This window comes from Saimiri boliviensis, chromosome 11, assembly GCF_048565385.1.
Source record: "Saimiri boliviensis isolate mSaiBol1 chromosome 11, mSaiBol1.pri, whole genome shotgun sequence".
In the NCBI taxonomy this organism is placed as follows: domain Eukaryota; kingdom Metazoa; phylum Chordata; class Mammalia; order Primates; family Cebidae; genus Saimiri; species Saimiri boliviensis.
The window spans coordinates 10,897,065-10,958,012 of record NC_133459.1 but is presented as its reverse complement, the minus strand read 5'-3'; the positions used below and the strand labels follow the sequence as shown (position 1 = coordinate 10,958,012).

Genomic DNA, 60,948 nt, shown 5'->3' with positions numbered 1-60,948 from the left:
CACCATGTTGGCCAGGATGGTCTTGATCTTTTGACCTTTTGATCTGCCCACCTCAGCCTCCCAGAGTGCTGGGATTACAGGCGTGAGCCACCACGCCCAGCCTCCTTTTTCTTTCCATTTTTTTTGAGACAGTCTTGCTCTGTTGCTCAGGCTGGAGCGCAGTGGTGCAGTCTTGGCTCACTGCAACCTCCGCCTCCTGGGTTCAAGCGATTAGCCTGTCTCAGGCTCCCAAGTAGTTGCCACCATGCCCGACTAATTTTTATATTTTTAGTAGAGATGGGGTTTCACCATGTTGGCCAGGCTGGTTTTGAATTCCTGGCTTCAAGTGATCCACCTCCCATGGCCTCCCAAAGTGCTGGGATTACAGGCTTGAGCCACCAGGCCTAGCCAGCATGGCCTTTCTCAAAGGCTCTTAAAAGAGGACTCTTGGCTGAATGCAGTGGCTCACACCTGTAATCCCAGCATTTTGGAGGGCTGAGGTGGGTAGATCACGTGGTCAGGAGTTTGAGACCAGTCTGACCAACATGGTAAAACATCATTTCTATTAAAAATATTTTTTTAATTAGCTGGGTGTGGTGGCAAGCACCTGCAATCCCAGCTACTGAGGAGGCTGAGGCAGGAGAATCGCTTGAACCTGGGAGACAGAGGTTGCAGTGAGCCAAGATCACACCACTGCACTCCAGCCTGGGTGACAGAGCAAGACTCTGTCTTAAAAAAAAAAAAAAAAAGAGGGCTTTTAAAATCCCTCCCTATAGACACTCACACCAAGTCACACACCCACTCATCCAGAGCATCTTCCCTTCAGTGGTTTAAATGACCTTTAATAGAAACTCTCTAGTTTCTGACAGTCTGTCCCTCTGTTAAGAGGCATCCAGGACAGGATGACCCAGTGCAGTGTGTGGACCTGTCACTCCCCTCCCCCCAGGCAAGTGGAGGATTCAGCTGTGCACAGATGCCTCTTCTGTCTCCCAAGAGGTTCTCTGGAGTCTCCATCTCCAGGGGACTACGGTTTGCTCTCATGACCAGCCATGGAGGCAGAAGTCCCAGACTCAGGGCGGCCACTTGAGTGTCATCCAGGTGTCTTTATCCCAAAACTTGAAGCGGACGTCCCTGGTGCTACAACTGTGCCTGGGAGAAGCTCTGGCCATGGCTTCTCATCCAGATAATCTTTCTGGGCAACTTGGGGAAGCCCCTGGTCTGTAAAGTCTCACCCCATGGAAGAGGTAGAGGTAGGGGGACGTGGTTTTTCAGGAAGACAGGTTGGAGAGGACGAGTCACTACAAAGCAGTAAAAGTGAATGGTGTCTCCACGTGCTGGGTCCAGAGCACCACGGAGAGCCCCAGCCATGGAGGTGTGCCCCGCCTTTGGCCTGCAGGAATCTCTCTGACTCTCTCTGATTGGTGGTTCCAAGAGCAATGGAAGTCAAAAGCCAAGAGGCTGGACTGGGTTCCCTGGGACTCCAAGATCCCAGAGGCTGCTGAGCAGTGGTTGTCGGCAAAGAAGAAAGGTCCCAGGGGGCCAGGCCTGGCCAATTAGGGATCGACAAAGGAGACTGCGATGTAGCGGGTGCCCCTGGTGGTGGGGAGCCCCTCGTGGTAATGCGTGAGTCGTCCAGGGTGCATGAGGGTCCAGCCCTTTCTCGGGGCTCGGATGGAGCAGTTGTAGCGCAGGAATCGACAGCCCCCACCCTGGGAGACAGAAAGCATCAGTGCCCTTTCCCTGCCGCCCGCTGCCCGTCTGTTCTCCGGTATGTCACGGCCAAGTGGCCCTCAGCACTGCTGACCTGGGGATGCCACAAGCTGCCTAAGGAAGACACTAAATAAAGAGTAGAGGCCGGGCACGGTGGCTCATGCCTGTAATCCCAGCACTTTGGGAGGCCAAGGCAGGTGGATCACCTGAGGTCAGTGTAAGGCTGGTTGCCTGGCCGGGAGTTCGGACTCGCCCATCTCCCGCCCCGCTTGAAAATTTACATTATGTCAATCATCTAGCTCCGCCTTGGAAATCCCCTCTGCTCTGGGTACCTAGCCCCACCCTTGGAAATCTCCTCTGCACTCAGCACTTAGCTCGCTCACCGGAAATCCTACCTACCTACCAATAGCAGCTCACCCCGTCCACATTCTGTTTCTCCAAATCCAATGGAACGCCTTCACTGCCTATAAATCCCAACTCCTGAGCGGAATCAGTGTGACCTCCCTGGGAGAGCCCAGGGATTACAGAACCTTTCCCAGGAGCTGAATAAATTGGCATCTAATTTTCTTGTGGTGGTCTCAGTTTCCTCGTTTTTAACTCGGCAATAAATCTGCAGAGAATAAACTTTACAGTCAGGAGTTCAAAACCAGCCTGGGCAACATGGTAAGGTCCATCTATACTAAAAATACAAAAACCAGCTCGGCATGGCAGTGTGCACCTGTAATCCCAGCTATTCGGGAGGCTGAGGCAGAATCACTTGAACCTGGGAGGTAGAGGTTGCAGTGAGCCCTGAGATCATGCCACTACACTCTAGCCTGGGCCCCTGGGTGACAGAGTAAGACTCTGTCTCAAAAACTCAACAAAACAAAAAGAGTAAGTGATCAAGAGCTCTGGCTTTGGAGTCAGGCAGCCGTGGGCAAATGTCACCTCCATTCTCTTTTTTTTTCTGGGACTGAGTCTCACTCTGTTGCCAGGCTGGAGTGCAGTGGCGCGATCTCGGCTCACTGCAACCTCCACCTCCCAGGTTCAAGTGATTCTCATGCCTCAGCCTCCCGAGTAGCTGGGATTACAGGCACGCACCACTGCACTCAGCTAAGTTTTTGTATTTTTAATAGAGACAGGGTTTCACCAGGTTGGCCAGGATGGTTTCAATCTCCTGACCTTGTGATCTGCCCGCCTCAGCCTCGCAAAGAGCTGGGATTACAGGCGTGAGCTACCGCACCCGGCCAACCCCACTCTTGACTAACTGTGAGCAACCTGAGCTTCGGTTTCCCCTTCTGTAAAATAGGGGTTAAACAGAACAGGGTTGTGAGGAACATGTTACAAATAAGAGCTGAGGACTGAGTTTCCCAGCCTCACCGCTATAGACACTTAGTTGTGGAAGCTGCCCTGGGCATCGCTGACTTCTACCCAGTAGATGCCAGCAGCCCCTCACAGCCGTAGCAACCAAATCTGTCTCCAGGCATTGCCATTGTCCCTTGGAGGGCACAATTGCTCCTGGTTGAGAATCCTTGGATTAGGGATGCCTGATATGTTGTAAGCTCAAAAAATTATAGCTCCAGCCTTAGTAACATAGTAAAACCCCATCTCTGCAAACAAGAAAAAAAACTAGATGGGCATGGTGGCACACGCCTGTGGTCCCAACTACTTGGGAGGGTAAGGTGGGAGGATTGCTTGGGCCCAGGAGGTGGAGGCTGCAGTGATGTGTGATCCTGCCACTGCACTCTAGCCTGGGTGACAGAGCGAGACCCTGCCTCAAAAAAAAAAAAAAAAAAAAAGATTATAGCCGTTTTTATAAGTGTTCTTCATAGCACCCAGCCCAGGGTTAAGTCAAAAAAACCTTTTTTTTATTTTTTTGGAGACGGCGTCTCACTCTGTTGCACAGGCTGGAGTGCAATGGCATGATATTGGCTCACTGCAACCTCCACCTCTTGGGTTCAACAAATTCTCATGCCTCTGCCTTCTGAGTAGCTAAGATTATAGGTGTGCGCCACCACGCCCAGCTAATTTTTGTATTTTTTAAGTAGAGATGGGATTTCCTCATGTTGGGCAGGCTGATCTCAAACTCCTGGCCTCAAGTGATCTGCCTGCCTCGGCCTCCCAAACTACTGGGATTACAGGCATAAGCCACCATGCCCAGCCCAAAAATCTCTTAAAATTGTAGCTTAGGAGCCTGGCTCCTCCCTCCTACTAAATCGTGGCCCCTTCCAGGAAGCCCTCCCAAGGGCCAATACCCTTTTTTTCTGGTTCTCTGGTGCTGGCTACCCAGGGCCCTCTGCTTCAACCACCCTGAAGGCTCTCCCCAGCCAGCCCTCCTCAAACCCACTGCTGGCCCCTTGACCCTGGCTGGTTCCGGCTCACCTCATAGTCTACCCCAACTCGGTTCAGGGCGATGTTGATGGTAAAGGTGGAGGCATCATGGTGCGGCATCAGCGAGGGCTGTTCATCAGGCTTGTAGCGGACGACAAAGGCCAGGTCAAACTGGGCCTGTACCAAGGCAGGGGGACGAGAGAGCCCATGTTAGTCGAGGAGGCCGCAAAGGCCAGGAGAGGCGGGTGCACAAACGGGGCTTCGTCTGGTCACTGCAGGTCAGCTCACAGTGGGCAAGTCTGCATGGGGCTGTGTGCTTCAGTGCCTGCAACTGCTTGACACAGAAAAGGTTGTCAACAAAAATGTATGGACAGAGGAGAGACAGGGAAGGAGAAGAGGAAGAGGGGGCGGAGGGGGAGGAAGGAGGAAGGAAGAAGGAAGAAGGAAGAAGGAAGAAGGAAGGAAGGAAGGAAGGAGGGAGAAACCAAAGGGAAGGAGGCCAGGCACGGTGGAATGCCTGTAATTCCAGCACTTTGGGAGGCTGAGAGGGGCAGATCACCTGAGGTCAGGAGTTTGAGACCAGGCTGGCCAACATGGTGAAACCCTGTCTCTGCTAAAAATACAAAAAAAATAGCTGGGCGTGGTAGTGGGCATCTGTAATCCCAGCTACTTGGGAGGCTGAGGCAGGAGGGTCGCTTGAACCCGAGAGGCGGAGGTTGCAGCAGTGAGCCAAGATCGTGCCATTGCACCAGCCTGGGAGACAAAAGCGAAACTCAGTCTCAAAAAAAAAGGAAAGGAAGGAATGAAAAGACAAAGACAAAGGGAGGCATCTAATCCTCACAGCCCTTTCTGGCAACTATCCAGGCTGGATTCCCTGAGGCAGGACCCAGGCACATGGCCGGGAGGTATCTGGAGAAACCAGGGGACTGAGGAAGCAACTGAATGAGGACTGGAGAGAGCCAAAGTGGCAGCAGACAGACATGGGAATGACAGCACTGGAAAGAATGGTGACAATTAACCGAGCTCAGCCAGATCATTATTTACATGGAACCACAGTAAGCATTCAAAGGATGAATGACAGCTGTCAGTAACAAGGAGGTCAGGGTTTTCCTCACTTTTGGAAGAAGGCTGCTTTGGAAGAGGCAGGGCCCAGGCGTGGCACACAGGCTTCTAGCTAGGGAGGGAGTGGGCACTCTGGCCAGCTAAGCACGGTGGTGGGAGTGGTGCTTTTTTGGTGGGCTGGTGCAGGAGCCACTGAGGCAGGGTTAATGACATGGAAGAAAGATTCAAAATGGCTAAGGTTTGGCCAGGCATGGTGGCTCATGCCTGTAATCCCAGCACTTTTGGAGGCTGAGGCTGATGGATCACTTGAGGTCAAGAGTTCGAGACCAGCCTAGCCCACATGGTGAAACCCTGTCTCTACTAAAAATAAAAAACTTAGCTGGGTGTGGTGGCATGTGCTTGTAATCCCAGCTACTGGGGAGGCTGAGGCAGGAGAATTGCTTGAAGCCAGGAGGCGGAGGTTGCAGTGAGCCCAGTTCATGCCACTGTACTCCAGCCTGGGCAACAAAGCAAAACTCTATCTCAAAAAAAACAAAGGCTGGGCACAGTGGCTCACACCTGTAATTCCAGCACTTTGGGAAGCTGAGGTGGGATGATCACGAGGTCAGGAGTTCAAGACAAGCCTGGCCAAGATGGTGAAACCCCATCTCTATTAAAAATACAAAAAAAAACCAGCCAGGTGTGGTGTTGAGCTCCTGTAATCCCAGCCACTTGGGAGGCTGAGGCAGAGAATTGCTTGAACCTGGGAGGTGGAGGTTGCAGTGAGTTGAGATCACACCACTGTATACTCCAGCCTGGAAGATGAAGCAAGATTCCCCCTCAAAAAAAAAAAAAAAAAAAGAAAAGGGACTGAGGTCATAGGCCACAGGCTAGAGGCTGACTGGCTCCAGGTGCCCACCCCAGCACCCTGCCTTCACACGCACTACCAGATGGAGGGGTCGCGTATGGTGAGACCTCACTCCTGCCTGGGGACCAAATACCCAGGCCGCTCCCATAAGCTGGGAATGCTCCTCCACCCCTTCCTCAGCCCCCCAGCCCCGCCAGACTCTCCAGCCTCCACCTATCCCTGGCCCTTCCACCCATGCCCCCAACTCTACCCCACCCCTCCCACCCCGTCCCCCTGCCCCACACTGGCCGCCACCTCCCCACCAACTCCTGCCCCTCCCAGTCTTTCCACTCCCTCACTTCTGTTCCCCCTGCCCCTCCAGGCCTCCCACCCCTACTCACCCCTGCCCCTCCCAAGCCCCCTACTCCTCCCCACCCCTCCCAGCTTCTCCACCACTTCCCACCCCACCCCTGCTCTTCACAGCCTCTCCACCCTCAACGCCATCCCCACCTCTCTGTCTTGCCCCTCCCATCCTTGTCCCTCCCACCTTCACCTCCCACCCCAGCCCCACCGGTCTCAGTCACTCCACCCACACCCCACCCAACTGCCCCCGCACCCTGGCTATGCCCAGGCTTGCCCACCCTGGTGTAGTAGCCGGGGTAGAGCTTCTCGGTCATGGGCGCAATGTACTCCAGCAGGAACTTGTGCCACTCCCGCTCAAAGCCGATCTGGTTCATGTGGATGTCAATGGTCGGCACGTTCTCATAGCCACCCTGGATGCGGTTGTCCTGGAGGTGACCGAGGCCAGTGTTTAGGTGGAATTCTCTAGGATGGCCCCAGGCTCTGTCTACTCCCTTCCCCCTCCACCTGGGGATGTGACAGGGCCATGTTATATTACATGACAAAACTGAACGGGCTTTGCAGATACAGTTAAGGCCCCTAATCAGTTGACTTTGGGTTGATCAAAAGGGAGACTACCTGACTTACTAGGTAAGTCATGGAAAGAAAGACCTTCTTTTTTTGGAGACAGGGTATCGCTCTGTTGCACAGGTTAGAGTGCGGTGGCACAACTTTGGCTCACTGCAGCCTCAACCTCCCAGGCCTAAGTGATCCTCCCACCTCACCCTCCCAAGTAGCTGGGACTACAGGCACACACCATCATGCCCAACTAATTTTATTTCTTTTTAAAAAATTTTTAATTTGTTTTTTTTTGAGACAGAGTCTTACTCTGTTGCCCAGGCTAGAGTGCAATGCGGTAGTCTCGGCTCACTGCAACCTCTACCACCCGAGTTCAAGCGATTCTCCTGCATCAGCCTCCTGAATAGCTGAAATGACAGGTGCATGCCACCACACCTGATTGATCTGTGTGTTTATAATAGAGATGGGGTTTCATCATGTTGGCCAGATTGGTCTTGAATTCCCGACCTCAGGTGATCTGCCTAACTTGGTTTTCCAAAGTGCAGAGATTATAGGCGTGAGCCACCGTGCCTGGCCACCATTGCACTCTACCTAGGTGATAAGCAAAACTCCGCTTCAAAAAAAAAAAACAGAAAATTAGTTGGGCATGGTGGCCAGCACCTATAATCCCAGCTACTCGGGAGGCTGAGGCAGGAGAATCGCTTGAACTCAGGAGGCAGAGGTTGCAGTGAGCTGAGATCACACCACTGCACTCCAGCCTGGGCAACAGAGCAAGACTCCATCTCAGAGAAAAAAAAAAGAACTTAGAAAATGAGAGGTGGATTGGGGCTTGAAGTGCATAGGAGATATGAATATTGTAAAACTGTCAAGAGATGAAAAATTCCTTTCTAAAGTTTCTCTTCTGTGAAAGGGGTGAAGGCAAAGTTTGCTTACTAGGTAATGTTGCCTTTATGTACAGTGGTGTATTTTTATTAAAGATTGTGCTCTTTTAGGCCGGGCGCGGTGGCTCACGCCTGTAATCCCAGCACTTTGGGAGGCCGAGGCGGGTGGATCACGAGGTCAAGAGATCGAGACCATCCTGGTCAACATGGTGAAACCCCGTCTCTACTAAATATACAAAAAATTAGCTGGGCATGGTGGTGCGTGCCTGTAATCCCAGCTACTCAGGAGGCTGAGGCAGGAGAATTGCCTGAACCCAGGAGGCGGAGGTTGCGGTGAGCCGAGATCGCGCCATTGCACTCCAGCCTGGGTAACAAGAGCGAAACTCCGTCTCAAAAAAAAAAAAAAAAAAAAAAAAAAGATTGTGCTCTTTTATCAAAATCCTGTGGAAATAAATATTCTGGGATCATTAAAAAAAAAAAAAAAAAAAAAAATGGTGCCTTAGGCTGGGCATGGTAGCTCACGCCTGTAATCCCAGCACTTTGCGGGGCTGAGGACGGCAGATCACTTGAGGCCAGGAGTTCCAGACCAGTCTGGCCAACATGGCGAAACCCAGTCTCTACTAAAAATATAAAAATTAGCCAGGCATGGTGGCACATGCCTGTAGTCCCAGCTACTGGGGAGGCTGAGGTAGGAGAATCACTTAAACTCGGGAAGGGGAGGTTGCAGTGAGCTGAGATCATGCCACTGAACTCCTGCCTGGGTGACAGAGCGAGACACTGTCTCAAAAAAATAAATAAATAAATGTACACACACACACACACACACACACACACGCAATTAAATAAATAAGTATACAAAGATTAGCTGGGCACGGTGGTACACGTCTATAATCCCAGCTACTCGGGAAGCTGAGGCATAAGAATCTCTTGAACCTGGAAGGTGGAGTGAACCAAGACCGCATCACTGCACTCTAGCCTGGGCAAGAGAGTGAGACTCTGTCTCCAGATAAATTAATTAATTAAAGAAAAAAAGAAAATGAAATGGTGCCTAGTTTACGACCAGCCCAGGTAACGTAGCAAGATTCCATCTCTATTATTTAAAAAAAGAAAATGAAAACAATGGTGTCAGGCCGGGCGCGGTGGCTCAAGCCTGTAATCCCAGCACTTTGGGAGGCCGAGGCGGGCAGATCACGAGGTCAAGAGATCGAGACCATCCTGGTCAATATGGTGAAACCCCGTCTCTACTAAAAATACTAAGAATTAGCTGGGCATGGTGGCGCGTGCCTGTAATCCCAGCTACTCAGGAGGCTGAGGCAGGAGAATTGCCTAAACCCAGGAGGCGGAGGTTGCCGTGAGCCGAGATCGCGCCATTGCACTCCAGCCTGGGTAACAAGAGCGAAACTCCGTCTCAAAAAAAAAAAAAAAAAAAACAATGGTGTCTGAACTTTCCAGGACAGGTACAGGTGTGGGATCCTCGCTCAGGGAACACAGAGCCTCCCACACTCACCAGGCCACCTGCTCCTGGTATCTGATGAACCTCTCATCCCACCTTGGCCTCTTCCTCCCCATTCCTCCCGGGGGAAGTCTAGGGAAGGAAGCTAAGCCATTCCAATAGCAAACCAGGAACTGAAAACCTAGTAGCTTACGGCCAAGGTGGCTCAAAGCCACACAGTGGCATTGGCGGCTTGGGGACCAACTCCATCTCGGGTTACTCAATCCCTCTAACATCTGCCAGCACGCCTGTGTCAAGAGTCCCAGAGAGGGCGGTTGGGCCAGCTTGCCAGGAGAAGACCTCAGACAGTAAGTGGCACTGGTGGAGAGGTGGCCTCCCTGTGGCCCCAGCCCAGGCATCAGGTCCCACCTTGTTGTCGCCCAGAGACCACTGGCCAAAGTGCTCCATTTCCTCCACCAGCTCGTCACAGGCCGCTTCCGTGAAGATGGGGAACCAGTAGACATCCGGGCAGGGCTGGGGAGGTCAGGGACTCAGTCAAGGGGGTCCCCCACATCCTCCTCCCTCTGCAGGGCCCCACACCCGAGCCAGGGAGCCCTCCAAGTGTCCCCGGGGAGCAGGGGCTTGTCAATCCTGGAGAGACTGAGTGAGCTCCTAAAGGGAGAAGGAGGCAGAGCCCAAAGACTTTCCCAGCCAAGGTCACAGAGCTACCAGCACCAGGGCCAGGAGAGGAACGTAGGCATGGAGGGAGGGAGGGGGCAGAGGCCCAGGCCTGGGGGAAGCAGACATTAGTGAGTGGAGAGAAGTGGCCACTCCTCGTACTGTCCAGGCATGATGGGCCACAGGAACAATCACATTCGGGATGTTTCTCTCCTTCCTGCTGGGGCCAGGGAGAGAGGCCCTGCAGACCTCCACAGCCAACAGCAGGAAAGTGCCAAGGGGAAGGGCCATCCCGCTGTCCCCCACTCCCATCCCGCTGCCCCCACTCCCATCCCGCTGCCCCCACTCCCGTCCCGCTGCCCCCACTCCCATCCCGCTGCCCCCACTCCCGTCCCGCTGCCCCCCACTTCAATCCTGCTGCCCCCCTACTCCCCCAGGGCAGCCAGTTTCCCTTCTGTGCCCTGCCCCCTGCAGCAGGCGAGGCTGGTCCAAGAGGGTGCTCATGGCCCTTACCGTCTCCACCAGCTTCCCCGCCAGGGCCTTGGTGTAGTTCACATGGATGTACTTCTCTTTCCAGTCCTGCAGGGAGTGGGAAGTAGGCTGGGGTGCTCACCATTGGCTCAACTGCATGGGATGCTCCAAGAGGGCTCCTCCCCACAGAACCCTCAAAGTGGGAGTGACGGTGTACATGCCTGGGGGAGGCAGGTGTTCAACTGTGCCCACTGGGTGCGTGTGTGTTGTCTGGGTGCACAGCTGTGCCCATGGGAGGTGGCGTCTCCACATGTATGTACATGTGTGTGCCTGTGTGTACATGTCTGTGTGCTGGCATGTGCATACATATACCCATTAGCTGCGAGCTCCCAGCGTCTAAAAACAGTCACAACTGACCAGGCACGGTGGCTCACGCTTGTAATCTTAGCACTTTGGGAGACTGGGAGTTCGAGACCAGCCTGGCCAACACAGTAAAACCCCACCTCCACCAAAAGTACAAAAATTAGCTGGGCACGGTGGCAGGCACCTGCAATCCCAGTTACTCAGGAAGCTGAGGCAGGAGAACCCCTTGAACCCGCGAGTCAGAAACCGCAGTGAGCCAAGATCGCACCACTGCACTCCAGCCTGGGTGACAGAGGTAGACTCTGTTTCAATTAAAAAAAAAAAAAGAGCCGGGCGCGGTGGCTCAAGCCTGTAATCCCAGCACTTTGGGAGGCTGAGGCGGGTGGATCACGAGGTCGAGAGATCGAGACCATCCTGGTCAACATGGTGAAACCCCGCCTCTACTAAAAATACAAAAAATTAGCTGGGCATGGTGGCACGTGCCTGTAATCCCAGCTACTCAGGAGGCTGAGGCAGGAGAATTGCTTGAACCCAGGAGGCGGAGGTTGCGGTGAGCCGAGATCGCGCCATTGCACTCCAGCCTGGGTAACAAGAGTGAAACTCTGTCTCAAAAAAAAAAAAAAAAAAAAAAAAAAAAAAAAGTAGTCACACTGTCTCCGCTTCTGATCATCACAACACCCTCACAGGCAAGACAGGCTGGGACAGTATACCCATTTTAGAGCTAGAATAACTGCGGTCCCCAAAGTTGAGAGGCTCAGCTAAGTCACAGGTGACGGCAATCTGGGCCACAAACCAGGCCTCTGAGTCCTGGTCCCCCGCTCCAATAGATAGTGTTGCCTCTCTGGACACCCTTCTCTCCCTACCCAAATTCTGCCTACAGCCCGCTGTGGTGAAGGGAGGGTGGCAGGTAGCCTACAGGGGTCCTGGCTATTGTAAGGTTCTGAGAGGGAAGTGCCTCAGACTGCAGGATCCCTGGGCCCCTCTGCTCCCAGTCGCTGTGTGCCCACCCCAGCCTTACCTCGGGGTTGCTGAACACCTCCCAGAGGTCGTTGTGCAGGTGGGTGGTGCGGTAGTTGTCCAGAGAGAGCAGGTGGCCAAGGCCGTGCCGGTTGGTCAGGAACATGAACACATCCTGGGAAGAGCAGGTCCGATGGAAGAGGTCCTCCCCCACCCCTCCCCTGCACACTCCCAGACAGGCAACAGGGCAGCCTCCTTCACCCGCCAGATTAAAGTTCACAAGATCAGAGACCAAGTACAGTCACCCCTTTGTCCCCAGGGCCCAGCCCAGGCCTGACACTGAGGATTTGATGAGGGAAGTCTTCCCAGAGGACTGAACACAGAATGAAAGAAAAAGTGCTTAAAAGAAAAGGAGCATGGGCCAGGCACAGTGGCTCACGTCTGTAATCCCAGCACTTTGGGAGGCTGAGGCGGGCGGATTACAAGATCAGGAGTTCAAGACCAGCCTGGCCAACATGGTGAAACCCCGTCTCTACTAAAAATACAAAAATTAGCTGGGTGTGATGGCGCCTATAGTCCTAGCTACTCAGGAGGCTGAGGCAGGAGAATTGCTTGAATCTGGGAGGCGGGGGTTGCGGTGAGCTGAGATCTTGCAACTATACTCCAGCATGGGGGATAGAGTAAGACTCCGTCTCAGAAAAAGAAAATAAGAAAAAGAGTGTGTTCTGGTCCTGAAATGTTGGTCACAGTGGGAAACTTCATCTTGCTGCATGTTAAAAAAAAAAAAAATCACTGGGCACAGTGGCTCACGCCTGTAATCCCAGGACTTTGGGAGGCTGAGACGGGTGGATCACCTGAGGTCAGGAGTTTGAGACCAACCTGACCAACATGGAGAAACCTTGTCTCTATTAAAAATACAAAATTAGTGCCGGGCGCGGTGGCTCAAGCCTGTAATCCCAGCACTTTGGGAGGCCGAGGCGGGTGGATCACGAGGTCGAGAGATCGAGACCATCCTGGTCAACATGGTGAAACCCCGTCTCTACTAAAAATACAAAAAGTTAGCTGGGCATGGTGGCGTGTGCCTGTAATCCCAGCTACTCAGGAGGCTGAGGCAGGAGAATTGCCTGAACCCAGGAGGCGGAGGTTGCGGTGAGCCGAGATCGCGCCATTGCACTCCAGCCTGGGTAACAAGAGCGAAACTCCGTCTCAAAAAAAAAAACAAAACAAAAACAAAATTAGCCAGGTGTGGTGACACATGCCTGGAATCCCAGCTACTCCAGAGGCTGAGGCAGGAGAATTGCTTAAATCTGGGAGGCAGAGGTTACAGTGAGCCGAGATCATGCCATTATACTCCAGCCTAGGCAACAAGAGTGAAACTCCATCTCAAAAAAAAAAAAAAAAATTACAAAAATATATGGGGTGGGGTGCAGAGACAGGGTGAGGTGTCTCTTGGGCACATTACTTGGAGCACCTTTAGATGGAAAGTTTAGTTTTCTTTGGGCTATGTCAAAAATGTAAATATAATATATGGTGTAAAAACCAAGTCTGCTAAAATGGTCCCTGCAGACCCCTGAGGATCAGCCCTTGTGCCCGATGCCCCCCCCATTCCTCCACCAGGCCCTGGTGGCTTCTGAGATGCCCTGCTACAATCTCAGGAGCTCCCAGGTCTATGGTGACAAGGTGGCCTGCCATGAGGCACAGAGCTGGAGGCCCATCTTCCCACCTTCCTCATCCAGAGGCCCTCCTGTGCCCACCCCCTCCTGGCTGACCTGCTGCCGGATGTTGGCACAGAAGGCCATGTCGGGGTCCAGCTTCCTGTGGTGGAAGAGATCTGGGGACTGCAGCTCAGCCCGCAGGGCACTGCCCTTGATCAAGTAGATGTTTGAAATATAGGGCACATTCCAGACACCACTGTGGGAGAGACAGAAAGAGGGTGGGGGTCTGAGGCTGGCAGCAGGGAAGATGGAGCAGGTCACAGGCTGCTGGTAGGGAGTCATAGCCTGGTATCTGGGCTGTGAGAAGGGGAAGTCGCAGGCTGGGAGGGCACAATCATGCTGATTTGATTCGCCCACCCTGGATACATGGGCCTTTTGTCAGGAAGTCCTTCTGTGTGTCTAACTACAGTGTTCCTTGCTTCAGGTTCACCAGGAATTTGAGAGCAACAAGGACAGGAATACTGAGGAGGGAGCTCTACAAGCCGAGGCAGAAGACAGATGAAGGTGTCCCCTGCCCCCGCCCTGCCCTGCAGGTACTCACACACGCCGCCCCTGCACGATGTCCACGTAGTCCTCGGAGCGGGCATAGTAGCCATCTGCACTGAGAGCCCCCCAGAAGTTCGACCACAGCCTCCCATGCCGGGTCATCAGTGGGGCAATGACGTTCCTGAGGAAGGGAGCGCCTCAGTGGGAAGTCACTGCCCACTGGGAGTGGGAGACAGGACTAGCCAGGGGTAGGGGGAGGAGGGGCGGAGGAGGAAGGATGGGGCAGGAGGGTGCCCCTCAACCTGCACACAGGGATCCCCAAGCACCTCACTGGGACAGGCAGCACCTTGGCCAGGGGGTCAGGGGTTTGGCTCTTCTGGTACCTGCTCCCTCCCATGGGTCATCCAGGAGCAGACAGGGCAGGACACCTTCTCTATCAGAACCTGGGGTATCAGGCTAGGGGTCCACAGCTCTGGGTAACAGGTGAGGTCAAGGAGGAGTAGGAAGAGGAGAAAGAGGAAGAGGAGGAAGAGGAAGAGGAGGAGGAAGGGAAGGAGGAGGAGGAAGAGGAGGAGGAAGGGAAGGAGGAGGAGGAGGAGGAAGGCAAGGAGGGCTCCCACCCTGGGGCCAGGCCAATCCTGAGCAGTGTGGACGAAGACAGGGCGGCCTTACTTGTTCTGCTGGATCAGCAGCCGCAGGCTGTTGGGCTCGGTCAGGGCCACGTCGGCATCCACGCTGAAGTAGTAGGTGCAGCTGCGGTCCTGCCGGCACAGGTCTCTGCCAGGAGGAGGACGCAGGGTCAGTGCACTTGATCCTGGAGCCACCCTGGCAGCTGCCCACATCTATGGCCACAGTCTGGCTTCGTCACGTACCAGCCAAGGGGCTTTAGAGAGTTCACGCCAGCAGCCTGAAAGGTCCCTCCCAACTCTGAGTCTAAAACCCCTGGACTGCTGGGCTCTCAAGGCCCAGAGCTTGGCAACTGGCATTGAGTGTCCTGAAAATCCTGGCATTGGGAAGAACACAGCCCATAGGTGCCTCCATGGCCCAGGGTGAGAAGTAAACTGGGCTACCTTTCTTTTTTGTTTTTTTTTGAGACGGAGTTTCGCTCTTGTTACCCAGGCTGGAGTGCAATGGTGCGATCTCGGCTCACTGCAACCTCCACCTCCGGGTCTAAGCGATTCTCCTGGGGCTGCCTTTCCAACAAGCAATTTGGTAACTTGTACCAAAAACCTTAAAAATTTATATTATTTTTGTTTATCTGGTACAGGACTCAGATAAATGAGGTCTGTAAGCCAAACTCTGGCCCTGCTTGCCTTTATACAGCTCATGGGCTAAGAACACAACAGCTCTATGTTTTTCATTCATTCATTAATTCATTCACGAGACAGAGTTTCGCTCTTGTCACACAGGCTGGAGTACAGTGGCACGATCTTGGCTCACTGCAACCTCCGCCTCCTGGGTTCAGGTGATTCTCCTGCCTCTGCCTCCCCCGTAGCTGGAATTACAGGCACACACCACCATGCCCAGTGAATTTTTGTATTTTTTAGTAGAGACGAGATTTCACCATGTTGGCCAGGCTGTCTCAAACTGCCGACCTCAGGTGATCTGCCCGCCTCGACTCCCAAAGTGCCAGGATTACAGGGGTAAGCCTGTAATCATAAGATTTATGATCCAATCCTTAGCAGAAAGTTTGCCAACCTCTGATCTGGACTGTCTGACTCTTTTAAAATCAATATGAATTACTTCTTTGTTTTTGTTTTGCTTTATGAGACAAGGTCTCACTCTGTTGCCCAGGCTGGAATACAGTGGTACAATCATAGCTCACTGCAACCTCAACTTCCAGGGTTCAAGAGGTCCTCCCGCCCCAGCCTCTTAAGTAGCTGAGACCACAGGTTTGAGCCACCACACTCGGCTAATTTCCTTTTTTAAGAGGTGGAGTCTTGCCGGGCACGGTGGCTCACGCCTGTAATCCCAGCACTTTGGGAGGCCGAGGAGGGTGGATCACAAGGTCAAGAGATGGAGACCATCCTGGTTAACATGGTGAAACCCCGTCTCTACTAAAAATAGAAAAAATTAGCTGGGCGTGGTGGCACGTGCCTGTAATCCCAGCTACTCAGGAGGCTGAGGCAGGAGAATTGCCTGAACCCAGGAGGCGGAGGTTGCGGTGAGCCGAGATGGCGCCATTGCACTCCAGCCTGGGTAACAAGAGCGAAATTCCGTCTCAAGAAAAAAAAAAGAGATGGAGTCTCACTCTGTCACCCAAGCTGGAACGTAGAGGCACAATCATAGTTCACTGCAGCTTCAACTTCCCCAACTCAAGCAATCCTCTTGCCTTGGCCTCCCAAAGTGTGGGGATTACAGGCATCAGCCACTGCACTTAGCTGTTTCTTTGTTTTTAAGTGGTTGTAGGAAAAAAAAATCAAAAGAACAATTATATGAAGGTCATCGCCAGGTGCGGGTGGCTCACGCCTGTAATCCCAGCACTTTGGGAGGCTGAGGCGGGAAGATAACTTCAAGCCACAAATTTGAGAGCAGCCTGGGCAACACAGAAAAACCCTGTCTCTACAAAAAATAAAAATAAAAAAGTTGGCCGGGCTCGGTGGCTCAAGCCTGTAATCCCAGCACTTTGGGAGGCCGAGGCGGGTGGATCACAAGATCAAGAGATCGAGACCATCCAGGTCAACATGGTGAAACCCCGTCTCTACTAAAAATACAAAAAATCAGCTGGACATGGTGGCGCGTGCCTGTAATCCCAGCTACTCAGGAGGCTGAGGCAGGAGAATTGCCTGAACCCAGGAGGTGGAGGTTGCGGTGAGCCGAGATCGTGTCATTGCACTCCAGCCTGGGTAACAAGAGGGAAACTCCGTCTCAAAAAATAAATAAATAAATAAAAATTAAAAAAATAAAAAAGTTAGCCAGGCGCAGTGGCTCACACTTGTAATCCCAGCACTTAGGGAGGCTGAGTTGGTCAGATCACTTGAGGTTAGGAGTTCGAGACAGGCCTAGCCAACATGGTGAAACCCCGCCTCTACTAAAAATATAAAAATTAGCCAGGTGTGGTGGCATGCACCTGTTATCCCATCTACTCAGGAGGCTGAGGCAGGAGAATCACTTGAACCCCAGGTGGGGAAGTTGCAGTGAGCCAAGGTGGTGCCACTGCACTCCAGCCTAGGTGACAGAGTGAGACTCTGTCTCAAAATAAATAAATAAAAATTAAAAAGTTAACTGGGCGTGGTGGCACATGCCTGTGGTCCCAGCTTCTTGGGGGCCTGAGGCAGGAGGATTGCTGGAGCCCAGAAGTTTGAGGCTACAATAAACTATGATCCTGCCACTGCACTCCAGCCTGGACAAAAAAAGTGACAGCAAGCTAGGCCAGGCACGGTAACGGTGGCTCACGTCTGTAATCCCAACGCTTTGGGAGGCTGAGGCGGGCAGATCACAAGGTCAAAATATCAAGACCATTCTGGCCAACATGGTAAAATCTTGTGTCTACTAAAAATACAAAAATTAGCTGGGTATGGTGGTGCATGCCTGTAGTCCCAGCTACTCAGGAGGCTGAAGCAGGAAAATCGCTTGAACCTGGGAGGTGGAGGTTGCAGTGAGCTGAGATTACGCCACTGCACTCCAGCCTGGCAACAGACACTCCATTTAAAAAAAAAAAAAAAGGAGAGTGACTTCAAGTCTCAAAAAGCAATTACATAAAAGTCAAATTTCAGTGTTCATAAACGAAATTTTGCTGGGATGCAGCCTCACTCATTCATTTACGTATTATTCATAGCTGCTTCTGTGCTACTAAGGCAGAGTTGAGTGGTTGTAACAGAGCCCGCAGAGCCAATTTGCAAAGATTTATGACCTAGTCCTCAGCCGGAAGTTTGCCAACCTTTGAGCTGGACTGTCTGACTCTTCTACAATCAACACAAACTACTTCTTTCTTTTAGTTTTGTTTTGCTTTATGAGACAAGGGCTCGCCCTGTCACCCAGGCTGGAGTACAGTGGTTCAATCAAAGCTCACTGCAACCTCAACTTCTCAGGCTCAAGAGATCATCCTGCCTCAGCCTCTTGAGTAGCTGGAACCCCAGGTTCGAGCCACCACACTCAGCTAATTTATTTTTGTAGAGATTGGGTCTCGCTACATTGCCCAGGTTGCTCTCCAACTCCTGGCCTCAAGCAATCCTTTAGCTTTGGCCTCTCAAAGTGCTGGGACTACAGGTATTGAGCCGCCCTGCCCGACTTTTTTTTCTTTTTTTTAAAATAAAGGAAAACACTTGAGGTTGGCTCCCTAATTGTCAGCCTTTGTCTACTTCAGCCCCTGGTCCTTCTTCTTTCTCTGATTTGCTTCCTGAACCCAAATGACGCAGCTCAGCCCTGCTCAGGAGCCCAGGGGTTGGCAGGAGAGAGGCTATTTCCCCATTTGACAGATGGAAACTCCAAGGCCCAGAGAAGGGCAGGAACTTGCTAGAGCACACACAGCCTTCAGGACTCCCATCACTCAGCCTACTGCTCCTCACCACAGCCACAGCTCCCCTGCCCGCCGCTGTCAGTGCAGAGAACCGCGGCCCACAACTCACGCGCCCATGTTCCTGGCATCTGCATTCGCCATCCGCACCTCAGGGCCCACCAGCTTCACAGACTGGTACTCGCTGCCATGCTCTGCCAGGAACTCCTCCACCTGAGTCTTGTGATGCTGCTCCTGGGGGTGTGAATGGCAAAGGGAATGGAGGTGGTGAGGAGGACACGGCTTCCACCCACGGACTGCAGCACCTCCTGACACTGCCAGGCTGTGCCCCTTCATCCCTGGCACCCTTGGCCATCTGCTTTCCTGTCTCCAGACCTTTGCCCACACTAGCCCTGTGCCAGGAACATCCTTCCCTGGCCATCCTTTGCCCATTCTCCCCTGACTAGGCCAGACCTCCTAAGAGCCTCTGACAACAGGATAGAACCCCACCACCACCCCTTGGATACCACATCCAGAGACACTGTTGATTCCTGGATGTGACCCAGTGATCTACTTTGTTACAAAATGTGGGTTGGGCATGGTGGCTCATACCTGTAATCCCAGCACTTTGGGAGGCCAAGGCAGGCAGATCACCTGAGGTCAAGAGGTTGAGACCAGACTGCCCAACATGGTGAAATCCCATCTCTACTAAAAGTACAAAAAATTCAGGCCGGGCGCGGTGGCTCAAGGGCCGGGCGCGGTGGCTCAAGCCTGTAATCCCAGCACTTTGGGAGGCTGAGGCGGGTGGATCACGAGGTCGAGAGATCGAGACCATCCTGGTCAACATGGTGAAACCCCGTCTCTACTAAAAATACAAAAAAAAAAAAAACTAGCTGGGCGTGGTGGCGCATGCCTGTAATCCCAGCTACTCAGGAGGCTGAGGCAAGAGAATTGCCTGAGCCCAGGAGGCGGAGGTTGCGGTGAGCCAAGATCACGCCATTGCACTCCAGCCTGGGTAACAAGAGCGAAACTCCGTCTAAAAAAAAAAAAAAAAAAAAAAAAAAATTCACTCGGTGTGGTGGCAGGCACCTGTAATCCCAGCTACTCAGGAGGCTGAGGCAAGAGAATTGTTTGAACCCAGAAGAAGGTGGAGGTTGCAGTGAGCTGAGATCAAGCCACTGCACTCCAGCTTGGGCAACAAGAGAAAAACTCCATCTCAAAGAAAAAAAAGATACAAAAAATTAGCCAGGCATGGTGGTGCATGCCTGTAGTCCCAGTTACTCAGGAGGCTGAGGCAGGAGAATTGCTTTAACCCAAGAGGTGGAGGTTGCAGTGATCTGAGATCGTGCCACAGTACTCCAGCCTGGGTGACACAGCAAGACTCTGTCTCAAAAAAAGAAAAGAAGAAAACCAGTTTGACTGCCACCAGGTACAGTTAGGAAGGATTAACAGGGACAAGGATGGAAATGAAGACAATGGCTAGAAGCACCATGTGCTTCCTGTGCGCCAGGCACCTTTTACGAATTTCACATGTCAACTTGCTTAGCCCTTATAGCACTTCTGTGTGCTTGGACAATTATCCCTATTTTATAGATGAGAAACTAAAGCACAGAGAGGTTGAGTAATGTGCCCAGGGTCACACAGCCAATAAAAAGAGCAGTGCTGCGATTCAACCCAGTCTGACTCTGAAGTCAACCCAGTGATATGAGGACACAATCTACCACCCACTGCCATTTGGCCCAGGTAAGCTAGATTCAGTGAGACCTTCAGAGGTCTCGGGCTACCTTGTGAAGCTGGGCCCTGGACCCAAGCCACATGATGAGCCCACAGAGTGCCTGCTACTCACGTGGTTGTGGATGAAAAGTCGAATGTGTTTTCTGGGGTAGTGGAGGCGCAGGAGCCGCTGGAAGAACAGGGACACGAACGGCGTGGGCTGTTCAATGAACACACCGACCAGGACCGTGGGCAGAGCTTCATCCTGCACCAGGGAGGGTGGCATGAGAGTCCAGCAGTGTCCAGCCACAGGGGAACCACGTCCTGCCACAGCGCTGCCACTCCACCCCAGGGTGGCCCAAGGGAACCAGAGCCAAAGTCAGAAGCATGTGGACTTCCCAAGAAAGGTGCCTGGGCCTTTCCAGGCAGGGTGTCCGGGGAGCAGGGAAGCAGCAGGAGGGCTCCCGGGGAGGGAGCAGCAGGAGCCCAGGCCTGGAGCGAGGACCCAGTTGAGGACCTGCTATCAGGAGATCATGGCTGGTGTGGTGTTCAAGGTGAGCCACAAATGAGGAGTGTGGTTCATGGGAAGGGGGGCGGGGAGGCTGCAGGAGAGCCTGAAGGACAAGGCAGAAGAAAGCAGAATCTGGACATGTTGGGGGAGGCTAGAGACATACAGTCTGGGAGGGCTGCCAGGAAGAGGCACTTGGGTGGTAACTGGGATAGAACCCCAGGCAGGGAGGTGACCCCTTGACTTTCCACCAAAGACAATGAAGTCTATTCCAGAATCACCCATCCTCCTCGCCATCTCGGGGGACTGAGCCCCCCCATGTCCCTCAGGCGCAGGCCTGGGCACAGCCTCACCCCAATGCCCTTGAGGCTGCGCAGGCCCTCGTCACACACGGTGCAGCCCGTCTCGAAGGTCCAGAAGCGCGGGATGTAGTTGCCCAGGTAGTTCAGCTGCAGCTGTCGGAGAGACGTGGGGTCACAGAGGAGCCGGCCAGTCCCACCCACCACAGCCCGGACTCACATCTCCCTGGGACCAGGTGGGTTGGCACCATCCAGCCCCCTTCCACCCCCTGAGCAGGTCTTGGAGACAATGCTCCATCCCAGGAGATCAACAAGCCAGTCTGAAAGAGTGCATGGGAGGGTTTGACGCTCTAGCGCTTCTCCCAGGAGCTTGTAAAATTCCTAGGTCCCACCCCACTCAGAGATTCCAACTGAACGGATCCTGGGTGGAGTCAGGAAATCTGCATTTTAAACATATCACATCCTCCTTCCTCTTCCTCATTCAGGTAGTGAAGGACCACACTCAAATATGCTGTGAGCTATGAGCCAGTTCCCCAGGGGCCAGTGAAGTCCATCCTGTCCCTGGCCGCATCTGGACCCAGTCCCCTCCATCACCATAAACACAGGACATCTGTCCTACTTAGGACCAGCTATGTCTTATTGTCCTGTGCAAACATGAAATAAGAGTGAATAAAAGAGTCTGCCCTGGGGTGCGGATGGCTCTGGTAGCCCAGCCTAGGCCTAGATGGGGACAGCAGCCTCCTTTGTGTCCTGTGCCCAGTGAGAATAGGCAGATTACCACTGACCATCACAGCGGGAAAAGAGAGCACCACGCTGAGCTCAGATGTGAGAAGAGAGTCAGTGAGTTCATAGCAGGCCCCAGGTAGGTGGCCCCAGCCCCAGGGAGACACTATGGGGTCACAGTGAGAATGAAAGTGGAGCTCTGTCACCCTCCCACACTCCCCAGGGGCTGGGGCCCCCCTACCTTGGTTGGCCCATTGCCATGGATCAGGACTGGGAGGGTGTCATAGGCCAGATTCCTCGCTCTCACGTGGCCCATTTCAAACTTGAGCACGACCTCATCTGGGGGTCAGAAAGCACAGACCCACCCAGCATCAGACCCAGAGGTCAAGCTTAGGGTCCGACCAGCTAGGCTTAGATCCCAGCTCTGCAAGTGGCCTTGGTCAAGTCACTTCTCTCTGAGTCTCAGTTTCCTCTTCTAAAAAATAGGAATGGCCAGGCGCGGTGGCTCACGCCTGTAACCCCAGCACTTTGGGAGGCCGAGGCGGGTGGATCACGAGGTCAAGAGATCGAGACCATCCTGGTCAACATGGTGAAACCCCGTCTCTACTAAGAATACAAAAATTAGCTGGGCATGGTGGCGCGTGCCTGTAGTCCCAGCTACTAGGGAGGCGGAGGCAGGAGAATTGCTTGAACCCAGGAGGCGGAGGTTGCGGTGAGCCGAGATCGCGCCATTGCACTCCAGCCTGGGTAACAAGAGCAAAACTCCGTCTCAAAAAAAAAAAAAAAAAAAAAAAATAGGAATAATCCCTTCTTCATGGGATGAGAGGGACGATTTGTGTTGGGCAAGCATGGGGCACCAAGCCTGGTCCATCATGAGCACAGAATCCATGGCAACCCCTATAATTGTTGTGGTTACTTAGAGCCAGAAGCAGGGGCTGGGAGAAGACCTGGGACATCCTAGCTCCAGGCAACTCAGAGAAGCCCAAAGGACAAGAGTCTGGGAGGCCCCTTCTCTGAGTAGGCAGAGCAGACTCAGAAAATGCCAGTCACATGAGCATGGGGGGAGGCCTGGGCATGGTCAGGGCAGATCTTGTCCCATTGGAAGGAGCCTCTGCAACAGGGTCCCAATACCCATATTTGACCCTATTAGTCTGCACATAGGAAAATGGGTATTTCGGCTGGGCACAGTGGCTCATACCTGTAATCCCGGCACTGGCTCATGCCTGTAATCTCAGCACTTTGGGAGGCCGAGGCAGGCGGATCACTTGAGGTCAGGAGTTTGAGACCAGCCTGGCCAACATGGTGAAACCCTGTCTCTACTAGAAAAACATAAAAACTAGCTGGGCATGGTGGCACGTGCCTGTAATTCCAGCTACTTGGGAGGCTGAGGCAGAAGAATTGCTTAACCTGGGAGGTGGAGGTTACAGTGAGCCGAGGTTTTGCTACTGCACTCCAGCCTGGGCGACACAGCGAAACACCATCTTTAAAAAAAAAAAAAAAAAAAGGTGGGGCGGGGGCAAACAGGTAGCTCCTGACCTGCCTGGATCTGAACTCAGTGCTTCTTAACCCCAGAAACCACAGGCAAACGAGTATGGTATTTCTGCATTTTTCTGGGAGCAGAGCCATAGCTTTCATCAGACTCTCAAAAGGGCCCATTTATCCCACAAAATCAGCAATCAGTGGATGTGGCTCACTTCCCTTTTGTAAAGATGAGAAAACTGAGTCTCCTGGCGGAGGGCGTGTGGCTTGCTTGGGGTCACTCAGCAAGGCCTGTGGCAAAGCAACGTCATCACCAGCCACTGACATGAGGTTTGCGGCATCAAGGCTAGAGCAGCCTTTCTGCTTTCCAGGTTGCCCATCCCACCAGCTGAGTCCCTGCCTCGAGCCCAGGACTCCTTCCCCTGGAAGGTGGGAAGGCCAGGAAAGCGGGGAAAGGGAACCCACCTGTAAGGACCTGGCATGCAGGGCAGGGTGTCCAGCACCTGCTGTGTGCCTCCCCCAACTCCTCCCAGGCTGAATGCTCACGTGTCCCTGGCCCCCAGGAGAGACACAGTTCTGCGCTAGGACATCCAGGTGGCCCCTGCGGACCCCGAGATGAGGTCAGTGACCTCCCAGCACAATGACCAGAGGGAAGCAGCCCAGTTCTCCTCCTTGGGCTCAGGCCCTGCCTGGAATCCTTCCTATCACCCCTCTCAGGATCCACCCCTCCCTGTGGGGGCTGCTCACCCAAGGCTCCATCCAGGTTCTGGAAGATACGGCAGCGGTGGTCCAGGGTGATATTTATCTGGTCCTGCAGGAAAGAGGGTACCAGGCTGCAGTAGGGGAAGGCCCTGGGGGAGGCTGGGGCTACATCTCACCCAGTGTGGGGAGTCTATACCCCAACCTCAGCCCTCTCTCCCCACACCTACTCTGCCATGTCACATCAGGGCAGGTGGGCGCCCAGAGAAGGCCACCAGCCAAGCTCCTGAGGACTACAGTCTAGTGACTCCATCCACAGAAAACCAGGGACTCTATGAACTGGAAGGAATCTAAAGATGCAGCCAGCTCATTTACAATGACGGTCATAAGAGTAACCGCGCCTGCCAAGCACTCCACTACATGAACATCGCTACTCCAAATATTCTACATGTGGGTCGGCTGTGGCGGCTCACACCTGTCATCCCAGCACTTTGAAAGGGTAAGGCAGAAGTTTCACTTGAGCCCAAGAGTTTGAGACCAGCCTGGGTAACATAGCACAACTTCATCTCTATAAAAAAATTTTGGCCAGATGCAGTGGCTCACGCGTATAATCCCAGCACTTTAGGAGGCAGAGGCGGGCGGATCACAAGGTCAGGAGATTGAGACTATCCTGGCTAACACGGTGAAACTCCGTCTCTACTAAAAATACAAAAAATTAGCCGGGGGCGGTGGCGGCACCTGTAGTCCTAGCACCTATAGTCAGGAGGCTGTGGCAGAAGAATCGATTGAACCCAGGAGGCAGAGGTTGCAATGAGCCTAGATCATGCCACTGCACCCCAGCCTGGGTGACAAAGCAAGACTCCATCTCAAAAACAATAATAATCAAATAAAAATTCAAATTAGCCAAACACAGTGGCACATGCCTACAGTCCCAGATACTTGGGAGGCTGAGATGGAAGGATTGCTTGAGTCCGGGAGGTTGAGGACGCAGTGAGGTATATTCTTGCCACTGCACATCAGCCTGAGTGACAGTGAGACCCTGCCTCAAAGAAATAAAATACTCTATGTATATTAATCAATTTAATTCTGACAACATCTCTGTGAGAGAGTACTATCATTATTGCTATTTATTTATTTATTTATTTGAGATGGAGTCTTGCTCTTGCTGCCCAGGCCGGAGTGCAATGGCGCGATCTCAGCTCACTGCAGCCTCCACCTCCCTGGTTCAAGTGATTCTCCTGCCTCAGCCTCCTGAGTAGATGGGATTATAGGTGTACACCACCACGCCTGGCTAATTTTTTGTATTTTTTTCTTTTTTTTTTTTTGAGACGGAGTTTCACTCGTTACCCAGGCTGGAGTGCAATGGCGCGATCTTGGCTCACCGCAACCTCCGCCTCCTGGGTTCAGGCAATTCTCCTGCCTCAGCCTCCTGAGTAGCTGGGATTACAGGCATGCGCCACCATGCCCAGCTAATTTTTTGTATTTTTAGTAGAGACGGGGTTTCACCATGTTGACCAGGATGGTCTTGATCTCTTGACCTCGTGATCCACCCGCCTTGGCCTCCCAAAGTGCTGGGATTACAGGCTTGAGCCACCGCACTCGGCATTTTTTGTATTTTTAGTAGAGATAAGGTTTCACTATGTTGGTCAGGCTAGTCTGGAACTCCTGTCCTCAGGTGATCCACCCACCTTGGTCTCCCAAAACATCGGGATTACAGACGTGAACCACTGTGCTGGCTCATTATTGTAATTTATAACTGAAAAAACAAGGCACAGAGAAGTTGCCCAATGTTACATAGCTAATAAATGGTGAGATGGAATTAGAATCCAGGCAGCCTGGCCCTGAAGTCCTTATTCTAAACCACGGGACAATGCTGTGTCTTTAAGACCCAAAGGCCAGGCATGGTGCTTTCATCCCAGCATTTTGGGAGGCTGAGGCAGGTGAATCACCTGAGGACAGGAGTTCGAGACCAGCCTGGCCAACATGGTGAAACCCCATCTTTACTAAAAATACAAATATTAGCTGGGCATGGCGGCATGCACCTGTAATCCCAGCTACTTGGGAGACTGAGGCAGGAGAATCACTTGAACCCAGGAGGTGGAGGTTGCAGTGACCCAAGATTGTGCCATTGTACTCCAGCCTGAATGACAGGAGTTGAAACTCCACCTCAAAAGAAAAAAAAAAAAAAAAAAAAAACCCTGACTGTGTCAGCCAGGTGCGGTGGTTCCCATCTGTAATCCCAGCACTATGGGAGGTTGAGGTGGGTGGGTCCTTCAGCCCAGAAGTTCAAGACCAGCCTGGGCAACATGTCGAGACCCCATCTTTACAAAAAATACAAAAATTAGCCGGAGCGTGGTGGTGCGCCTGTGGTTCCAGCTACTCAGGCTGGGTGAGAGTATGGCTTGAGCCCAGGAGGCCAAGGATGCAATAAGCCATGTCCGAACCACTGCACTCCAGCCTGGGCAACAGAGCGAGATCCTGTCTCCAAAAAAAAGAAAGACTAAATTGTGTCTCATGGGGCCCTAGGCAGGGCAAGGAAGGGCAGATGTCACTCGAGGCTTATCCCTCATCCCATATAGGGCAGCTCTAGTTCTGTGAAGGATGTCACTGGAGGCAAAGGGGAAGGAGGGGGAAGGACTGAGGTAACAAAAAGATCAAGTTTATGGTTTCCACCATACAAGCTCAACTGCTTCCATTTTATGGATTATCAAAACCAACACCCAGGCCAGATGTGGTGGCTCACACCTGTAATCCCAGCACTTGGGAGGCCAAGGCAGGTGGCTCGCTTGAGATCAGGAGTTCAAGATCAGCCTGGCCAACATGGTTGAAACCCCATCTCTACTAAAAATACAAAAATGGGTTGGGCGAAGTGGCTCACATTTGTAATCCCAGCACTTTGGGAGGCCAAGGCGGGAGGATCACGAGGTCAGGCGATTGAGACCATCCTAGCCAACATGATAAAACCCCATCTCTACTAAAATACAAAAAATTAGCTGGGCATGGTGGTGCGCACCTGTAGTCCCAGCTACTTGGGAGGCTGAGGCAGGGGAATTGTTTGAACCCAGGAGGCAGAGATTGCAGTAAGCTGATATCACGCCACTGCACTCCAGCCTGGTGACAATGCGAGACTCCATCTCAAAAATAAATAAATAAATAAGTAAATTCCCGCTGAGAGGCGCTGTTCCCGCAGAGCCTGGCCGATGGACCCCCAGCCCCCTCTCCTTGGCCCGCCCACTACCTCTTACCCTCTTGTCCGGATCCAAGAAGATCTTGGTGTAAAACAGCTGATCACTGTCGCTGTCCTGGCCATCCCACTCGGCCACCAGTTTGCTGAGGTTGGGGGCATAACCGATGAAGCCTAGAGGTTGGTGGTTGGAGACACCAAAAGAGACCCTTGGCTTCCAGCCTCTAAGCCAGGGGTCTCCTCCACCCTTTCAGCTCATCCACCTTCACTCATATGCCCACAAACCCTGCCACCTCTCAGAAGTCCTCCTGAATTGACAGGAGATGGGTGTGCAGGTTGGAAATGGGCCTGCCAGTGAATGCCACTTATTAATGAGTTCCTACTGACCCCAAGAATAAGACCAATGGTGCCCGCTAAGCTGTACTGTTCACTGCTGGGCACCATGTACGTGGCAAAGAAATGGATTGATCCAGGAGCCCCCAGAGAGCAGGGCTCGGAGGGTACAGGCCTGGTGCCCCTTCTTGCAGTTATCTGGGAAACCTGGCCCAGAGAAGGGCAAGGCTGGGCCAAGCTCACACAATGCCTTGAAGGCTGAGACCTGGCATAGTGGGGAAGCCACCTGGGCCCTGCCTAGAGTACAGATTGGTGAGAGGCAAGCAGAAGAGCAACGGGACCCCACTACTCCTGAGCCAGGGCAAGGCCATGTGGACTGTGCTTCCTCTGAACCAATGGAGAAAAGTATCTGTTGAGGGCAGACCTCCATCTGAGGTTGAAAAGAGACCTGTGGATTTTATTCTCCATGTAGTGGAAAATCATTAAGTGATGTGTGGATCTGCATCTTTTTTATTTATTTATTTTTTTAAGAGCAAGGGCACAATCTCGGCTCACTGCAAGCTCCACCTCCTGGGTTAAAGCGATTCTCTTGCCTCAGCCTCCCAAGTAGCTAGGATTATAGGCATATACCATCAGGCCTGGCTAATTTTTGTATTTTTAATAGAGACGGGACTTTGCCATGTTGGCCAGGCTGGTCTCAAACTCCTGACCTCAAGTGTTCCACCCTCCTTGGCCTCCCAAAGTGTTGAGATTACAGGCATGAGCCACTGTGCCCAGCCTTGGATTTACATCAAGACCCCTCTAGCTGCTGGATGGAGAATGCCCTGGAAAGGCATGAGGGCAGTGATTGGTAGAGCAGTAAGGAAACTCTTAGTGACGGCCAGGAGCCCAGTGAGAATGGTGGCAGTGAACTGTGGGCAGGAGATGGCAGATTCCAGAGATCTTTCGGAAGTAGGAGGCAGGTAACCAGGTATGGTGACTCACATCTATAATCCGAGCACTTTGCGAGGCCGAGGTGGATGGATCACTTGAGGCCGGGAGTTCGAGACCAGACTGGCCAGCATGGTGAAACCACACCTCTACTAAATATACAAAAATTGGCCAGGCGCGGTGGCTCACACCTATAATCCCAGCACTTTGGGAGGCCAAGGCAGGCAGATCACCTGAGGTCGGGAGTTTGAGACCAGCCTGACCAACATGAAGAAAGCCCATTTTTACTAAAAATACAAAATTAGCTGGATGTGGTGGCACACGCCTGTCATCCCAGCTACTTGGGAGGCTGAGGTGGGAGAATCGCTTGAACCAGGGAGGCAGAGGTAAGGCGCCATTGCACTTCAGCCTGGGCAACAAGAGCAAAACTCTGTCTCAAAAAAAAGAAAAAAAAAAAAGGAAGTATTAGACAGGTTAGACAGGTGACTGGCAAAGGAGGAGTCAGGAGTGACTCCTGGGTTCTGTCCGTGGGGCTGGGCGTCTGCTGAATGAGATGAGGAAAACCGCAGGGGAACACATTTGGGGTTGAAAAGTCAGGAGCTCTATTCAGAACGTTCTGGAGACCTATGAGACACCCACACTGAACGTCAAACAAGTGGGGTCCTCACAAAGGCAGTGGATGGGCCCCTCCGCTGGGCCAAGCACCCTGCACCCAGGCCTCTCACCTCCAGAACCCAGGAACCTCTTGCCATCGGAGACCGCCGGATACTTGGCCTCCAGCCTGCGATCTGGGTAGATGAGCTCCTCGGCTGAGAAGACCACCTGGCTCCTGGCCTGCCGGAACTTCTTCAGGAGCTCCCGGGGCCCCGATGCAAACAGCACATCATAGCTGTGGCCAGAACAGCAAGAAGATGGGGCAGGGCAGGGGTGAGCAGGGACCCAGCGAGGGCACAGACTGGAGGAGCAAGGATCAAGCTCTCCACAAATGGCCCTCTGCCCACGCCAGCCTGGGCCACCATCTGGGAAATGGACCTGCCTCTGTCTGCAGCCCTGCCTGCCATGTTCCCACCCCTACGCTGGGCAGAGAGATGGTCCCCATAACATGTCATCTTCTCTGACTTAAAGTGGGGCCATCACACTCCTGGGTCACCTCCTTTTCACCAAGCCTGGGAATGGACACCCTACAACTGTAGGCAACCTTAGCCAGAGTTGTCCCCCTTCTTCCCTGATGTTCTCGGAGGGCCTCATTTTAGAATTCTTCTGTCATCCTCAGAGGGGCCCAGGCCAGGAAGCCCCGGCCCACCTACCTGTCTGTGAAGAGAATGACCAGGTCCTCCTTGTCTGCGTGCTTCTCCAGGGCTTTCTTCAGCAGCCGGACCTTTTGCCCTCCACCTGCCGACGTCCGCTTCTCCACATTCCAGTCCTCCCCTAGGCCAAGCGACTGGAGAGAAACACACCTTAGCTTCTGGTAAAAAAATATTTTTCCAGGGCCGGGCGCGGTGGCTCAGACCTGCAATCCCAGCACTTTGGGAAACCAAGGCATGTGGATCACCTAAGGTTAGGAATTCGAGGCCAGACTGGCCAACTTGGAGATATCCCGTCTTTACTAAAAACACAAAAATGGCCGGGCGCGGTGGCTCACGCCTGTCATCCCAGCACTTTGGGAGGCCGAGGCAGGTGGATCACGAGGTCGAGAGATCGAGACCATCCTGGTCAACCTGGTGAAACCCCGTCTCTACTAAAAATACAAAAAATTAGCTGGGCATGGTGGCGCGTGCCTGTAATCCCAGCTACTCGGGAGGCTGAGGCAGGAGAATTGCCTGAACCCAGGAGGCGGAGGTTGCGGTGAGCCGAGATGCACTCCAGCCTGGGTAACAAGAGCAAAACTCCGTCTCAAAAAAAAAAAAAAAAAAAAACCACAAAAATTAGCCGGGTGTGGTAGCGCACACCTCTAATTTCAGCTACTCTGGAGGCTGAGGCAGGAGAATCACCTGAACCTGGGAGGTGGGGGTTGCAGTGAGCCAAAATCACACCATTGCACTTTAGCCTGTGTGACAGAGCGACTCCATCTCAAGGATTTAAAAAAAGAAAGAAAGAAAGAAAGATTTTTTTTGCTTCTGTGGGTCCAGCAACTCTGATCCTTCCCTGTAAGAAAACCATTCTCCAGCTGAATGAGGCTCACCTGGCACCTGGTGGTCATGTGACCATGTGTGGCCAATTAGAATGTCCTACCCTTTCTGCTCCTCCCACACCTAGAAATTTGAGCACATGACCCCAGCATGGCCTATGGGCACCTTCCCTGGGGCTCTTTCTGTTAAAAACAGAACAGTCGGCCCTACGCAGTGGCTCACCCCAGTAATCCCAGAACTTTGGGTGGCTGAGGCAGGCAGATCATGAGGTTAGGAGTTTGAGACCAGCCTGACCAACATGGTGAAACCCTGTCTCTACCAAAAATACAAAAATTAGCCAGGCATGGTGGTGCATGCTTGTAATCCCAGCTACTCAGGAGGCTGAGGCAGGAGAATAGCTTGAATTCGGGAGGTGGAGGATGCAGTGAGTTGAGATCACACCACTACACTTCAGCCTGGGTGACACAGCAAGACTCCATCTCAAACAAACAAATAAAATACAGAACAGTCTACAAAACATTTCCTAAAAAGGAAAGGCTGTCTCCTGCTGAAGTTGAGAAGCTGGGGCACATGAGTCTGGTTGGTGGTCTGGTGGTCAGCTTGCCACCACGATGAAAACAGGGCCTAGAGATGGAAAGACAAGGCCCTCACTTTGCTGCTTGAACCCCTGGATCCAGCCATACCTGAAGCAACCCTCTGCTTCAACCCTCATTCATGTGAGCTAATATACCTGTTTGCTGGCTTAATGCCACCAGATTGCAAACTCTATGTAGGCAATGGCATGTTCTGTCTTGTCCATCACCCTATTGCCAATGCCCAACCTTGTGCCTGACATAAGGAAGCACTCAGGATACTCGTCTCCCTGCAGGACTCAGCCCCATGGACTGCACACAGAGAACACCAAGCCCATGCCAGTGATCGACTGGGCATTAGCTCATGTTTCTTTCTTTTCTTTTCTTTTCTTTTTTTTTGAGATAGGGTCTCACTCTGTTGCCCAGGCTGGAGTCCACGGATGCCATCTCTGTTCACTGCAACTTCCGCCTCCTGGCTTCAAACAATTCTCCTGCCTCAGGAGGTAGTCCCTGCCTCCCAAGTAGCTGGGACTACAGGCATGTGCCACCATGCCCAGCTAATTTTTTTTTTTTTTTTTTTTTTTTTGAGACGGCGTCTCACTGTCACCAGGCTGGAATGCAGCAGAGCAATCTCGGTTCACTGCAACCTATGCCTCCTGGGTTCAAGTGATTCTCCTGTCTCAGCCTCCTGAGTAGCTGGGATTACAGGCATGTGCTGCCACGCCCAGCTAGTTTTTATATTTTTAGTAGAGACAGGGATTCACCATGTTGGCCAGGCTGGTCTCCAACTCCTGACCGCAGGTGATCCACCCGCCTCAGCCTCCCAAAGTGCTGGGATTACAGGCGTGAGTCACTACACCCAGGCAACCACTCACGTTTCTTTAGAACAGGGAAGGTGTCTAGACCATGCCCATCTGCAACCCCTGGAGAAGCTTGTGGAAATGCTGATCCCAAGGCCCTGTTCTCTCAACTAGCCTCTCAGGTGAGGCATCTGGACACTTCTCTAGCCAACTCTGTCCTTCTCCATCACCCCCGAGACTCATGCTGTGTCCTCTGCCATGTCTTCCCATCCCTGACTAACTCATTTTCACCCTTCAGGCTTCCATAAGCCTCCCCTGTGGCCCCAAGTCTATCTCAAAAGCCGTGGTGGTTTGGAAAGGACATCAGCTCCTAGCTTCTTCTGCCACTCCTCACTGTCTCTGCCTCGCCCAGGAAGCCCCTTACCTGGATCTTGTAGTTGAAGAACTGGGCTGAGCGCTTGAAGCGGCGGAACCCTTCGGTCTCCTTAGTGGCCACCGTGATGACTAAAAGGTTGTCTGCAGACAGAGGAGGGTATGGTGAATGGGAATGGAGGATGAAGGAAGTGACAGGGAGGAGGAGTCTTTGGTCCCAGTGACCTGTCAAATCCTAGCAGGCAGTGTCTTCATGCAACCCATTACAGAACAGGGCCCAGGGAGGAAGGGATAATGGAGAGAAAATAACCCAGGTCTCCCGAGTCTTCTTCAGCGCTCCCTCCACCCAGTAATGACTGATAGCGAGTTGGATATTTGTTGCCTCCAAATCGCACGTTGAAATGTGATCCCCAATGTTGGAGGTGGGGCCCAGTGGGAGGTGTTTGGGTCATGGGGACAGATCTCTCATGAATGGCTTGATACCATCTCCTTGGTAATGAGTTCTTGCTCTGAGTTCACGTGAGAGCTGGTTGTGTTTTGTTTGTTTGTTTGTTTATTTGTTTGTCTTTGAGATGGAGTCTTACTCTGTTACCCAGGCTACAGCACAGTGGCATGATCTCAGCTAACTGCAACCTCCACCTCCTGGGTTCAAGATATTCTCCTGCCTTAGTCTCCCAAATAGCTGAGACTACAGACATGTGCCATCATGCCTGACTAATTTTTGTATTTTTAGTAGCGATGGGTTTTCGCCATGTTGGTCAGAATGGTCTTGAACCGCTGACCCAGATCTGGTGATCTGCTTCAGCATCCCAAAGTGCTGGGATTATAGGAGTCACCATGCCTGGCCAAGGGAGCTGTTTTTTTGTTTTTTTTTTTTTGAGATGGAGTCTCACTCTGTCACCAGGCTGGAGTGCAATGGCGTGATCTTGCCTCACTGCAACCTCCACCTCCCAGGTTAAAGCGATACTCCTGCCTCGGCCTCCTGAGTAGCTGGGACTACAGGCACCCGCCAGCACGGCCGGCTAATTTTTATATTTTTAATAGCAGTGGAGTTTCACCATGCTGGCCAGGCTGGTCTCAAACTCCTGACCTCAAATGATCCACCCACCTCGGCCTCCCAAAGTGCTGGGATTACAGGCGTGAGCCAGTATGCCCAGCCAAGAGCTGGTTTTTTAAAAGAGGCTTGCACTTCCTCCTCTCTCTTGCTACGGCTCTCACCATGTGATATGCCTACTCCCGCTTCATCTTCTGCCATGAGTATAAGCTTCCTGAGGCCTCGCTGGAAGCAGAGCAGATGCTGGTGGTATGCTTGTACAGCCTGCAGAACTGTGAGCCAAATAAACCTCTTTTCTTGAGAAATTACCCAGCCTCGGGTACTTCTTTACAGCAACATAAAACAAATACACTGACCAACGTTTCTACAGCGTATAAAGCATGTGCCATAGACAGAAGGTGTCTATACCCTGCATTATAGGACTGAGTTTCTGGCTTCAGAGGGCGTGAGGAAAAGAATTTACTCTGAATGTGGACCACCAGGAAGATCTCTCTGGCCAGTGACGGACGTTAGCCCAGGATGGCAAATACATGGCTCACAGGTCCGTGCCCTCCACACCTGCACTCAGGGCAGACATTACTAATCTATCCCAGTCTTTCCTGCTGAGTTATCACATGGCTCTGGATTCTTCCAATGCCATGCTTGAGGCTGATATAACCAATGAGTTGGCCCAGAGTAGAAACTGACTTGAAATCCATTGGTCCACTCCTGACCTTTGGCCAGAGCAACGATTCCTACTTTTTTTTTTTTTTTTTTTTTTGAGATGGAGTCTCATTCTGTCACTCAGGCTGGAGTGTAGTGGCATGATCTCAGCTCACTGCAACCTCCGCCTCCTGGGTTCAAGCAATTCTCCTGCCTCAGCCTTTTGCGTAGCTGGGATTATGGGCATGAGCCACCAAGCCGGGCTAATTTTTGTGTTTTTTTTGTGTGTGTGTGTGTTTTTTTTTGAGACAGAGTTTCACTCTTGTTACCCAGGCTGGAGTGCAATGGCGCGATCTCGGCTCACCGCAACCTCCGCCTCCTGGGTTCAAGCAATTCTCCTGCCTCAGCCTCCTGAGTAGCTGGGATTACAGGCACATGCCACCACGCCCAGCTAATTTTTGTATTTTTTAGTAGAGACGGGGTTTCACCATGTTGACCAGGATTGTCTCGATCTCTCGACCTCGTGATCCACCCACCTCAGCCTCCCAAAGTGCTGGGATTACATGTGTTTTTATTAGAGACCAGGTTTCACCACATTAGCCAGGCTGGTCTCGAACTCCTGACCTGGTGATCCACCCACCTTAGCCTCCCTAAGAGCTGGGATTAAAGGTGTGAGCCACCACACCTGGCCCCATTCCTACATTTTAACAAGGAACCTCTCCCAGGCTCTGTAGTGTGGCCTGCCTCTGCAACAGAACCTTCTGGAAACAACTCCCCAGAGAGCATCTCAGAGAGCCCTGGGGAAATTCCTCCCAGAGCACACTTTGAGGCTGTGTTCTCTGAGAAGGGAGGAGTCTGGAGCTAGCCTGCCTGGTTAGAATCCTAGCTCTGCTCCTTACCAGCTGTGTAACCTGGGGCAAGTCCCTATCCCTTCTGAGATTCAGTTTCCCCCTTGGAAACAGGGATAATAATAGCACCTACTTCTCAGGGCTGCTGGAGTAATTAAATGATACCAACCATGTAAAATCCTTATTGGGATGCTTGACACGCATGAAGAGGGGTATTACTGAAGGCCAGGCACAGTGGCTTATGCCTGTAATCCCAGCACGTTGGGAGGCTGAGGCAGGCAGATCACCTGAGATCAGGAGTTCAAGACCGGCCTGGTCAACATGGTGAAACCCCATCTCTACTAAAAATATAAAAATTAGCTGGGCGTGGTGGCGTGTGCCTATAGTCCCAGCTATTTGGGAGGCTGAGACAGGAGAACTGCTTGAACCCAGGAGGTGGAGGTTGCAGTGAGCCAAGATCACGCCACTGCACTCCAGCTCTGGCAACAAAGCAAGACTCTGTCTCCAAAAAAAAAAAAAAAGAAAGAAATATTACTGGGATGGCATACAACGCCCTCTCTGATCTGGCAGGCAATATACTCATCCCTCTCCACCATGCGGGCCCCCTTCCAACTGGGGGTGTCTCTCCTTGCTGGGCTCCTCCCATCCTACCATGGCTCCCTCTGTGTCCCCTTTCTTGTTTTTGTTTTTTTGGGGTTTTGTTTTTGTTTTTTTGGGGTTTTGTTTTTGTTTTGGAGACCCAGTCTCACTCCCATTGCCCAGACTGGAGTGCAGTGGTACAATCATGGCTCACTGCAGCCTCGACTTCCTGCACACAGGTGATCCTCCCACCTCAGCCTCCTGAGCAGCTCGAGGGACTACAGGTGCACACCACCATGCCCAGCTATTTTTTTTTAGTAGAGATGAGGTTTCACCATGTTGCTCAGGCTGGTCTGGAACTCCTAGCCTCAACCAATCTTCCCACCTCAGCCTCCCAAAGTGCTAGGAATACAGGCATGAGCCAGCAAACCCAGCCTGTGTCTTCTTTCTGTAACCTTCCTCCAGGTCCCAGGGCCAGTGACAATGACGTCCCTTCCACCTCTATGAAGCCTTCTGCCCTCTCTGGCCTCCCAGCCGCAGAAGCAAGACCCACTCTGCAGCGCTCATCATTGTCTCCTTGGGTGAGTCTTAGCTCCCTGAGGAAGTTTACACTTTTCACCTGGTGGCCCGATTGACAGCAGGCAGGTAAGGCCCTCCCCTCCCAGCACCTCAGGAAGTCAGGAGCCAGGACTGGAGGAACAAAGGGACCTGGCTTGCCAGAGCTGGCAGGGCAGGGGCAGCCGCAGCAGCAGCAGGGAGCTGGCCCCAGGGCAGGGGGCTGGTGCCAGGCGGCCCGGCAGGACTTGGCAGGAATCAGCTGTGAGTGGGCCCAGGGACCTGGGGGAAGAGGGGGTGGATATACCAGGCAGATGTGGGCAAGAGGCCTCACCACCTGACCCTAGGATCCAGAGAAGAGGGGTGCTGCTCACACTTGGGGAAGGGCTCCCCGCAACTCTTGCCAGGATGGTGAAGTCTCTCCCAGGGGAAGAGAACCAGAGCCACCAGCTCTGAGGCCCTCTTGTCAACAGAGGGCTGCTAGGGACATTAAGAGTGTCACATTTCATGGATGGAAAAACCCAGCGTGAGACCCTGTGAGAGAGAGAGAGAGAGAGAGAGAGAGAGAGAGAGAGTGTGTGTGTGTGTGCGCGCATGCATGCACAATTCAGGATTCTTGATGGACACAGGCTCTCGAACTCCAGCAGCAGGGGTTAGGGGAGGGGATGGGGTAGCCTGACTCAAAGCCCCTTTCTCAAGTTCCTGTTTCTCAGTAACAGCAACAATAATGGCTACCTTCACTGAGCATTTTCTGTGTGCCAGACACTTCTTTTTTTCTGAGGGCCCAGGGACCTGGGGGAGGAGGGGGTGGATATACCAGGCAGATGTGGGCTAGTCTGGAGTATAGTGGTGCGATCTCAGCTCACGGCAACTTCCACCTCCTGGGTTCAAGCAATTATCATGCCTCAGCCTCTGGAGCAGCTGAGATTACAGGCGCTGGCCACCATGCCTGGCTAATTTTTTTGTATTTTTAGTACAGTCAGGGTTTCACCATGTTGGCCAGGCTTATCTCAAACTCCTGACCTCAAGTTATCAGCCAGCCTCAGCCTCCCAAAGTCCTGGGATTACGGGCATGAGTCACACCACACCTGGTCTTTTGTTTTGTTCTGAGACAGAGTCTGGCTCTGTCCCCAGGCTGGAGTGCAGCTGCACTGGCTCACTGCAACCTCTGCCTTCAGGTTCAAATGATTCTCCTGCCTCAGCCTCCCGAGTAGCTGACATTACAGGTGCATGCCACCACACTCCACTGATTTTTGTATATTTAGTAGACAGGGTTTCACTATGTTGGCCAGGCTAGTCTCAAACTCCTGACCTCAGGAGATTCGCCCGCCTCAGCCTCTCAAAGTGCTGAGATTACAGGCATGAGCCGGCGTGAGCCACCGTGTCCAGCCAGCGCTGATCTAGGCACTTCATACATACTAATCCCCCACTTTCCAGTTAGGAAACCAAGGCTAGAGCTGGCGAGTAACATGCCCAAGGAAGCTAGGAAGTGGCAGCACCAGGACTTGGACACGAACCTGAACCCAGAGTCTCCTCTCTTAACCTAAATGCCCTTTCCCAGCTCACTGTCAGGCCTGGCCAGAGCAACCCATAAGGCACGGATATGGAAGATTCATTTTCAAGCACTAGGGCTCCTCCCACCTGCTTTCTGTCTAGTCCAGCCAGCCTGCCTTGGGCTAAGGCCAAGGCCTGGCACTCAGAGCTCTCAGCCCTCCCCACCTCCTGCCCAACGTCCAGCAATGACTTCCCCAGACGAACCCGTGATCCAGGATCAGTAGAAATCAATAAGAGACAGCAGAGGGTATATAAAGACAGATTGCTGGGCAGGGAACTGGCCTCTCTGTGCCTCAGTTTCCTCATCTGTAAAATGGAAATGATACAGATGATAGCATCTCTCTCCAGAGACTTTCACGAGGATTCAATGAGCTGATGCCATAAAGCACTTGGCACAGTGCCTGCCTTGGTGGTTGTGGGGGTTCTGGTGACAGGGAGCCTCCCCTAAAAAGGGGAGCTGTGCCTGGGTAGGTGCTGCCCTGGGGGTCAGGAATAATGAGGAGGTGCCTTCCTGAGAGCAAGAATGATGCAGAGGTCAGGCAGCGTTGTTCACAATTGTAATGCCAGCATTTAAGGAGACCGAGGCAGGAGGCTTGTTTGAGGCCAGGAGTTAAAGACCAACCTGGGCAATAAAGTGAGACCCTGTCTCTACAAAAAATAAAAAAATTAGCCAGGCGTGGTGGCATGCACCTCTAGTCCCAGCTACTCAGGAAGCTGAGGCAGCAGGATCACTTGAGCCCAGGAAGTGAAGGCTGCAGTGAGCTATCATCATGCCACTGGGACACAGGAATTAGCCAGGTGCAGTGGCTACTCCCAGCACTTTGGGAGGCCAAGGTAGGAATGATCACTTGAGTCTGAGAGTTCGAGACCAGCCTCGGCAACACAGTGAGACCTTGTCTGTACAAAAAAATAAAATTTAATAAAACTGGCCGGGCGCGGTGGCTCAAGCCTGTAATCCCAGCACTTTGGGAGGCCGAGGCGGGTGGATCACAAGGTCAAGAGATCGAGACCATCCTGGTCAACATGGTGAAACCCTGTCTCTACTAAAAATGCAAAAAATTAGCTGGGCATGGTGGCATATGCCTGTAATCCCAGCTACTCAGGAGGCTGAGGCAGGAGAATTGCCTGAACCCAGGAGGCGGAGGTTGCGGTGAGCCGAGATCGCGCCATTGCACTCCAGCCTGGGTCACAAGAGTGAAACTCCACCTCAAAAAAAAAAAAAAAAAAAATTTAATAAAACTTTCTTTTTTTTTTTGGAGACCCAGGCTGGAGTGCAATGGCGCCATCTCGGCTCACCGCAACCTCCGCCTCCTGGGTTCAGGCAATTCTCCGGCCTCAGCCTCCTGAGTAGCTGGGATTACAGGCACGCACCACCACGCCCAGCTAATTTTTTGTATTTTTAGTAGAGACGGGGTTTCACCATGTTGACCAGGATGGTCTCGATCTCTTGACCTCGTGATCCACCCACCTCGGCCTCCCAAAGTGCTGGGATTACAGGCTTGAGCCACTGCGCCCAGCCAATAAAACTTTTAAGAAAAGAATGATGTGGCTGGGCACAGCGGGTCACGTCTGTAATCCTAGCACTTTGGGAGGCCAAGGCAGGTGGATCGGCTGAGATCAGGAATTCTAGACCAGCCTGGCCAACATGAGGAAACCCTATCTCTACAAAAAATACAAAAATTAGCCAGGCATGGTGGCAGGCACTTGTAATACCAGCTGCTCGGGAGGCTGAAGCAGGAGAATCACTGGAACCCCGGGGGATGCAGGTTGCAGTGAGCTCAGATTGCGCTTTTTCATTCCAGCCTGGGCAAGCAAGACTTGAGCCTGAGAGTTCAAGACTGTCTCAAAAAAAAAAAAAAAAAAATGATGTGGAGAGACTGAGAGTGGGGGTGTGCCCATGTGATGAGCTCCTGGAAGAATGGGACCTCTGGACACCCCTGGTTTGACTGTGCCAGCTGATGCCCCTCCTCCCCAAGCAGTCCCAGCCCAAGGCGTGGGTGGTCACTGTGTGGCCTGAGTCAAGGCACAGTCATGACACACCCAGTCTGCTGCCTGGGGAGGCGGGAATGAAGGAAGCCCTTCTCCCTTCCCCCTCCCCCATCTTCCGTCCCCACCCCAGGCTTGAAATTAAGCCAGGAACAGTGTCTGGCAGGAGATGGGGATGCCCAGCACCTGGGAGCTAACCTTGGCCTCCCCGGGGCCAGCTGCCCATTTAGGTCTCCCCAACCCCAGCCCCATGCCCACACCATTCAGTGCAGCCTGACACCTGGGACCCTTCTGTTCTCTAGTCGGGAACAGCACCACCTGAACCCCCACCCCAGCCCAGCTGAGTCGCTGATCTCCGCAGCTGTCTGTCCCTCACCGTGGCCAAACCAAGGCCTATAGGGAAAGGCAGGAGCTGGAGATCTGCTAGAGGTTTCTACAAATAGGAGGAAGGGCTGTGGGACATCTGGCCTCGGCTCTAGGGACATCTGCCTGTTTGGATGATGCCTTTTTTTTTTTTTTTTTTTTGTCTTTTTGTTTTTTTCCTTTTTGTGGAGAACGGGGTCTCGCTATATTGCCCAGGCAGGTCTCGAACTCCTGGGCTCAAGCTATCCTCCCGCCTCTGCCTCCCTAAGAGCTGGGATTACAGGCGTGAGACATAGCGCCCGGCCGGATGATGCCTTTTATTCCCCCAGTTCCCTGTGATGGAAGATGTTGCTTTGTTGAAGCCTTCTTCTGTCTCCCACCTTGTTCTGGAAGCCCCCTCCCCCCCGCCAGGATGCACAATATCTCTTCCCTCAGACATGGGGTGTCTACTGAGGTGAGGTGCTCTGTGCCCCCCTCTGATTGGGAGCCCCCTAAAAGTGAAAACGGTCCCTGTTTCTCTCCATGCACCAAGGCCATGGGCTTTGGGTGAGAGAACAGACTGGCTGCCAACGGCACCCCACCCACCTCACTCCCCAAGACTCTACAGCAAATCCCCTTCCCCCCCAGATGAATCCACCTCAACAGCTGCCCTCCCATCCACCTGCCAGGGAAAGGGAGGAGCTGGCCTCTCTGGGGGCTGCTGGGGTGTCCCCCAAAACACACACACTAGTCAGTGGGCTGCTCAGGAAAGGCCTGCAGGGAAGACGGGCATTTCACTCTGTCCTCCCATCCAGTTGGCTGAAGGTCACACCTCAGCTGGGTCTGGAGGAGCTGAGCAGGCTCCCCAGGCAGCGTTTCCAGGCAACAGCACCCCCCTCCCATCCAGAGGTGCAGAAATGAACAGTAGGTCTGAGTTCCAGATGATGCCCCCACCTCCAACCAGCTCTGGCAACGAGAGACCAGATGTTTAACCTTCCAGGGCCTCAATCTTCCCATCTCCAAAATTCGGTTGATGATTCCTTACTTATGAAAGGGATCCTGGCCGGGTGCGGTGGCTCATGCCTGTAATCCCAGCACTTTGGGAAACGAAGCGGGCAGATCGCTTGAGGTCAGGAGTTCAAGACCACCCTGGCCAACACAGCAAAACCCTGTCTCTACTAAAAATACAAAAATTAGCCAGACGTGATGGTGCATGCCTGTGATCCCAGCTACGCTGGAGGCTGAGACAGGAGAATCCCTTGAACCTGGCAGGCAGAGGTTGCAATGAGCCAAGATCGTGCCACTGCACTCCAGCCTGGGCAACAGAGTGAGACTCCATCTCAAAAAAAAAAAAAAAAGGGTCCCAAAACCTGGGATCCTTCTGATGGTACAGTTCCAAGTTCTTCAGGAGGCTGGGCTGAAGGAGGAAGATGCCATGGAAGGTACTGCCAGTTCCGCTTGGCTTTGCTGGGACTGTCCACAGTCTGTGCCCTTCTTGGGACAGCCCTGGAGATGGCCAATGCCAGGGAGGGCTGAGGAGGTAGGCAGCACCCACTCAGGACAGTGGGGCACATACTGCAAGCCAATCTGCCTTTAGGAAGTTGAAGGAGCACTAGACTGGAGTCCAGCTGACCTCGGACCAGTCACCTCCGGCTGGACCACCCTGGACAGTCACTTCACCTGTCTGGGTCTCCGTTTTCTCAAGTATAAACTGGAGGGAGGGCCGGGTGCAGTGACTCATGCCTGTAATTCCAGCACTTTGGAAGGCCCAAGCAGGCGGATCACCTGAGGTCAAAAGTTCAAGAGCAGCCTGGCCAACATAGTGAAATCTTGTCTCTACTAAAAACACAAAAATTAGGTGGATATGGTGGCTCATGTCAGCAGTCTCAGCTACTCGGGAGGCAGAGGCACAAGAATCACTTGAACCTGGGAGGCAGAGGTTGCAATGAGCTGAGATTGGGCACTGCCCTCCAGCCTGGGCAACAGAGCAAGACTCCGTGTCAAAAATAAATAAATAAATACATTAAATAAAATTTAAAAAATAAATAAATAAACAAACTGCAGCGAGGAAGACCAGCCTGGCAGGGGCTGAGCACAGCACAGGGGGCATGGGTGAAAGGGCAAACTACTCCACAAAGTGAGCTACACCTTCCACCCCATCCGTCCCTAGTCCTCTTTAAGACCCCTCACTCCCACGGTCATGAGGCTTCCCGGCTCTGGAAGCAGACACCTGGGTGGGTGCAGTAAGTCCTGGTTCCAAGGCCCACAAGTTGTGTGATCTTGGGCAAGTGAATGAACTCTGGAGCCTCAGTTTGCCCAGCTGGAAAACGAGGATAACAGAAAGAAACACTTACCAGGACGGCAATCATGCCTAACGGATGCCTGGCCCATAGTGAGCGCTCCGCAGAGTAGCCATTGGCGGTTGTTATTATGAGAACTATTATTATTTGAGCCTTTCTGTGCTGAATGGGACTCAGCTGTCACCCTTTCCTTCCCGAAGCAGGAACCGCAGCCCCAAGAGGGGAAGCGATTTGTTCAAGCCACCAGCGAGTAAGTGGACAAGGAGCAGGAACCCAGACTCCCTCCCCAGCCCAGGCCTCTCATTCAGGTCGTACCCAGGGGGACAGCCCCGGGACCGGCCCTCCCGCCCGGATCCGCGCTCCCGCCCCCAGCCCTTCGAGCCCTCACCCTCCGGCTTGGTGTCGCCCTTCGCTTCGGCCAGGAGCAACCAGCCCAGCGGGGCCAGGAGCAGCAGGGGCCGCATGGCCGGGTTCTGGGGACTATCGGCCGACCCGGCGACGCTGGCAGGGCTGGAAACTTCGCGACGGGGCCGCAGGTCCCGCTGCCACGCACTGGGCCCGCCCCGGGGGCGGCACCGCCCCGCCCTCCCGGCCGCCTGCCCCGGGGGAAGGGTTCTTCTGCAGACGTGCCCTAGCCCGGGCCGCTCCCAGTGCAGGCAGCTCCCTCCGCCCGTCCGTGCAGCTCCCGGGGCTTCCGCCAGGTCCTGCCTCCTCCCTCCCTTCTCTGCGGGGGTTTACTGCGACCAGGAAGAAGGCGGTGAGAGGAGGGCGAGGCCACCATTTCTAGACCCCAGATTCCGCGCCAACGCTCCATGGCATCGATAGCCGTGAGCCTCGGTTTGCTCTCCCGAAAAGTGGGGCTTTTGATAGCATCTGTTCTTTGGGTCCTGCACGGGTTAATGACGTTGCCTGTAGCGCACTTAGAGCAGCCCCAGGTTAAGCCCCAAGGAAGTCAGCTTTAATGATTTCAGCAGTCCTCCCCAAAACCCAAGGGGTGAGGGTAGGTAGGGATGCGTTCAGAGACACGGACACCCTTCTGTGGTCCACCCGGACCGCTGCAAATGCAGAAAGCACCTCTCCACTCTCCACCCCACAATCCCCAAAAGGCAATCACTTGATCTGCCTTAGTGTGTCTGGGAGGCAAACCTTTGAGCCAAAGAAAGTCTTGCTTCTGGGGCTTTTTTTTTTCTTTCCAGTTTTTGGAGACAAGGTTGCGCTCAGTTTCCCGGGCTAGAGTCCAGTGGCGTAATCCCCACTCACTGCAGCCTCGACCTCCTGGTCTCAAGCGATCCTCTCATCTCAGCCTCCCGAGTAGGTAGGATCACAGGCCTGAGCCACCACCTCCGGCTAATTTTTCCACTTTTGTGGAGATAAGGGTCTCCCTATGTTGCCCAGGCTAGTCTCGAACTCCTGGGCTCAAGGGATCTTCCTGCCTCCCAAAGTGCTGGGATTACAGGCTGAGCCACTATATCCTACAGAGATTAATTGCCTGAACCCAGGAGGCGGAGGTTGCGGTGAGCCGAGATCTCCCCATTGCACTCCAGCCTGGGTAACAAGAGCGAAACTCCGTCTCAAAAATAAATAAATAAATAAATAAAATTTTTTTAAAAAGATATATTTTGATATATTATTTCCAAGTAGTTATTTTGTTATTTATATTGTTCATTTTTTTCAATAAATATATACTATTTGTAAAATTCAAAAAAAAATTGGCCAGGCACGGTGGCTCACGCTTATAACCCCAGCACTTTGGGAGGCTGAGGCAGGTGGATCACCTAAGGTTGGGAGTTTGAGACCAGCCTGACCAACAGGGAGAAACCCCGTTTCTACTAAAAGTACAAAATTAGCCGGGCGTGGTGGCGCATGCCTGTAATCCCAGCTACTCCGGAGGCTGAGGCAGGAGAATTGCTTGATCCCGGAAGGTGGAGGTTGCAGTGAGCCAAGATCACGCCACTGCACTCCAGCCTGGGCAACAAGAGGGAAACACCATCTCAAAAAAATAAAAATAAAAAATTCAAACAAAACCCAGCACTTTGGGAGGCCAAGGCAGAAGGACTGCTTGGGCCCAGGAGTTCCAGACCAGCCTGGTCACTATAGCAAGATCCCTCCCCCATGTCTATTAAACAAAGATAAAGTCAGTCACTGGGAACCTTGGAAATCATCTCATTGTATGGAGATGTGCTCATTGTACAGACAGCACAAGTGATATCCAGAGGCACTGGGCAGCGAGCTCAAGGTCACAAGGCAAGTAAAAGGAACAGTATTCAGGGCCTGTACCTTCCAGCTGGGACCCAGGGCTGGGTGTTTCAGCAGCTGGAGACGGGACTTGGTGCCAGAATCCACCGGATGTTTTGGATTCAGGAGGATGCAGCCTCAGACTCCAGACCCCTGGAGAGGAGGAAATGCCAGGATGAGTAGAAGGAGGAGAATGAGCACGTGTTGGCTGATTCCATTTTTTTTTTTTTGATACGGGGTGTTACTTTGTCACCCAGGCTGGAGTACAGTGGCGTGATTACAGCCCACTGCAGCCTCAACTTTCTGGGCTTAGGTGATTCTTCCACCTTAGCCTCCCGAGTAGCTGGGACTACAGACATGCACCTTGCCTGGCTAATTTTTTTTCTTTTTTTTTTTCTCTGGTAGAGGTGGGGTTTCATCATGTTAGCCAGGCTGGTCTCAAATTCCTGAGCTCAAGACATCCGCCATCAGCTTCCTGAAGTGCTGGCACTACACGAGTGAGTCCCTGCACCTGGCCCCTGGTTCAGTTTTCAAAACTCTCCCTCATTCCCTGCTTTACAACAGCATTGCTAATTAAGCAGTATTGCCCCTATTTGCAAAATGAGGAAACAGACCCAGAGAAGTGAAGCAATCTGTGATGCCACACAGCTGATGCAGAAGTACAGTAAGGAAGGCAGCCTTGGAACCCAGCTCTAACTCCGTATTTTCAGTAGTCCAAGAATAACCTCAGTGGTGATGTACCATGAATTAAAAAAAAAATCCTTGAGGCCAGGTGCCGTGGCTCACACCTGTAATCCCAACACTTCGGGAGACTGAGGTGGGAGGAGGATCCTTTGAGACCAGGGGTTCAAGACCAGCCTAGGCAACATAGTAAGACTTGCTGCCCCCCACCACCACACTCCCCCCTCCCCGCCCCCCCACCTCCTGTCTCTTTTTTTTTTTTTTTTTTTTTGAGACGGAGTTTCTCTCTTGTTACCCAGGCTGGAGTGCAATGACGCCATCTCGGCTCACCGCAACCTCCGCCTCCTGGGTTCAAGCAATTCTCCTGCCTCAGCCTCCTGAGTAACTGGGATTATAGGCACGAGCCACCATGCCCAGCTAATTTTTTTGTATCTTTAGTAGAGATGGGGTTTCACCATGTTGACCAGGATGGTCTCGATCTCTTGACCTCGTGATCCACCCGCCTCGGGCTCCCAAAGTGCTGGGATTACAGGCTTGAGCCACCGCGCCCGGCCCACCTCCTGTCTCTACAAAAAAAATTAGGAGGGTGTGGTGGCGTGCGCCCGTAATCTAAGCTTCTCAGGACACTGAAGTGGGAGGATCGCTTGAGCCCAAGAGGTTGAGGCTGCAGTGAGCCTCGATTGTACCGCTGCGCTTCTGCCTGAGTGACGGAGTGAGACTCCGTCTCAAAAAAAAAAAAAAAAGAAAAGAAACGAAGAAAACCCTTGGGCAGTGGGAGTCCCATGGCCCAAAATCATTGTAAGTCAGGAGTGGGAATCAATCTTGGAGGCTGCTGACCTCTCTGGGAGAAAGGATTCACTCTGGCAAAGCCTGCCTCCCCTCCTTTGGTTTCTATTTGCTGTTCCCTTCACCAAATTGCTGAAACTTGAACCCTGTCCAAGCTTCATGGAAAAAGAGGGCCTGTCTCTTTAACCACTAGTGGCTGCCGTCCAGATGTTAATTCTGGTACGTGCTACACGTGTTGTGGACAGTTAAAGGCGCAGGACTCAGCTTCCCAGGGAAGGTGTAGAAAAGACAGCTGGCCTGGAGGGCAGCTGCCAGTGCCACGAGGGGCTTTTCTCATTTTTCATCCTCTTTATTCATTTCCTTTTTTGGCCTCAGGGAGAGCAACAGCCTCAGTAGGATGGACATATTCTGTGCTGCTAAATGGGCTGTCACTCTCACTAGAACTTAGCCTCCCTAATAATAATAATAGCAAAAATAAATAATAATAATAAAATGGCCCTTTATTTATTTATTTATTTTGAGACAGTCTTGCTCTGTGACCCACGCTGGAGTGTAGTAGCACAATCTTGGCTCACCACAACTTTCACCTCTCAGGTTCAAGCTATTCTCCTGCTTTGGTCTCCCAGGTAGGTGGGATTATAGGCGCCCACCACCATGCCTGGCTCATTTTTGTATTTTCAGGAGAGACTGAGGTTTTATCACATTAGCCAGGCTGTTCTCGACTGCTGACTTCAAGTGATTCACCCACCTCAGCCTCCCAAAGTGCTGGGATTGCAGGTGCGAGCCACAGCGCCCGGCCCCTTTTGGGCTTTTTGAATTTTGTATCGTGTGCAGGTGTTTTGTGTTTCTAATAAAAATTAATTAAGTCATATAAGCCAGTGTGCTAAATAAGTCCACTTTGTCTTAAGATCCGCATTTTAGGCCGGGCGCGGTGGCTCAAGCCTGTAATCCCAGCACTTTGGGAGGCCGAGACGGGTGGATCACAGGGTCAAGAGATCGAGACCATCCTGGTCAACATGGTGAAACCCCGTCCTTACTAAAAATACAAAAAAGTAGCTGGGCATGGTGGCACATGCCTGTAATCCGACCTACTCAGGAGGCTGAGGCAGGAGAATTGCCTGAACCCAGGAGGTGGAGGTTGCGGTGAGCCGAGATCGCGCCATTGCACTCCAGCCTGGGTAACAAGAGCGAAACTCCGTCTCAAAAAAAAAAAAAAAAAAAAAAAATCCGCATTTTATGGAAGGAGAAACTGAGGCCCAGAGAGGTTGGTTTACTTGCTAGCAAAGAGCAAGGTCAAGAATCAAAACCCAGTCAGCTTCTTCCCAGGTCCTTCCTCTTGACTCTCTGCTTTTACTGTGACTGTGTTGTAGACCCCTGGCTGGGAGCTCCACTAGTACTATCCCCACCACCCCACAACCACCTTGGGCTGTTAAGAGCATGAGGAGTAAACCTTCCCTTTGACTTGGGAATCTGCTTCTGGGAATTGCTCCCCCAGAAACATTGACCAAAGTGGACCAAGATATACTATTACACCCATTTTTTGGCATAAGTATTTATTTATTTATTTTGAGATGGAGTCTCGCTCTGTTGCCCAGGCTGGAGGGCAGTGGCGCAATCTTGGCTCACTGAAACTTCCGGCTCCTGAATTCAAGTGCTTCTCCTGCCTCAGCGGCCCGAGTAGCTGGGATTACAGGCACGCACCACCACACCTGGCTAATTTTTGTATTTTCGATAGAGAACGGGTTTCCCCATGTGACCAGGCTGGCCTTGAACTCCTGACCTCAGGTGATCTGCCCGCCTCAGCCTCCCAAAGTGCTGGGATTACAGGTGTGAGTCATCCTGCCTGGGCTAAGCCAAATATTTATATAAACACTTACCATGCATCATGGGCCACGTTTGCTTTACCTACAGTAAATTACACTTCCGTAATTTACAGTACCTTAATCCTCAAAACCACTAGCCGTAGTTTCTCTGTTCCTCCCCATTTCACAGATGGGATAAAGGCTGGACTGGCCCTTTGCCTTCCTTCACCTCACAGTCTCCCAAGTACTCCCTGAGGAGGATGGACTGACAGCTTTCTCTAACTCTAGGTTGTGGATTCCCATACATTCATGAACATATTCTATGCAGTATGTATGTGAACTCCTGATGAGAATTTTGAATGTTGTGTTTATATTGTTGTTGTTTTTAAGGGATAAGTGTTCTACCAAAAAAACACATGCATTCATATGTTCATCATAGCATTATTGAGAATAGCAAAGAAATGGAATCAACCTAGGTACCCAACAACCGTAGACTGGATAAAGAAAGGTGGCACATATATACTATGGAATACTATGCAGCCATAAAAACAGAACCAAATCAGCCGGGTGTGGTGGCTCACACCTGTAATCCTAGCTTTTTGGGAGGCCAAGGTGGGCGGATCACAAGGTCAGGAGTTTGAGACCAGTCTGGTCAACATGATGAAACCCCATCTCTTCCAAAAATATGTGGTGGCATGAACCTGTAATCCCAGCTACTCGGGAGGCTGAGGCACAAGAATTGCTTGAACTAGGAAGGTGGACGTTGCAGTGAGCCAAAATCATGCCACTGCACTCCAGCCTGGGCAACAGAGCGAGGCTCCATCTCAAAAATAAACAAACAAATAAATAAATAACCATATCATGTCCTTTACAGCAGCATGAATGCAGCTGGAGTCTGTCACCCTAACTGAATTAATGCAGAAACAAAACTAAATGCCCATGTTCTCGCTTGTAAGTGGGAGCATACAGACATAAAGACCGGAACAGTAGACACTAGGGACTCCAGAAGGGGAGAGTGAAGGAGGGAGGGGAGCAAGGCCTAAAATACTTCCTACTGGGTACTGTGTTTACTAACTGGACGACAGGGTCAATAGAAGCCTAAACCTCAGCATCACACAATATCTGTTTGTAATAAACCTGCACATTTACTCGCTGAACCTAAAATAAAGATTGAAAAAAAGTAAAATAAATAAGGCTGAGTACGGCGGCTCACACCTGTAATCCCAGCGCTCTGAGAGGCCAAGGTGGGAGAGTTGCTTGAGCTCAGGAGCTCAAGACCAGCCTGGGCAACATGGCAAAAACCTGCCTCTGCAAAACATACCAAAAAAAAAAAAAATTAGCCAAGCATGATGGCGAGGGCCTATAGTCCCAGCTACTCAGGAGGCTGAGGTGGGAGAATCACTTAAGCCTGGGAGGTGCAGGTTGCAGTGAGCTGTCATTGCACCACTACACTCCAGCCTGGGCAATAGAGTGAGAGACCCTGTCTCTAAATAAATAAATAAATAAATAGGCCAGGTACAATGTCTCACGCCTGTAATCCCAGCACTTTGGGAGGCAGAGGCAGGCGGATCACAAGGTCAGGAGTTCGAGACCAGCTTGGCCAACATGGTGAAAACCTGTGTCTACTGAAAATATGAAAATTAGCCAGGCATGGTGGTGGGCATCTGTAATCCCAGCTACTCAGGAGGCTGAGGCAGGAGAATCGCTTGAAACCGTTAAGGCAGAGGTTGCAGTGAGCCAAGATCATGCCACTGCACTCCAGCCTGGGCAACTCCTCCTTTGGGAGGCTGAGGCAGGTGGATCATCTGAAGTCAGGAGTTCGAGACCAGCCTGGCCAACATGGTGAAACCCGATCTCTAATAAAAACACAAAAATTTCGTCTCTACTAAAAATACAAAAATTAGCTGGGCATGGTGGCACATGCCTGTAGTCCCAGCTACTAGGGAGGCTGAGGCAGAAGAATTGCTTGAACCCAGGAGGCAGAGGTTGCGGAGAGCCGAGATCGTGCCATTGCACTCCAGCCTGGGTAACAAGAGTGAAACTCCGTCTCAAAAAAAAAAAAAAAAACCACAAAAATTAGCCTGGTGTGGTGCCTCATACCTTTAATCCTAGCTACTTGCAAAGCTGAGGCACAAGAGTTGCTTGAACCTGGAAGGCAAAGGTGAGCCAAGACTGCACCACTGCACTCTAGCCTGGGGGACAAAGTGCAACTCTGTCTCAAGAAAATTAAAAACAAAAATAAAAATAAAAATAAACTAATATAAATTGGTAAATATGGTAAGCAGACTGTAGGATCACCTAGACAGCACCTTCTAAAGGACACTGGCCTCAGCAAACATTTCTGTGTCTGCTCACAGCCCACCAGAGGCCACCTCAAATGACTATTTAATTTCCAGCACTGGGAAGCACCATCTGGCTTTGGAATGTCCTGAAGCCAAAGTGGAAATAATCACCCATTGTCTGCCTCTGTGCTCATATTGAATTTTTTCCCCAAGATACAAAGCCAAATTTCTCTTTTGCATCGATGCTTCATAAAGGCATTTTCAAAGTATGAGACTTTAGTGTCTTATGTTATTTAATAAGTTAAAACTTAGAGCTGACATCTATCAAGCCTCCAAGTCCAAGCCTGGCCATTATAGCCTGGGTGACCTGCACATACACCTCTGGATGGTACCCAGGAGCCAGAAAGTCTGAAGTAACCACAAGTAACCAGGTGGCCACAGAAAGAAGTGAAACAACTTGTTCCTGCCTCAACTGCTTGCTCTCCCCCTGCAACCTGGAACCATTGTTCCTGCTCAGTCTTGCAAAAATTTCCCCCTGAACATTGGGTTTCTCAAGTCCCCCACCCCTGTAACTATGTAATTTACTGTACCCTTCCCTCTGCTTGGAACCGATAACCCCCGCCTTGATGATCATGCCTGTTTGTAATAAGTAACCCCTACCCTTGTGACCATGCATTCTGTGACACCCTGCCCCTCCCCAAGGTCGACTACCACCTTTAACCATTTGCCCCCAACCTATATAACCAGTCCCCTTTCCTACCCCTTTTGCCTAACTCCTTTTTCGGGCTTGGCCTGCCTGCACCTAAGTGGGAAATAAACAGCCTCTTTGCCCACACAAAGCCTGCCTGCTGGTCTCTTTACGAAAGCAATGTGCCTGACACGAAGACCATTTGGTGTGGGGGAGACATTGACGGCCCTGGGCTGGATTTGTGTCCACATATGGTGTACATGCAGCTAGACAGGTCTGTCAGTAAAATATTTTTTGGGAAGTCTAGTTTCTGGTGGTCACTTCTTTTTTTTTTTTTTTTTTTTTTTTTTTTTGAGACGGAGTTTCACTCTTGTTACCCAGGCTGGAGTGCAATGGCGTGAACTCGGCTCACTGCAACCTCCGCCTCCTGGGTTCAGGCAATTCTCCTGCCTCAGCCTCCTGAGTAGCTGGGATTACAGGCACGCGCCACCACGCCCAGCTAATTTTTTGTATTTTTAGTAGAGACGGGGTTTCACCATGTTGACCAGGATGGTCTCGATCTCTTGACCTCGTGATCCACCCGCCTCGGCCTCCCAAAGTGCTGGGATTACAGGCTTGAGCCACCGCGCCCGGCCCACACTTCTTTTTTTTAAACAGTCTCCCTCAGTCACTTAGGCTGAAGTGCAGTGGCGCCATCTTGGCTCACTGCAAACTGCCTCCCTGGTTCAAGCGATTCTCGTGCCTCAGCCTCCCAGGTAGCTGGGATTACAGGCGCCTGCCATCACGCAAGGCTAATTTTTGTATTTTTAGTAGAGACAGGATTTCGCCATGTTGGTCAGGCTGGTTTGAAACTCCTGACCTCAAGTGATCCCCACCTTGGCCTCAGAAAGTGGCCTCTGGTGGTCCCCCTTCCCCTCCTCCTCCTCCTTTCTTTCTTCTTCTCTCTTTGTTTTTGCACTTTGGCGTATTGTTCCACGTGTTTTTGCAGTGATGACAGTCATCTTTATAGAAACAAAGTTGTGTGTGTATGTTTTTAAATCTTAGGGCTGTTGAATCCATCAGTAGCAAAGGGACCCCACACATGTTCGGTTTGGCTGGCTCAATGTTTTTTTAATGAGTGAATTGGATGCTTCCAGTCCTCCCCAGACCGCAGCACTTACTCCAGTGGACTTCACTCTTCGGGCCTGGGAACCGGTGATTCAGCCTCGGACAGCTTCTGTCCAGCCCTCGCCGTGGCCCCGCCCCCTTCTCTCCGGCCCGTCCCCTCTCCTCCCTCCGCCCGCCCGTTTTCCATCTGTCGTAAGAGACACGGCGGCGCTTGACGGCCGGCGTCGTTTGACGGCTGGAGGCAACGGAGAAGAAGGAGGAAGCAGCGGTGGCAGCTGCCGCGGCGGCTGCAGCAGGGGCCGTGGTGGGCGCCGCGGTCCAGGCCGAGGAGTGAGGCGCGGGCGGCCGGGCCGGTGGGCTGGGCGGCGGGCCCGGCGGCCGCCCCCGCGCCCTTGCCCGCGCCCGGCGGCCCGATGTGGCTGCAGCAGCGGCTCAAGGGGCTGCCGGGACTGCTGTCGAGCAGCTGGGCCCGCCGCCTCCTCTGCCTGCTCGGCCTCCTGCTGCTGCTTCTGTGGTTTGGGGGATCCGGGGCGCGGCGGGCGGCGGGCGGCCTGCACCTGCTGCCCTGGTCCCGCGGCGAGCCGGGCGCCGCCGAGCCTTCTGCTTGCCTGGAGGCGGCCACCCGCGCCTGGCGCGGCCTGCGGGAACGCGGCGAGGCGGTACCTCTGGGCTCTGGAGTGCCGGCCCTGGTGGCCAACGGCTTCCTGGCTCTGGACGTGGCTGCCAACCGACTGTGGGTGACCCCTGGGGAGCGGGAGCCCGCGGTGGCGCCGGATTTTGTGCCCTTCGTGCAGCTGCGCCCGCTGAGCGCGCTGGCCGAAGCTGGAGAGGCGGTACTGCTGCTGCGGGAGGGGCTGCTGCGCCGCGTGCGTTGCCTGCAGCTCGGGTCCCCGGGTCCCGGCCCCGTCGTCCCTGGTCCCGGGCCCGCCTCCGCCTCCGGCCTTGGGGCGGGGTCCTGCCGCGACTGCGTGCTGCTGCAAGAGGACTTTCTGGCGCATCGGGGCCGACCCCACGTCTATCTGCAGCGCATCCAGCTCAACAACCCCACGGAGCGCGTCGCCGCGCTGCAAACTGTGGGGCCCACTGCCGGCCCAGCCCCCAAGGCCTTCACCAGTACCTTGGAGAAGGTCGGAGACCATCAGTTCCTTCTCTACTCAGGCCGGTCCCCGCCTACGCCCACTGGGTTGGTACACCTGGTAGTAGTGGCCGCCAAGAAGCTAGTGAACCGCCTCCAAGTGGCTCCCAAGACGCAGCTGGATGAGACGGTGCTGTGGGTGGTGCACGTCTCCGGCCCCATTAACCCCCAGGTGCTCAAAAGCAAAGCAGCCCGGGAGCTCAAGGCGCTGCAGGACTTGGCACGGAAGGAAATGTTGGAGCTTTTGGAGATGCCGGCGGCGGAGCCGCTTCAAGATCACCAGCTCCTCTGGGCTCAGCTTTTCAGCCCAGGTGAGTCCTGGCCAGCGCTTGGTCCACCCTAGATATGTACCTCCATAGTCTGCAGAGGTGACACTGAAGGTCATGGTGGGTGGTTAAAACTTGGGCTTGGCGTTTCACCAGGGGTTGAATCTCTGCTCAACCACGTAGTGTCTGTGACCTTGAGACTCATCGCCTAGTCTCTGGGCCTGTATTTAATAATAATGCCTATCTAAGAGGGCTTTTATGAGACTGTAGTGGAAAATTGAGTCCAAAGGTCAGGTCTTTTCTTTGTTCTAGTAGGTGGGGCCTGATTTGAGCAGAGTGAAGTGTTTTAGAGTCAGTTTGCAGAGGTGAAACCAGCAGGTGGATCCCTTGATTCTTTGCTCAGCACCACAGTCGGCCTGGTGACAGGCGTGGGCTTCTTGACATGACCCCTGCTAGGCTGAGGTGGGTCCTAGCAATTGTGGCTGTAACTTGTTCACAGGGAGGTTGGAGAACCCCTTCTTTCAGCAGGTTTCAAATGCTCTTGCCTGATGAAAACCCTTCTCTTGTTGACTGTTAAAGAAAAGAAAATCCTGTTGTGGAGGAGAGAGGGGTTTTGGTTTCAAGGGTTCCGGTTGTCTGAACCCTTGTGTTTGGTTGCTCAGAGAGTTGAGTTCATTCAGCAAATATCTATTGAATGCTTTTGCCAAGCTGTTGTATGCAAGGGGGGTGCAGATGGGAACCAAATGAAATACTGTTCTCATGGTGCTGCTTTAAATTCTGGTTGGGAAGAAGACAGACATTAGAAAAATGAAAATGAAAACGAAAATAAGACAGCTTTTTTTTTGAGACGGAGTTTCGCTCTTGTTACCCAGGCTGGAGTGCAATGGCGCGATCTCGGCTCACGGCAACCTCCGCTTCCTGGGTTCAGGCAATTCTCCTGCCTCAGCCTCCTGAGTAGCTGGGATTACAGGCATGTGCCACCACGCCCAGCTAATTTTTTGTATTTTTAGTAGAGACGGGGTTTCACCATGTTGACCAGGATGGTCTCCATCTTTTGACCTCGTGATCCACCCGCCTCGGGCTCCCAAAGTGCTGGGATTACAGGCTTGAGCCACCGTGCCCGGCCAAATAAGACAGCTTTTTAGGGTAGAATGTACTGACTGGGCGCAGTGGCTCATGCCTGTAATCTCAGCACTTTGGGAGGCTGAAGTGGGCAGATCACTTGAGCTCAGGATTTTGAGACCAGCCTGGCATCGAACATGGTGAAACTCCATCTCTACCAAAAATACAAAAATTAGCCTGGCATGGTGGTGCGCGCCCATAATTCCAGCTACTCGGGAGGCTGAGGCATGAGAATCGCTTGAACCTGGGGAGGCAGAGGTTGTAGTTTGAACCTGGGAGGCAGAGATTGCACCACTGCATTCCAGCCTGGGCAACAGAGTGAGTCTCTGTCTCCAAAAAAAATTAAACGAAAAAAATAAAAAGAACATGCTAAGGAGAAAAGTTTAAAATATTGGACGGAGGGTGATTGGAGTGGGGGTAAGACTGGGGTGGCCAGTACTTGCTTTAGCTTCACTTGTCAGGGAGGCCCCTGTGGGGAGGAAACACTTAAGCTGAGACCCGAATGGCAAGAAGCAGCCAGCCACAGAGAGTGTTTTAGGCTTGGAGATTGCAGGAGCCAAGGCAAGCAGGTCTAGTTGAGTAGCTGGTGTGGCTGGCAAGGGGAGGGTAGTGGGAGATGAGATTAGGCCGTCAAGGTGGCCATGGCCTTGCAGTCCTTGGTGAGGACAGTGAATTCTATTCTAGGTGGGAAGCAGAGCAGAGACATGATCTGATGTACATTTTTTAAAGATCCCCCGGCTGCTGTGTGCAGAGTATAGATGGTAGTGGGCAAAAGTGGTTGTATGGAGACCAGGTCAGAGGTTTTCTCAGGAGCCCAGGTGAGAGCAGAAGGGGGCTGGAGCCAGGCTGTGATAGTAGAGGCAGAGAGCCATGTGCGGTGGCTCACACCTGTAATTCCAGGACTTTGGGAGGCCGAGGCGGGCAGATTATGAGGTCAAGAGATCTAGACCATCCTGGCCATGGTGAAACCCCGTCTCTACTAAAAATACAAAATTATCTGGGCATGGTGGCGCATGCCTGTACTACCAGCTACTTGGGAGGCTGAGGCAGAAGAATCTTTTGAACCTGGGAGGCACAGTTTGCCGTGAGCCAAAATCGCGCCACTGCACTCGAGCCTGGCGACAGAGCGAGACTCCGCCTCAAAATAAATAAATAAATAAATAAAAGAAGCAGAGAAGTGCATGGACCCTGATGATTTTGGGGGCAGAGCTGCTGGGACTGGCTGTGGGGAGTGAGACCTTGAGGATGCCTTCTGAATGTGAGGAGCTTGAGCAGTTGCTTGGAGATAACTTGGAAAGGGCTTGGTTTGGGGCTGAAAGAGTTCAGACCATGTCAGGTGTCCACGGGGAGACAGCAAGCAGGCAGATAGCTGTTTGAGTCTAGAATTCATACAAATTTGGGGAGACATCTGCATGATAACTGATGGACGTATGGGTAACATCCAAATTCATACACGTTTGTGAGGTGTCACTTAAAGCTACAGGACTAGGCCGGGGGTGGTGGCTCATGCCTGTGGGCACTTTGGGAGGCCAAGGCAGGTGGATCGCCTGAGGTTAGGAGTTCAAGACCAGCCTGGCCAATGTGGTGAAACCCTGTCTTTACTAAAAATACAAAAAAAATTAGCCAGGCGTGGTGGCTTGCACCTGTAGTCCCAGCTACCCAGGAGGCGGAGACAGGAGAATCACTTGAACCTGGGAGGCAGAGTTAGCTGAGATCGTGCCACTGCACTCAAGCCTAGGTGACAGAGCAAGACTCTTGTCTAAAAAAAATAATGAATAAATACATAAAGCTATAGGACTGGAGAGAGAAAGAACAGACAGGAGAAGTGGCCTGAGAATGGCTTCAGCACTGGTGACTGAGCTGGCGCAGGAGGTCCGACCATAGGGTTGGCACCAAGCCTTGGCTAAGTCTTTGTTCCTCTGGGATCTGGCACCAGGCCCCACTACTTTTTAACAGGATTCTAGATTTCAGGCATACAGGCACAAGTTGGTTGTGTCAACAAGACAGGCTGACTTTTTCCCATACTTTAGGGAGACAGGTACCATTGTCTTTATCACTAAGGCACAACTCCTCACTCCTCTGCTGCCCTTGGTCTTTATTTCATAAGCTCTGCCTCCCAGCTGTCCTTCCCCTTTAATGTGCAGTCTTCATGGTGTTGCAGGAGTGGAAATGAAGAAGATCACTGACACCCACACGCCGTCTGGCCTGACCGTGAACCTGACGCTTTACTACATGCTCTCCTGCTCTCCCGCCCCGCTGCTCAGCCCCTCCCTGAGCCACAGGGAGCGAGACCAGATGGAGTCGACGCTCAACTATGAAGATCACTGCTTCAGTGGCCACGCCACCATGCACGCCGAGAACCTGTGGCCAGGGCAGTTGTCCTCTGTCCAGCAGATCCTGCAGCTCTCCGACCTGTGGAGGCTGACCCTCCAGAAGAGAGGCTGCAAGGGGTTGGTGAAGGTGGGCGCCCCAGGCATCCTGCAGGGCATGGTACTCAGCTTCGGGGGGCTGCAGTTCACGGAGAACCACCTCCAGTTCCAGGCTGACCCTGACGTGCTGCACAACAGCTATGCATTGCATGGCATCCGCTACAAGAACGACCACATCAACCTGGCCGTGTTGGCGGACGCCGAGGGCAAGCCCTACCTTCACGTGTCTGTGGAGTCCCGCGGCCAGCCTGTCAAGATCTATGCCTGCGAGGCGGGCTGCCTGGACGACCCGGTGGAGCTGACCTCCGCGCCTGCGGGCCACACCTTCTCGGTCATGGTGACACAGCCCATCACGCCACTGCTGTACATCTCCACCGACCTCACACACCTGCAGGACCTGCGGCACACGCTGCACCTCAAGGCCATCCTGGCCCACGATGAGCACATGGCCCAGCAGGACCCTGGGCTGCCCTTCCTCTTCTGGTTCAGCGTGGCCTCCCTCATCACCCTCTTCCACCTCTTCCTCTTCAAGCTCATCTACAACGAGTACTGTGGGCCTGGAGCCAAGCCCTTCTTCAGGAGTAAGGTAGGAAGCCGCCGTCTGGTTGAAACCCGAGGCCTCGGCCTTGCTCTGAGCCCTGTGTCTCGGGAGGGGCTGGCCTGGCGAGGGGGGGTGAGGCCTGGGCAGGAATGGGTGTCCTGATGCCCTCAGCCCTTGACATGAGAGAGACAGAGAGAGAGAGAGAGAGAGAGAGAGGGAGCAAGTGTTTTGAGAGGAGACAACAAGGAAGGGAAAGCTGTGGAAATGCAGGTGTGAACTGATGGTCCTCTGGCTCCCCAGGGCAGCCCTCCCCTCCTCCTCCCCTGTCATAATCTCAGCATTTAAAGATAACTACAAGCTGGATGTGGTAGTTCGTGCCTGTAGTCCCAGCTACTTGGGAGGCTGAGACAGGAGGATCCCTTGAGCCCAGGAGTTTGAGGCTGCAGTGAACTATGATTGCACCGCTACACCCTAGTTTGGGCAGCAGAGCAAGACCCCGTCTCAAAACAGCAACAATAATAACAAAAAAAATTAGAGGCAGGGCCTGGTGGCTTATGCCTATAATCTCAGCACTTTGGGAGGCCAAGGTGGGAGGATCCTTTGAGCCCAGGAGTTTGAGACCAGCCTGGGCCTTGTCGCTGCAAAAAAAAATTTTTTTTTTTTTTTTTTTTTTTTGAGACGGAGTTTCACTCTTGTTACCCAGGCTGGAGTGCAATGGCGCGATCTCGGCTCACCGCAACCTCCGCCTCCTGGGTTCAGGCAATTTTCCTGCCTCAGCCTCCTGAGTAGCTGGGATTACAGGCATGCGCCACCATGCCCAGCTAATTGTTTTTGTATTTTTAGTAGAGACGGGGTTTCACCATGTTGACCAGGTTGGTCTCGATCTCTCGACCTTGTGATCCACCCGCCTCGGCCTCCCAAAGTGCTGGGATTACAGGCTTGAGCCACCGCGCCCGGCAAAAAAAAATTTTTTTTTTTTTTTTGAGACAGAGTGTCGCTCTTGTTACCCAGGCTGGAGTGCAATGGCGCGATCTCGGCTCACCGCAACCTCCGCCTCCTGGGTTCAGGCAATTCTCCTGCCTCAGCTTCCTGAGTTGCTGGGACTACAGGCACGCGCCACCATGCCCAGCTAATTTTTTGTATTTTTAGTAGAGACGGGGTTTCACCATGTTGACCAGGATGGTCTCGATCTCTCGACCTCGTGATCCACCCGCCTCGGCCTCCCAAAGTGCTGGGATTACAGGCTTGAGCCACCGCGCCCGGCAAAAAAAAATTTTTAATTAGCCAGGTGTGGTGGTGCACACTTGTAGTCCCAGTTACTCAGAAGGCTGAGGTAGGAGGATCACTTGAGCCCACAAGTCTGAGGCTGCAGTGAGCTGTGATTCCATCACTGAACTCCATCTCAGGTGACAGAGTAAGACCCTGTCTAAAAAATTATAATAATGAGGCTGGCCACAGTGGCTAAATACTTTGGGAGGCTGAGGTGGACAGATCACCTGAGGTCAGGAGTTCAAGACCAGCATGGCCACTGTGTATTTTTAGTACATGGTGAAACCCCGTCTGTACTAAAAATACAAAAATTAGCCCAGCGTGGTGTACACCTGTAATTCCAGTTATTCAGGAGGCTGAGGCAGGAGAATTGCTTGAACCCAGGAGGCAGAGGTTGCAGTGAGCCGAGATCGTGCTAGCGTACTCCAGCCTTGGCAACAGAGTGAGACTCTGTCTCAAAAAAATAAATAAAATACTACGATAATAAAAATGACTGTACCAAGCCCCTAGATTGACTTGAGGCCTCTGTCTAAACTGCTGGCGAGAACCCAGCTTCCCCCCAGTGCCCGTTCATAGTGTGCAGAGGTCAGTCCCTCGCTCTGGGCCTCGGGCTGGAGTGGCCATCTTGTTAGCACAGGACACAGGACAGAAGCATTCCCCTCCAGTTTCCTGAGACATCTTTGCTCCTGGAAGCTGCGCTTTTGGCCATCATTGCTGCATCTTGGGATCAGCATTCCTGTTGCAGGGTGAGGCTGCCTACTGTGCCCTGCCACCCGGCCTTCTGTGCTTTCTCAGGAGAAAGACCAGCAGGGATTCTAGGGGGAGGCCTTTGCTAGCAGTTGTAGGAGATGATGTTTCCCAAAGAGCTGAGCTCTCTCCCCTTCCCTTCTCTTCTCTCCTCCCTCATCCCCCTGCCCCTTCCTCTCCTCTTTCTCCCCTCCCCTCCCTTCTCTTCTTCTCACTTCTCATCTTCTCTTGTTAAACTGTATTGACAGTAGAGAGGTGTATTAGGCTCTGCGTCTGTGCTCCCAAGTAGTTAAAGAGCCCAGATTCCACCCTGGAGAAGTGGGAAGTGCCCCATCACATCCACAGGGATGCCTTCGGCTTCTAGTTTCTGGCCCAAGACCAGGACTTGGAAAAGGAAGCAGAACTTGACCCGAAAGAGCAGAAGAGTGGGAGACAGGTCTGAGTTCCTCAAGTTTGAAGAACAGATCAAAAGTCAGATCAAAAAGGACCATGCAGAGGCCTTCCTCGGGAGCCACCTCTGAACTAGCTGCACTAGGACAGGCGCCAAATGTGCATGGCGTAGGTTTTGCCGTTTGTTCGGCAGGCGGCTGCTTTTCCCTGCTGCTTGGTGGCTTCTCTGCCCTCGCTCTTGAGCGCACCTTTGGTTCCCCCCACAGTTGGGGAGATGAGCCAGACAACCTTCATGGGATACTGACCAGTCTCTCCTTGATGCAGGCTCAAGCTGGGCCATGCCAGAGCAGAGCCAGTGAACACTCCATGCCAGCTCCAGAAGGGCCCAGGCCACTGAGTGTCTGGTACTTCTGCCCGGCTGGGTCAGAGCCAGGGTGTGATGCCACTGGGGTTGTCTCCGTAGCCTATTTCTGTAGCTGGCCACAGGGGTTGGCAGTGAACAGTAATCACACTTGTTTTGTGAATTGAACAGGAAGATCCCAGTGTCTGAGTGAACTAACAGTCCTGCTTTCAGCCACCATTTGCACAAGACACCCAGCACTGAAAGTCCTGCTGCTAGGAGCAAGGGATCCTTTGGAAGCACCCACCCTTTGTGCCTTGTTGGGGGAAACCAGTGACGCAGAAGCGAGTGTGGATACATCAGAGTTTGCACTGGAAGGAACGAGTGTCATGTCGGGAGGGAAGGGGCCAGTGGACTTTTTGTAAGCTTTCCACTCAATAAAACGAACCTGTATGGCAAATACTTGAAATTGAACTCACTCCTTCCACTCTCCCCCTTTCTTCTGTCCCAGGAAATAGACCGTCTTTTGAAAAGACTCTTGTCTAGGAAAAGTTGTGTCCTTTTCCTAATTTAACGTGTTCTTTCTTGATGAATTTTTAATTTATTTTTGTTGGGATGTTGCTGGATGGCTTTTGCATTCACTGTCGATGGTGAGTGTTGGCGGCGATGTCCTGTCTCAGCGTTCGGAGGCCTCGAGGTCCCAGGGCCTCCCAGGGTGGCCGTGCTGCCTGCGGGAGGGGCGGGTGGCACTGTCATCTTGGGATTGCGCGCCCTTTCTTATGAGCCTGTGGACATCTGTGGTTTTGTATTTTGGGGCTTTGGGGGAGGTGTTTAACTTTCTAGTGATTGATGATTGTCAGACTTTGAAATACCAAAGCTTTTTTGTTCTGTTTTTAAATAAATATCTTTCAAACTTCCATGACCGGTTTCTGTGTGGTTAAAACCTCTGAAGACATGCTTCACGTCTTCCCTCAGCACTAGATTTGTAGATAATATCAGAAGCAGGACACCCACCCCGCCCCGCTGTCAAAACGCTCATTCCTTTCCTGTATCTTCTACCTCTCTTCAAAGGAGTCTGCCCAGAAGGTGCATTGGCCGTCACCTTTCTGCTCGCCAGGGGTTGCTGAGTGGCCCTGCCAAGTGGGTTCTTCTGGCATTACCCTGGCTCCTTCCCTGCTAAACTGTCCTATCCCCACCTGCCCTAAAGCGCCTGGGTTCTCCTGCCCTGGGTTTTGCTGGCTATAGGATGTCAGCAAGACAAACCACAGGTGGTCCTTCTGCAGGTTGTCTGCTAAAGCCACCAT

General features: G+C 52.6%; 2 protein-coding genes across 4 annotated transcripts; one reads left to right on the top strand and one right to left on the bottom strand.

Moving 5' to 3' along the window:
- Positions 1 to 800: 800 nt before the first annotated feature.
- Positions 801 to 42,376, bottom strand: PLOD1 (procollagen-lysine,2-oxoglutarate 5-dioxygenase 1). The gene is made up of 19 exons (XM_039473495.2): positions 42,213 to 42,376; positions 32,017 to 32,108; positions 29,399 to 29,532; positions 28,817 to 28,980; positions 26,890 to 27,002; positions 23,693 to 23,756; positions 21,708 to 21,805; positions 20,798 to 20,899; positions 20,070 to 20,201; positions 18,357 to 18,478; positions 14,461 to 14,565; positions 13,844 to 13,969; positions 13,357 to 13,498; positions 11,649 to 11,762; positions 10,310 to 10,375; positions 9,548 to 9,652; positions 6,529 to 6,675; positions 4,051 to 4,176; positions 801 to 1,688 (listed from the first exon to the last, which is right to left on the bottom strand). Exons 1-19 carry the CDS (start codon positions 42,286 to 42,288, stop codon positions 1,533 to 1,535), a joined length of 2,184 nt encoding a protein of 727 aa, XP_039329429.1. The 5' UTR covers positions 42,289 to 42,376; the 3' UTR covers positions 801 to 1,532.
- A 9,242-nt stretch (positions 42,377 to 51,618) lies between these two features.
- KIAA2013 (KIAA2013 ortholog) lies at positions 51,619 to 60,561 on the top strand. 3 transcript variants are annotated; one of them, XM_010346565.3, is made up of 3 exons: positions 51,619 to 52,851; positions 56,090 to 56,943; positions 59,837 to 60,561. In XM_010346565.3, the coding sequence occupies exons 1-3, from the start codon at positions 51,819 to 51,821 to the stop codon at positions 59,852 to 59,854; spliced, it is 1,905 nt and encodes a 634-aa protein (XP_010344867.2). In that variant the 5' UTR covers positions 51,619 to 51,818; the 3' UTR covers positions 59,855 to 60,561. The 3 variants fall into 3 exon arrangements, with proteins under 3 accessions (XP_010344867.2, XP_039330145.1, XP_074236163.1); XM_074380062.1 differs by lacking the exon at positions 59,837 to 60,561 and adding an exon at positions 59,166 to 59,830 and having other exon boundaries at positions 51,753 to 52,851; XM_039474211.2 differs by lacking the exon at positions 59,837 to 60,561 and having other exon boundaries at positions 51,634 to 52,851; positions 56,090 to 57,885.
- Positions 60,562 to 60,948: the final 387 nt, after the last annotated feature.

What these genes read in the sequence shown, in the direction of transcription:
- KIAA2013 (XM_039474211.2), top strand. Translation starts at nt 51,819, where the DNA reads ATGTGGCTGCAGCAGCGGCTCAAGGGGCTGCCGGGACTGCTGTCGAGC. An exon ending in GGCTCAGCTTTTCAGCCCAG is followed by an intron (nt 52,852 to 56,089) that starts GTGAGTCCTGGC and finishes ATGGTGTTGCAG; the next exon opens with GAGTGGAAATGAAGAAGATC.
- PLOD1 (XM_039473495.2), bottom strand. Translation starts at nt 42,288, where the DNA reads ATGCGGCCCCTGCTGCTCCTGGCCCCGCTGGGCTGGTTGCTCCTGGCC. An exon ending in GAGGTTCCTGGGTTCTGGAG is followed by an intron (nt 27,003 to 28,816) that starts GTGAGAGGCCTG and finishes ACCAACCTCTAG; the next exon opens with GCTTCATCGGTTATGCCCCC. An exon ending in ATCGTGCAGGGGCGGCGTGT is followed by an intron (nt 13,499 to 13,843) that starts GTGAGTACCTGC and finishes TCTCTCCCACAG; the next exon opens with TGGTGTCTGGAATGTGCCCT.